This window comes from Protomyctophum parallelum (genome assembly GCF_964188405.1).
Source record: "Protomyctophum parallelum genome assembly, chromosome: 20".
NCBI lineage: Eukaryota > Metazoa > Chordata > Actinopteri > Myctophiformes > Myctophidae > Protomyctophum > Protomyctophum parallelum.
In genome coordinates this window covers 5,580,942-5,653,030 of record NC_139718.1, presented here as the reverse complement: position 1 = coordinate 5,653,030, position 72,089 = coordinate 5,580,942, and the positions used below count along the sequence as shown (strand labels likewise).

Below are 72,089 nucleotides of genomic sequence, written 5' to 3'. Positions count from 1 at the left end.
TGAAAAAATATGGGGCAGGTTCTTTGAGGTTCTACCTTCAATATCTCCTCTGGGTTGATTTAGTTTGAGTTTTTATTTTATTTATATTGTTATTTTCATGTATTTATCCGAGTTGTTGCTATCAAGAGGTGTTGTGTACAATATAGAGTAATGAGAGCTGTGTAGTTTTCCTTTCTGGGGTTGGGGTGGGGGGTGGGTGGGGGGGGTTTGTTTTTACTGTTTTTTGTCTTTTCTTTTTTGAGTTTGTCTTGTCTTGTTTAAAAAAAGAAAAAGAAATCATGATTCTGTAACTCGTTGATATCTGCACTAGGGCATTAACGACTTGAGATTTTTCCCAGTCGACTTGTCGGACAGTAAAGTTGAAGTTGTATCGATTTATCGTTTCTGGCGGCGGGGGGGGGGGGGGGGGGGGGGGGGGGGGGGGGGGGGGCGGACGCGGACGCGCGGGGGGGGGGGGGATTTAACAGGGGCGGGTGGAGCTGCCGCGCGCTCAAATACGGAGCATGTCAAACAAAGCACTGTCTGCGCATTCAGTGGCCTCTCCAATATGACACAGTCACAGTGCATGTATCTTCTATATCAGAGGTTCCCAAACACCGGTGCCGGTCCGCGGGACACGTGGCACTGGTACGCAAGAGGGGAATTCTAAATTTTGCGTCGTTTAAAAATGTCCAATCTTTGGTATCTTTAGCAGCAGCAGCTGTAGGCTATTTTGTGACGATAGCGTTAATGAAACCATGTTATCCAGGTAAAGTAGTGGTATTGGCACACAGCGCAACAGCAGCACCGAGAACACAATAAGAGATATAGGCCTAACATTATTATTCTCCTCCTCCTCCACAACTCGATAACGTTCTCATTTTCTCACGTTGCTCATTTTCTGAGCCATGCAAATAAACAACAACCCGCACTGACCGGAGACGGAGAGGTTCATGTGCGCTGCGCGTAAAGCTTAGCCAGACACAGACAGTCATTGCGTCAGCATGAATGTAGCCTCGGGAACACAGACGTTATATTTCCAGCACGGAGGTGAGGGGGATATCGTTTGGGGGTAACGTTTGCGTGCTTCTATCTGTTACTTCTCTGACACAGCGCAGTTCAAACAGACTTCAGCCAGTCTCAATAGTGGGACACCGCGCGCTGAGAGCCACATAGCCTACACAGCTGCATTTGGTTTTTAATTAAGGGCGCGTTCTGAATGCAATGAAAAAAGGGGAGAAAAAAAAATAAAAAAAGCTCAACTTTCGACTCGCTTCTGCTGCGAGTCGACTCGTGATAATTTATCGATAAATCGATTTTTTGATGAATGCCCTAATCTGCACTATCAATAAATAAATCTTAAAAAAAAAAAGAAGACTCACCCCGGTGCGTGCCCGTTTTTCCTCCCGGAATTTTCCCCAGTGAGGGGGATAACTTTGTATTATGCTATTGGCTGTTTGCCTGTTTGTATTCTTTTTGGAAAAATATAAAAAGATACTCCTGTGGAAAGGTTATATAATATATAACAATATATAAACAATTTAGTATTATTTAGTATAATTATGTAAGGTTTTGCCCCCTCAAATGGTACCTCGTCAGATAATCCCCACATATCCTACAACAACTTCTGTGAACAGACTTCACTGTAGTAGCTTTTCATGAATTAGATTACAGGCTGTTCTGCTGTCATGAAAGTTTATAGTTAGAGAAATTCAAAGTCCAGCCGTCTGCTGTCCAGCCTCTCCCATTAACCCCTCACTGGGGAACATTCTGGGAGGAAAACAGAAACGGGGCGAGTCTTCTTGTATTCATTAAAATCTAGGAAATCCCCACATATAGAAGACATCTTATTAACCAAAATGTCCCTTAAGTCATGTATTTAGAGCAGTAAAACAAAAAGTGAACTTCGTTTTCAATCTCATCTACATCACAGAACAGACAATATCTCTCATCTTCAGGGGTGGCATTAAACCTGCCAGTCTCCAGTGCTAATGGTAATGTTCCTGACCTTATTTGAGCACAAAGAGATCGTTGCCTTTTGTTTAAATTATACTTCACATAAGGTTCTACAGTGTATATGTCCTTCATAAGGCAGTAGGTTGTACCATAGGTCCCTACACCAGTTTTCTTTGTACCTGGAGAACATTGTATTTCTAATTTGTTGGACATTACATCTATTTTGAAAAATAAAAAACAAATCATTTGAATAAAGTAAACTTCTCAGTTCATTTGTCCAGGGGTGACCACCTCTAAGATCCCAGTTAAAGATCTTTTTGGTGAGTCTCTCCTCAGACATCTTCACAAGTCTATTCCATAGCCGTATCATTTCGCATTTGTGTCTGATGCTTGGAGGTTCCCATCCCATATCCCCGTTAATTGCTAGCAATGGAGTCAGTTTATGGACTCCCAGAAAGGATCTAATAGCTCTATATGGTGCACGTTGTTACAGCTCGCATATTCTGGGCAACCCCAAACACCAGAAGCATAGTCAGACACCGGACATACGCCTGATTCGTAAAGTTGTGTGTAAGCATTGAATCCTAAACGTTCACAGTGTTTAACTTTGTTCATGACAGAGCCTAGTGCCCTGCCTGCTGACTGGGATAGGATATTCACAGTGTTTAACTGTGTTCATGACAGAGCCTAGTGCCCTGCCTGCTGACTGGGATAGGATATTCACAGTGTTTAACTGTGTTCATGACAGAGCCTAGTGCCCTGCCTGCTGACTGGGATAGGATATTCACAGTGTTTAATAGCCGCAATTTGCAACTCTAAAAAACAAGAGCTTGTTTAATAGAAGGCTGTGCGTGATGGGGCGTCGCACTGCGTCGGCCTCTTCTTTGGGTGTCTTACCTGCGCAGGTAAGATTCTATTAAACAAGCGCTCTCCCTCACATCTTGTTTTACGGCACGTTGCAAAAGTACAAATGGCGGCTCGGAATGTCACTCTTGGAATATTTTGGACAGAAAGTAGCTCATAACATGTCTACGGGGGATTTTTATGAAAAACAAGCTCGGCAGATTGAAAGAGGATAATTCAAGCTTGGACTGCAGTCTGCAATGTTGATGAGTTTAACGTCATTTAAGACCAGCAGATCACAAACCAAAAATGATGAATAGGAAGTGGATGGAGCTTGTTGCAACTCTAGATTCAACCCATTGTAAAAAATCTAGAGTTGCAAATTGCGGCTAAGTGTTTAACTTTGTTCATGACAGAGCCTATAGTGCCCTGCCTGCTGACTGGGATAGGATATTCACAGTGTTTAACTGTGTTCATGACAGAGCCTAGTGCCCTGCCTGCTGACTGGGATAGGATATTCACAGTGTTTAACTGTGTTCATGACAGAGCCTAGTGCCCTGCCTGCTGACTGGGATAGGATATTCACAGCATCATTAAATGTCATGTGCTCATCTAAGGTCAATCCAAGATACTTGTACTGATCAGTATAAGACAACCCTATTGACCCCAAATTAAACACAACTGAACTTCTGTGTATTGTTTTCTGTCTAAAGTGTACTATTTGGGTTTTGTCCTGGTTTGCTTCCAGTCTCCATTTCCAGCACCAGTCTGCGACAATATTCAGCATTAACTGCAGATCGTTCTCCTGTTCAGCAAGTAAGACTATGTCATCGGCAGGTAGGGTAGGGCCAAGCGCAGGGAAAAATAAGAAAAAAACACCGATTTGCTGCCGGCCCGGCCCAATCCTCAGAATTGGGCCGGCCGCAGGTTCCACGACCACCACCGCGCATTGTTGTTATCCCCCAGGACCCCGAGCCCGGCCCGAAGCAGGTAGGCGGCCTAATGTTGGTGAAGTTGTCGCTGATCAGGAGGGGGCTGGCCCGGCTGGGAATGAGCCTGCAGGAGCCTGCATTTAATTACATGCTGCGTATACGCAGTGCAATGATGGTGTGTGCCTTACAGTGTTTGTTTTTGGCTGCTGCTCCATGCTCTTGCCTCTTTGTCTGCGTGTGAAAGAGTAACTATTCAGTTTGCCTTATTTATAGGCTATTTGATGTAATTGATGATTGTGCGTAAAGCTATGCTCAGTGGGAGTATGGTGCTTGCTGACTGGATGAAGTCAGCAGGCAGTTGTTGACTGTTGTTTTGTTTCTCTGTGGAGTATGATGAAGCTGTAGTATTAATGATTACAAGTAGATGATTTGATTATAGAGCGCTATAATATTAAAATGGACTGAGCTGTGATTGCGCCTTACTGTGCAAAATGGAGTCGGCTGGTGGCCACTGGCCTATTATGCCTATAAATGCATATCATGCCTGTTGGTGAAATATAAACATTTGAAATGGTTCAGTAATAATTCGCATAAGTTATTATTAACGAAAAACATCTAATACTATTTTAAATTGGTCTAGTAAAGTTATTAACTAATCAGAAGCAGCAACCATGCAGAGCTATACCAATCAGATTAAATAGTCCTTTAACGTTTGACAAGCAATATTCAAAATACAACTATATAACACAATGATATGTTTCATTTTATATACATTTAGAACACTATTTGCACTGTTATTTAAACCGTAAAACTATATGTCCAAAAATAATGGGAAATGTCAACATGTTTGTGCGTGGTTTTGACATAATGACGTCATAGGGCCGGTGACCATCACAGATGCCAGGGCCGATTTTCTCTGGAAAACCCCCCGGAGAGAGCTCGCTCTCTCCCGGGGGTTTCCCCGTCGATGAACGGGAGGCCCACAATAATGAGAGACATCCGATTGGAATCTGTTGGCAGGGCATGATCCTGCCTCTGCCAGTTTTGTCTCGAGTATATCCATTCTAGCAGAGACTTGACCAATGTCAATGTCAAGGTTTTGCTGCAATATTGTGACCTTCGTGTCCAGCTCAGATTTCAACTCGTCTCGGTTTTCTGCAATAAGGCGCTCAAGGTGTTTAATTCACTTTTACACCAAGAAGATTCTCAGGTGAATTCTGCACCTCGTCAATCTGTGACTTGAGCGAGGCACTCTGAGCCTTTAGGAGTGTTTTAAAGTCATCCCGGTGCAGCTTGAGTTCTGCCATGATAGCACTGCAGTCATTGTTTGTATTCTCCTTTTCTGTTCTTTCTTCCTCCTCCTCCCTTATTTTATCAGTCATATTAGTAGAGACGTCTGACAATTTATTTTTTGCCAAAGTTGTTCACTTATTGACTCAGTATATTAAGTTTTCTTCCCGTGTTTCTGAGCACACGCTCTCTGACAGCTGTCAAACCGGCGTCTGATGTCAGCGCTCACACTCAGTGAACCCAAATGCTTCATCATAGCTTAGTTTAGCGTCTGACGTCAGCGCTCACACTCAGTGAACCCAAATGCTTCATCATAGCTTAGTTTAGCGTCTGACGTCAGCGCTCACACTCAGTGAACCCAAATGCTTCATCATAGCTTAGTTTTCATTTAGTTTCATTTGGTTTTTCGTCAGTGGGAAAACGTAGTGGACGAACATTTTGCGTCTTAGTTTTAGTCGACTAAAACAACACTGGTCCATCCTGTGAACACAAACATTGGTCGGAATGACATTTGTGATGATTTGATTGGCTGAGCACGGGATGTGATGTATGATGATGTAATGATGATGAGAGCGCCCCTCACTTCACTCAAGTGTGATTCATTCATTCATATTCCATCCTGATTGGCTCAGATGGACATGTGAAGTTTGCAGCTCGTTTTGAACAAAATGCCTCAAATCATGCCCCCCCCCCCACACACACACACACACACACACATACACACACCAGGTATTGGCCCCCAGGGGCCAATACTGCCCCCCCCCCCCGCCCCACACTCATAGGACCAGCCCCAAAGACACTTTGAATCTGTCTCTCCTAAACCTCCTTAAAGGGACATTTCACTTTCAATCATTTCATATGTAACTAATAATTCTCAACATCAGATTTTAGTATCAGTGACTGAGGTAAAGAAACGTACTTTATAAATCACAGAGATAATAAAAAGACTGTTATTGTTCAAAACATGCCCCTTCAAGACAAAAGAAAAACATTTCCTCCCCTTCAAGTCGACAGTGAAATGTCTAACCCCCCCCCCCCCCCCCCCCCCCCCCCCCACACACACACACACACACACACACACACACACACACCTCCTCAAATAGGTTTGTTTGAGGTGGTGCAAGTGGTTTAAGAGGAATCAAATAGGCCTACATCCTGTTATTTATTCATTCATTTAAGTTAAAACATTACTAGATGCTACCATGACTCTCATTGTTATTTTGTTATACACAACATATTACCATTGTAACATTTCACACACCAATGGCCAAGTCAGGATCCAACCCATGTGACCCCCGGTTCAGCAGTCTGGCCCCTGTCTGGGCAACAACCCCCTTCCCCAAAGGGAGTTATGGCCAAATATCACCATGCTACAATATCAAGAATTATGTTACATTTATTATGACCATTTCATTATGAAGTTAAGAGTAGTGGTAAAATGTAGACTATATGTTTGGGGTAGTTAATAATTCAGTCTATTCACTATTGAGAGTATTTTCTCTTTGATTACAGCAGCAGTATTTATTTTAGAAGCTTAAGTCTGGAATAGACAGTAAAGATACTGAGATATATACAGAAGGGGGCAGTAATGCCACTATTTGGCCCCAGGCCTGCAGTAGGCTGGACACATCCTTGACCTCTCTGGTCTAACCAGTCCAACAGGTTATCGTCTGAGTGGCTGCATGGATGCGTTGGCCACACCCTGCCGTTGCTCTGAACCAATCACAATCTAGACTGAGACTGTCTTGTGTTTCTTTGACAGACAGCCACTGTTGGAGTTTGACGACTCTACCACTGACCACTGACTGCTCACTCTGCTGGACCATCTCTGATTCTGCTGGACCATCTCTGATTCTGCTGGACCATCTCTGATTCTGCTGGACCATAGTGGACCATAGTGGACCATAGTGGACCATAGTGGACCATCTCTTCTTCAGTCTGACTGCACACACACACAACAGGTAATTAACCCTCTTGGTGTTCTATGGAGAGAATGCTATTACTGTCCAATGCATACTGAGACACAGACGTGTGTGTGTGTGTGTGTGTGTGTGTGTGTGTGTGTGTGTGTGTGTGTGTGTGTGTGTGTGTGTGTGTGTGCGTGCGTGCGTGTGTGTGCGTGCGTGTGCGTGTGCGTGTGCGTGCGTGCGATCAGCTCCTGTCCAGTCACAGCGAAACTGTGAGTCATGTGATCAAATCAGTGCACATATTATCTCCACAGTCATGTGATCAAGACGGAGCTGACCGATTGGCCGCTAGCCCCTCCAGTGTTGTTTTTGGCAGCACGTTTAGATTTTAGTTTTAGTCACGTTTTAGTCACCTGGAATGTCTTTGTGTTAGTCTAGTTTTAGTCGACTAAATATCATAACATTTTAGTCACCTGGAATGTCTTTGTGTTAGTCTAGTTTTAGTCGACTAAATATCATAACATTTTAGTCACCTGGAATGTCGATTTAGTCGCCTAAAATGTATTTTGGCGGGCCTTGATGCCGTCGTAATGACTGATTTTACACTTTCTGAAAATAGCAGATCTACAAGCGTCGCAGCGCGGCGCGTTGTGAGCTTGTAGATCTGCTATTTTCAGCATGCAACCAAGTGTAAAATGACTTATACTGGATCTCTAGTCCAGTGGTTCCCAAACCTTTTCAAGGACCCCCAAATTTACACATTTTAGCCCGCGGACCCCCATTAGAAAAGACATGCCAGGGACCCCCATTAGAAAAGACATGCCAGGGACCCCCATTAGAAAAGACATGCCAGGGACCCCCATTTGAAAAGACATGCCAGGGACCCCCATTAGAAAAGACATGCCAGGGACCCCCATTTGAAAAGACATGCCAGGGACCCCCATTAGAAAAGACATGCCAGGGACCCCCATTAGAAAAGACATGCCAGGGACCCCCATAAGAGAAGATTTTTACGGCTCTAGCAGTGATTCTCAACCCGTTAAATTTCGAGGACCCCCAGTTTTACATGCATTTAGGGTACGGACCCCCATTTAATGGCATTTCTGTCTCTGGGACCCCCAATTTATATTGTAAAATCAATGTTAATTTAACTCTGAGAGTGTTCAAATGGGGGTCCATTTGGTTCCATTTGTACACTCTCAGAGTTACAGACCCATAAAGGTCATTACACACTGGCGAATTGGCGACGCGATTTATTTGTGCGAATAATTAGCATTTTTTTTAAACCAATTGAAGTCAATGCAAGCTTCCACATCAGTGGCGAATATGCGAAAATGCGACAGTTTTCGCTCTTTATTTGTTCGCTCTGGTGTCGAATTTTGTAGACATTCGCAGGCGAACTGCAGCACCTCTGACCAATCAGAATGTTGCACACCTCCCTCCTCTGTTGGGTGTGTGTGCGCTTTTGATTGATTGATTGATTGAAATATTTATTAACAGTTTGCAGAATTACAGTACATTTCAAGCACAAACTCAATACAAAGATTGTTAACTGTGAGTGGACGACCCAATTAAGCCTTACACTTGTTTACAACAGGGTCCACATTGTTCAATTCATCAAAACATTTAGAGACGTACAAATAGACACTTCTATGTAGCTAAAGAACAGAACAGGAATTCATCATAAAGGAAGCAGAAAGGGAAAAGATACATATACAGTGAGGGATTCAGATTTTACAGAGGCCAGTTTCGAATTGCAGCCATCCGTAGGTGCCCTTTGAGAGCGGTTTTGAAAGAGTCAAGGGATGCACATGTCTTAATGACTGTTGGTAGGGCGTTCCACATTTTGGTGGCATAGGAGCGAAAATAATTTAGTCCCTTGTTTGTGCCGAATCTGGGTTGTACATGGTTTGTTGCACTCCCTCTGGTGTTGTGGGTGTGGACTTCGTTTACATTAAGGAAGTATTTAGACAGGTACATGGGTATCTTGGTGAAGTATTTAGACAGGTACATGGGTATCTTAGTGAAGTATCTAGACAGGTACATGGGTATCTTGGTGGTGTATCGAATCTTGTGGACCAGACCCATTGCAAGATGCTGTACTCTGTCGTCGACCATAAGCCATCCTAGCCTGTCAAAGTGGGCAGGGGTGAGGTGGGTTCGGGGGGTGAGGCCAAGTAGGAGCCTGACCAGTTTGTTTTGGGAGGTCTGGAGCCTTGTTTTAAGGGCCTTTGAGGTGCTGTGGTACCAAGAGGTGCATGCATAGTCAAAGAAACCTTGTACGAGGGCTCCTGTTAAGGTCTTCAAGGTGTTTTTGCTGACCAGTGAGGAGATCCTGTAAAGGAATCTTGTTCTTTGATTGACTTTTTTGATTACGTTGGTGGCCATTTTATCACCGGAAAGATTGGCCTCCAGGATGGAACCTATAGGTAATTTTAATTTTAATTTAATCTTTTTGTGTGATAATATTGTCACCCACTCTAACCAAGAAGCCATCTGCCTTGCTGAGATTACTATTTGATCCGCGTGTGCGTGCGCTCGCCTGTGCGTGCGCGCGTGGACATGGCACATGGGTGTGCGTGTGCTAACAGCGAGACACGGCAACAGCGAGCAACGGGCTCCACCAAACTTTGGTCTGTATGTAGGGTGGTCTCAGGTAAAGTGGGCCATCACTAAGGTAAAATGAGCCAGCTATAAGGTTTCTGCCTCCTAGACCTTTGAGTTTTAACAGCCAATTCTGCACATCACATCTTGACACAGCTGTACTTGACAAAACAATTGATTTGATTGGTCTATTTTTAATGGCAGCCATTTTTCAAACTGGCCACCAGCAACAACTGTTTTCTTATGAATGATGGATATAATATGATATTTCAGACTCATTTACCATATATAGTACTTGGTAAGTGTCTTTTGCATAATTGAAAATTGTCATTGAATATTCAAGATGGCAGCCATCACTTGTATGATTGTCTGATATGGGTGATCTCGGTGTCAAATCAGTATTTTTTAATGATCCAGAATTACATTTTTGAACTTTGGAATTGGCCAGAAGCTTCCTTCTACCTCACAAATGAATATCAACAGGGCATGTGTATAAGCTCAGAAGCCCATACAACCCACGCAGTCTATTTCCCGTGGCCAACATGCTTGACACAGTGTCACAACCCGTCAATGCATGGAACACTGGTAGTTTGTGTGCTTTCTCCTGCCATAGCCCTGCTGCAATTTAATGGGCTGCTATAAGTATCGGAAATTGCTTATGGTGCCGACTATGTTCATGACTTTCATTGACACACCCAATAATAAATAGGTATTCCATTGAGTATCTCATGGTCAGAAACCATTACATAGATACCGGCCATATTGGATTTCATGGAAACTTTCAATGCAAAATATGTTCGTATTCATATTATTGATCAACCTGTGAAGTTTCGTGGAAATATCTCTGTTAAAAAAATTGCCCTATTCACCCCCCATTATAACTAATAGGTGCTAATATTGGGGCGGCCGGCTATATTGGACTTTCGCCCAACAATTGACCAGGTTGTCCATATAGGTTGTGATCCTACTGGGTCATAGATATTATTTCTGGTGGACAACTTTGTATGTTATGACAAATGCAGGTCAACCCCCTTTGCCCCCTGGGTAAGTCATTAGTGCAGCAGACGTAGAATACGCACATGGACAGGCTGGGTGCTGGGCTAAAAGAAACTTCAGTGAATTGGATGGAGCCCGCACACCATAGGTACTAGCAAGACGTTCTTTATTTAAATACTGACAACGTTTCCATCTGTTAGATCTTCATCAGGTCATGTGAACATACACACAAGTTTGTACATTTATAATAAGGGAGTGCCCCCATTACCCAATCAAAAACACCACATTTTGGTGCCCCTCCCATCACTACAGGTGTGACACGTCAACCCTGAGTGAGTGGGTGGGGACCCAGACATATTGATGTGAATATAGTCTGTTCAGAAGTTTTGAACAGACTATAAGGGCCGATTCATACTCCTATTTTAGAGCCGAATAAAAGTCGGTTCGGCGCTGTAAAGCCTACAATGTGACGTCATTTGAGGTTCGGGGGGGCGGGTACCGTCCTAAAGTCGGCTCTTCGGTGCTACTGAAAATTTCTGACGAGCCAAAATCATTTCGGCACTACAGCGCCGAAACAGCGGTAAAATAGGAGTATGAATCGGCCCTAAAACTTCTGAACAGACTATATTCACATCAATATGTCTGGGTCCCCACCCACTCACTCAGGGTTGACGTGTCACACCTGTAGTGATGGGAGGGGCACCAAAATGTGGTGTTTTTGATTGGGTAATGGGGGCACTCCCTTATTATAAATGTACAAACTTGTGTGTATGTTCACATGACCTGATGAAGATCTAACAGATGGAAACGTCAGTATTTAAATAAAGAACGTCTTGCTACTACCTATGGTGTGCGGGCTCCATCCAATTCACTGAAGTTATTACTGCAGCCACACCCGGCAGCCAGCAATCAATCAATGGGCCCAAAAATGAAGGGCCGGCCCTACCTGGGCCCTCATCACACCATGTACACTCAAGACACTGCCCCCGCTGCCACCCGTAGATCTCCATATATGGAGCTGACCCGTTCTGACATTCCATTATGTTGATCTGACCTCATTCACTCAAGAAAGACACGCTCCATTTATGGCCAGTACAGAATTAATTCCATATGTTGATCGGATCCCCCCCATGCCAAAGCGCCAGCGCTCACCCAGCAGTCTGCTGTCACCCAGGCGGATGCATGCACGCTCGCTTCTCGCCCTCAGGGTGTCTTACTGGTTGTATTATTACAATGTAGGGCTAGTGACATTATTGTGGGTAGCCCCTCCTATATTCAGCGACAGCTATAGTGTCGATTTTTGTCCTAACACAAACATGAAATGCCATTCACAATGAATGGAGAATTTACGTCATGTGTCTGAGCAAATCGGCGACTTTTGTCCTACACAAAGACTAAATTCCCATTGACAATGAATGGATAATGTACGAAGAAAAGAGCACCCCTCACTTCACATGGGTGTGATTTATTTTAAATCAGAAATGCCTGTTTTTCTTTGCAGCTTGAGTGGCCCGTTTTAGTACCCCGAGTTGTCATATATGACTGATATTATTTCATCTGTTGCGTCATAAGATGTGATGCATTGCATCTCCCGCCATAACAACCATAGACTGTTTTATGTCAAGTACACTTGTAGCGAGAATCATGTGCATCCATTGGCTGTTCAACTTTAAAAAGCAAGGCTAAAGAAAACGGTGGCCCATCTTAGCTGATCAAGCTGATCAGGTGGCTTATTTTACATGAAAATGCTACATCTTAAAAATATGTGACAGCTTGTTTCAGAAGCTGTCGGGACTAAACTATTATTTGTTATTAAATACATTTAACTTAAACATATTAAACAGTCAATAATAATCATATAAACCCAATTCAGTGTCATGCATTGCTTTTTCTCAGTTGAATTACCAAATTACCAAAAAGTGGCCCAAATTAGCTGACATCCCCCTATTTATAATTTTATTTTATCGACGGCACGGGTGAGCAGCCGACCGGCCGTCGATCCCAAATGACTCTGGACTCCACATCACGGTAGTGAAGAAGACAATAAGTGGTGGAAAGGATAGTAGGATATACCAATACAAACAAAAGAGGTATTAGCGCACGCTGCACACCAATTTAGTGAGGATCGAGGTGCATGCTGACCACGGGACGGGAGACAAACTTGTAAGGAAGGATCGGTTGCACAGCTCGTAGTCACGAATCACGATACAAAACACTTCTATTAAAGACCAACGTTTCGGCACCTGAGTGCCTTCTCTTTAGGGTATGAACGAAAGGATACCAATATAATGACATAACGCAGGAGAAGAGGAGTGGAGTGGAGGAGGAGAGGAGAGGAGAGGAGAGGAGGGGAGGGGAGGGGAGGAGAGGAGGGGAGGGGGGGAGGGGAGAGGAGAGGAGAGGAGAGGAGAGGAGAGGAGAGGAGAGGAGAGGAGAGGAGAGGAGAGGAGAGGAGAGGAGAGGAGAGGAGAGGAGAGGAGAGGAGAGGAGAGGAGAGGAGAGGAGAGGAGAGGAGAGTGGAGTGGAGGGCTGGCGAATATAATCGCGTGTGAGGGGTCCTTGGATATCTTTAACAGGTGATGTCCGGGGTGTGAGGGGTCCTTGGATATCTTTAACAGGTGATATCCGGGGTGTGAGGGGTCCTTGGATATCTTTAACAGGTGATGTCCGGGGTGTGAGGGGTCCTTGGAGATCTTTAACAGGTGATGTCCGGGGTGTGAGGGGTCCTTGGATATCTTTAACAGGTGATGTCCGGGGTGTGAGGGGTCCTTGGAGATCTTTAACAGGTGATGTCCGGGGTGTGAGGGGTCCTTGGAGATCTTTAACAGGTGGTGTCCGGGGTGTGAGGGGTCCTTGGAGATCTTTAGGGCTCGCTTGTCTTGACCACTCGCTGTAAGTCCTTCCTCTCTACGTCGGTGCAGCTGGAGTACCAGGCTGTGCAGGCGTAGCTCAGGATACTCTCAATGGTAGAGCGATAGAAGTTGATGAGCAGGTTCTGCGGGAGTCCATTCCGTTTCAGCTTCCTCAGGAAGAAGAGCCGTTGCTGGGCCTTCTTGACCAGACATGAGGTGTTAAGGCTCCAACTCAGGTCTTCTGAGATGTTCACTCCAAGAAATTTAAAACTAGAAACCCTCTCGACCTCCTCCCCTCCGATACTCAGACCCCTGTGACATGGCTTTGCCCTCCTGAAGTCCATGACTACCTCCTTAGTCTTCTTTGAGTTCAGGTTTAGGTCATTGACCTTACACCATGCAGCTAGTGCACTGACCTCCTCTCTGTATGCCACCTCGTCGTTGTTTGTTATCAGACCTACGATGGTTGTGTCGTCTGCAAACTTGACTAGAGTGTTGGAGCTGTGGTGTGAGATACAGTCACTGGTGAAAAGAGAGTAGAGGAGTGGGCTAAGGACACATCCTTGAGGGACGCCGGTGTTGAGGATGATAGTGGACGATGTGTGTTGACCTAGCCTGACCTTTTGGGGCCTGTTGGTCAGGAAGTCCTTTATCCACAGACAGAGGTGAGGTTGTATTCCTAGGGTCTGCAGTTTAATGACTAGTTTACAGGGGCTGATGGAATTAAACGCAGAACTAAAGTCAACAAACAACATCCTGACATAGATGTTAGCGTTCCTCTCTAGATTCTCCAGGTGAGAGAGAGCCTTATGTAGCACTAATGTGACAGCATCATCGGTTGATCTGTTAGCCTTGTAGGGAAACTGGTGTTGATCATGGGTGGGGGGGATACAGGATTTGATGTTGGCCAGCACCAGTCTCTCAAAGCATTTCATGATCACCGGCGTGAGAGCAACCGGCCTGTAGTCGTTCATGCAGGTGATGGCTGAGGCTTTGGGGACAGGAATGATGGTAGTGGCTTTTAGACAGGTCGGGACAGTCGCTTGCTTGAGTGACAGATTGAAGATGTCTGCAAAGACTGCGGCAAGCTGGCCAGCACACGCCTTCAGTGCTCGGCCTGGAACACCGTCGGGTCCAGCTGCCTTGTTGTTGTTGATGTTCTGGAGGACCTGTTTGACCTGATATGGCTGAAAACTCAGTTGGTGTCCACCCTCTGTGATGTTAATATCTGGACCTGCGTTGCTGCTGTTCTCAAACCTGGCAAAGAAAGCATTGAGCTGGTCTGGGAGGGTGGGGTCTGTCAGGGGTGGGGAACCAGGGATCTGTTTGTAGTCTGTGAGGTGTCTGATGCCTTGTCACATGGTGCGGGAGTTGTTGTCTCTGAAGTTGTCCTCAATACGCTGTTTGTATTTTTGTTTTGCATTTTTAATGCCTTTTTTCAGGGCTTTTTTCTGCTATAAGCCTCCCTATCCCCTGATCTAAATACAGTGTCCCGGGCTCTGAGCAGTAGTCGCACCCCGTTGGTAAACCATGGTTTCTGGTTAGGGAAGATTTTAATCTGCTTTTTTGTGCACACATTGTCAGTGCAGAAGTTTATGTAGGATAGTACAGTGGAGGTGTACTGCTCAATGTCTGGATGTTCAAAGAGCTCCCACACTGTATCCTCAAAGCAGTCCTGCAGTGCTGATGAGTCCTCCTCTGTCTGTTCAAAGAGCTCCCACACTGTATCCTCAAAGCAGTCCTGCAGTGCTGATGAGTCCTCCTCTGTCTGTTCAAAGAGCTCCCACACTGTATCCTCAAAGCAGTCCTGCAGTGCTGATGAGTCCTCCTCTGTCCAGCTCTGCACCGTCTTGATCTGGGGTTTAGATCTGCAGATGCGGGGCTGGTAGGCTGGAATCAGGACAACAGACATATGGTCAGATTTAGTCTCTGTCCCAAGTTCAGGCGAGGCATATGCCTTATAGGCTCCAGGTACATTTGTGTACACCTGGTCCAATATTTTATTTCCCCTGGTCTTAATGTGTACATTTTTATAGAATTTGGGCAAGACAGTCTTAAGGTTTGTGTGGTTGAAATCACCAGCCACAATAAAAATACCCTCCGGGTGTTTGTTCTGTTGTTTACTAATGACGTCATGCAGTTTGCTCATAGCTACTTTAGCGTTAGCTCGGGGGTGGACATACACAGCAATAATAAGAGCTGCCGACATCTCTCTTGGCAAGAAGAATGGTCTGCATTTGATCATTAGAAACTCTAGATCCGGGCAACAATGCCTCTATAGCTAAGTGGTAACTTTGGATCATTCTTTGAAGACTTTGTTTAATAATGCTCTGATTCCACTGTGTAGGAGTGATGCCACTGTCAAAACAAAACTGAAATCATTCAAACAAAACATTAAACAACCTAGGTGACTTCAGCACCTCATTCGAGATTTCATCGATTCCAGTAGCTTTTTTCATTTTACATCTGTCTATAGCATTTTGTATTTCTTCTCTAGAAAAGTTTGCATTCAAAAACATGTTGCTACTGGTTGTATCGGAATTAATTTGGGTTTCCATTACATTTTTTAAACAAATAGTTTCTTTCTAAAACATTTCATCAAATAAATGATTACAACCAGAGAACAAATTAGAAAAGTCATTTTCCCCTTTTTGCAAAACAACCCCTAATTCTGAACTACATTCACCATTCTCTAGTCTTACCTCCATAGGTATTTCTCTAGATTTTATTGGTCCCAACTTATTTATTTCACTCCAGAACTGTTGGGAATTATGAGTGTGTAAATAATCAATCTGTAGTGAAAGACCTCTATTAAAGTTGCGTTTTGCAGTACGTATCCTCTTGTCAAATTTGGTTTGTCTTTTCTTAAATTCTATCTTTGGTCCTTCTCTCAGATTTATATTTTTACACCTTAAAAGTTCTCTCTCAGCTGATCTTAAATGATCCCATAGAGTTTGAAGGTCTCGATTCCAGTAGGGTTTGTAGGATTTTCTGAACTCTTTATTTGATCCTTTTCTGTGTAGACTGTAAGTCTTCATTAACAAAATATGGTCTCACTTGAAATGTTAACATTAGTAAGGAATGATCAGGTATTTTGCACCTATCGCCTAATAATGAGAAACCCTCACCGCCCACTCTCTCAATTAATTCATTTGGGGTGAAAACATGAAATGCAACACAGTTATTTAAACCTTCATGTGGAACAATAATATAGTCTACTACTGCTTTACCCTTAACTGAGATTGATGTAAAATTGTCATTGCCCAAAGGCATTCTACCGTTGAGTACACAGCCCTTTACATCTCTTAAAAATTCAATTAATATTTCTCCATAGCTGTTAACGGTGCTGTCTAAATTAACCCTAGTAGAAATATTATCCACTTCATTAATAAAGTCATGAAGGTTACCAATCAGGCAATTTAGATCCCCACACAAGTAAATCGCGTCTACTTCAGATAATATAAACATCTGGGTCGTTAAAGACTAAAAAAAATAATGAGAATTGGTTGATCTCGTGGATCCTTCTGGGGGTAAATAGCAGGTGAAAATAACAAAACAGTAGTCAGAAACTTTATCGTTGAATTGTAGTGCAAGTATTCCTTCCACTGATTTATCCTTTATTTTAATTTCATAAACCTCAAATAAAATATTCTTAACGAAGAAACCAACGCCTCCCGATCCTTTAACTGCTTTAATATGCATGGGTCGGTTTTGACCAAACCAAGAATAGCCCTGCAACTCAATTACTTCATTTCGTTTTAAATGAGTTTCATTCAGTGAAATAATATCAGGGCTATATGGTCCAGTAATATAATTGATCTGAGTGCACTGTTCCACATAGTCCATCCGTTTACATTCCAATGTTTTGTTGTCCGCTCCGCGTTGACGATTTCAGGTACCCGATTTGGTATCCGATTTGGATGAAATCAGATCAAAATGAAATGACGTTATCCGTCGCCGTGGAAACGGCGTCTTCGGCGCAGATGTTCTAACGGCGACAGAATGCGTAGCTGTCCTCGCAAATGCCACTTTTTTTCTGTCACAATGCCAACACATACCCAATCCGTTATCCGAACCGATTCTTGGGCAGACGGACACTCACATTGCGATAGCCGCAGATCAGTGTAAGCCTGGGACCGAGGCTACTCAGGCTAGCCGTATGTTTTGTTGTTATTAAAACAGGAAGACAACCCCGTCTTCCTGTGACTGTCTATCTCCAACAATACTATAGCCTAGCTACGTTTTAGAAATGCACCTGTTGGAGTAGCCTATAGTATGCAGCCCATGTAATGCGTAACAATAAACGCATCGATGAATGAATTAATAAATAAATAAACGTTTGTTTCTGACGGGGTTCGAACTTTCTCCTCCATTTGTTGGCATAAAGTTCCCCAGTCATGGAGCGTAGGCCTACTACAGTGAGCCATTCTAGCCATGACAATTTGTAATCATAATCAAATCATAGGTTTAGGTTATAAAAGCAGCCATCACAACTCAAAACGAACTGGGAACTAGATCAACTTAAAATCTCATTCATCACACCGATTTCCAAAACGGCTGTTTAATAAGCCTACAGATTTGTTTTTAACATCATCATCACCTATATAAGTTCACCTTATTAATGTTATACAGGCCACATAGAAGTAGTAAATATGATGCATGATAGGTTAAAGTATTTATAACATGACCTAAATATGCCCAAAAGCCACATTACACTGACGTGTCAGTCAATGTGCTCCAAATTATCAAAGCGAATGGTGCTAATGTTTCAGTTTCACACACAATATTCTGCCCATTTAAAGCGTCAAAATAAACGCATCAACGGATGACTGAATAAATCAATAAATAAATAATTGTCAACATCTCACAGGATTCAAACTCCTCCCAATGTCAGCAGGAGCACACCAGTCTGAAGCATAGCCCAGTGTGCCATTATGTGCACTTCATCTCTGAACAGTAAATAACTCAGAGTACAAATCCAGTTATCACAACTCAAAACAACAGACAACAGAATAGATTAACTTGAGATATCAACACCACTTAATGACTGAGGCCCCTGGCTTAGGGTTAGGGGTGGGTCCCGAAACTCGGGACCAATCTGGTACCGAACCGAACATGCTCGAGTACCGGGTACCCATTACAATAATTCAATTTCGGTTCTCTCTATCGGTTCCTGGGTGACACCCTGCACGCACGCACGCACATAAAACAGCTGATTATAATCAGATCATGCTACTCGGAGAGCCAGCAACAGAATGGACCGTGGTAATCGCTCTTGTCGCTCAAAAGTATGGCTTCACTATAGTAGACAATCAAAGCAGTTAGCGTCCACTGTCCAGATGCCGTGGCCGCGGTGCTCGGCTCGCACACAATACAACAACAAAGTTAACATGGGGAGAGAGCCCCCACAGATCTGCCCTTCATGCAACGAACGGCAGATCGATGAGCGCATGGGGGTTTTTGCAGCCTGGCGCACTGGCGCAGCTCCATGCGCGTTGTGGATCTCTCATTTTATGGAACGAACGTACCACCGGTATGCTGTTAGCTTGTTGCTAACGGGACCCTGTTAGCAACAAGTCTCTCTCTCTCTCTCTCTCTAACACGTCTCTCTCTCTCCCTCTCTCTCTCTCTCTCACACGCGAGACGCTCTCTCTCTCTAACACGTCTTTCTTTCTCTCTCTCTCTCTCTCTCTCTCTCTCTCTCCCTCCCTCCCGTTGAAGCACTGTAGTGTTGCACTGTTCTGATGTGATATTACCGGTATATGAAATACTAAATAGCCTATCATACATTTTATTTTTATGTTATTATTTGCATCTGAACTTGTCAGTAGCCTAACTGTAGGCCTTTACCACAGTACTGTGGTAGTCTACTGTGGAAGAGGATGTTACACTATTTATTCATTACATGTCTTAAATTGACATTGAGCTTTTTTGTTAAACATTTGACCTCTTTTATACCAGTGGGCTTTTCTGTTCATTTGGACTCACTACTTTCATGGCTCTGTTGAGGAACTTGACATTTAAATTCATGAGCAGGCTGGATCGCTCACTGAATGGACTCATTGGCCAGTTGACAGACCCAGGCCGTAGTTCTGTAAGGTACACTTCTACCATCAGAGGACACTGGTATAAGAGCCTCGCCTAGAGTAGTAACCTCTTGGGCTGGGTAAATGTACTGTATTTTTTTATTTATTTTTATTTGTATTCTCCTATTTGTGATGTACTGTCTTACCCTGTGGGCCACGAGCCTGTAATAAAGTTTATATATATCATTTTGGAACCGAAATAGGGAACCGTTAAGAACCGGAATCGATAAGCAGAACCGGAATCGGTACCGGACTCGAAAAAATCCTAACGATACCCATCCCTACTTAGGGTGCATACTTAGTTTAGACTAGTCATTGGTTAGACTGTGACATACGTTAAGGTTAGGTTTAGGTGTGCTGCCCGTGGGAGGTTAGGGTGAGGGTTTGAGATTAAGGCTTGACTATTAAGAGACTAATGACTGGTCTACTGTCCCTAACCAATGACTAGTCTAAACCAAAAACTGTCTAAACTAAGTACTGCACCCCCCAGGCTCCTCTGTCTACCTTTATTCCTTCTATCCCTATTTCTATTTGGTCTTTGGCATCGTTTTTGTTTTCAAAAAGCAAGATTCTGTAGGCTACGATGTTTTTTTTTATATTTTATTTGTTCTCAATTTATGATTGATTGATTGATTGAAATATTTATTTAACAGTTTGCAGAAACTCTGTCGTCGATCCTAAGCCATTCCAGCCTGTCAATGGGCAGGGGTGAGGTGGGTTCGGGGGGTGAGGCCAAGTAGGAGCCTGACCTGTTTTGGGAAGTCTGGAGCCTAGTTTGGCTGAATGTGTCATTTCCAACTCTATTGTCGGCGCATGGAAACTAAGGGCTACTAATATATAACTATTCTCTGCCTATCGGGACGTAAGTCGGACGGCGCTGAGTCGGGGTCTGGTGGCCGTCGCAACGCTCGGCACGGCGACTCGCTCGGCTAGCGCCTCGCTCGGCGGTGCCTCACGTGGCTCAAGGCCACCAGACACGGCGCGCCTCCGTCATTGACATCAGTGACAATGACATTATCACATACTGAAACACTAGACTGCCATACACAGTATGCCAGTATAGCCATATATGGCCCTATTGGAAGGTGCTGATAACAGATAGTGTGTATAGAATGGCGCACATGCTTCTGACTGGTGCACAGATGCTGACTGTTCAAAACTTCGAATCCCATGAGAGCCTTTTATTTATATTCACCGTTGATGCGTTTATTTTGACGCTTTAAATGGGCAGAATATTGTGTGTGAAACTGAAACTTTAGCACCATTCGCTTTGATAATTTGGAGCACATTGACTGACCAAGTCACGTCAGGTCATGTTATAAAGAAATTGTTACTTTAACCTATCATGCATCATATTTACTATTTCTATGTGGCCTGTATAACATTAATTACCATGACGTGAACTTATATAGGTGATGATGGTGAGATGTTGATGTTAAAAACAATTCTGTAGGCTTATTAAACAGCCGTTTTGGAAATCGGTGTGAATCTGAATGAGATTTCAAGTTGATCTAGTTCCCAGTTCGTTTTGAGTTGTGATGGCTGCTTTTATAACCTATGATTTGATTACGATTACAAATTGTCATGGCTAGAATGGCTCACTGTAGTAGGCATATGCTCCATGACTGGGGAACTTTATGCCGACAAACGGAGGACCAAGTTCGAACCCCGTCAGAAAAAAACGTTCATTTATTTACGGTATGTATTTATTCTTTCATCGATGCGTTTATATTGACGCATTACATGGGCTGCATAGTTAATGTATGTGACACATATGTTTACTCATAGTTGCATTTATAAAACGAATTAAAACGAAGTGTAGGACCACAAAGGAACATCAGCCGTTACTAGGACGACGGAGACGCGATTTCAAGTTGATCTGCTTTCACGTTAATCTTTGTCACCGGGTCACACTGTAGCCCCTCATACAATAAAGAGCTCGCTCTCTCCCGGGGGGTTTCCCCGTCGATGAACGGGAGGCCCACAATAATGAGAGACACATCCGATTGGAATCTGTTGGCAGGGCATGATCCTGCCTCTGCCAGTTTTGTCTCGAGTATATCCATTCTAGCAGAGACTTGACCAATGTCAATGTCAAGGTTTTGCTGCAATATTGTGACCTTCGTGTCCAGCTCAGATTTCAACTCGTCTCGGTTTTCTGCAATAAGGCGCTCAAGGTGTTTAATTCACTTTTACACCAAGAAGATTCTCAAGTGAATTCTGCACCTCGTCAATCTGTGACTTGAGCGAGGCCCTCTGAGCCTTTAGGAGTGTTTTAAAGTCATCCCGGTGCAGCTTGAGTTCTGCCATGATAGCACTGCAGTCACTGTTTGTATTCTCCTTTTCTGTTCTTTCTTCCTCCTCCTCCCTTATTTTATCAGTCATATTAGTAGAGACGTCTGACAATTTATTTTTTGCCAAAGTTGTTCACTTATTGACTCAGTATATTAAGTTTTCTTCCCGTGTTTCTGAGCACACGCTCTCTGACAGCTGTCAAACCGGCGTCTGACGTCAGCGCTCACACTCAGTGAACCCAAATGCTTCATCATAGCTTAGTTTTCATTTAGTTTCCATTTGGTTTTCGTCAGTGGGAAAACGTAGTGGACGAACATTTTGCGTCTTAGTTTTAGTCGACTAAAACAACACTGGTCCATCCTGTGAACACAAACATTGGTCGGAATGACATTTGTGATGATTTGATTGGCTGAGCACGGGATGTGATGTATGATGATGTAATGATGATGAGAGATGGACATGTGAGCTCGTTTTGAACAAAATGCCTCAAATCATGCCCCCCCCCCCACACACACACACACACACACACATACACACACCAGGTATTGGCCCCCAGGGGCCAATACTGCCCCCCCCCCCCCGCCCCACACTCATAGGACCAGCCCCAAAGACACTTTGAATCTGTCTCTCCTAAACCTCCTTAAAGGGACATTTCACTTTCAATCATTTCATATGTAACTAATAATTCTCAACATCAGATTTTAGTATCAGTGACTGAGGTAAAGAAACGTACTTTATAAATCACAGAGATAATAAAAAGACTGTTATTGTTCAAAACATGCCCCTTCAAGACAAAAGAAAAACATTTCCTCCCCTTCAAGTCGACAGTGAAATGTCTAACCCCCCCCCCCCACACACACACACACACACACACACACACACACACACACACACACACACCTCCTCAAATAGGTTTGTTTGAGGTGGTGCAAGTGGTTTAAGAGGAATCAAATAGGCCTACATCCTGTTATTTATTCATTCATTTAAGTTAAAACATTACTAGATGCTACCATGACTCTCATTGTTATTTTGTTATACACAACATATTACCATTGTAACATTTCACACACCAATGGCCAAGTCAGGATCCAACCCATGTGACCCCCGGTTCAGCAGTCTGGCCCCTGTCTGGGCAACAACCCCCTTCCCCAAAGGGAGTTATGGCCAAATATCACCATGCTACAATATCAAGAATTATGTTACATTTATTATGACCATTTCATTATGAAGTTAAGAGTAGTGGTAAAATGTAGACTATATGTTTGGGGTAGTTAATCATTCAGTCTATTCACTATTGAGAGTATTTTCTCTTTGATTACAGCAGCAGTATTTATTTTAGAAGCTTAAGTCTGGAATAGACAGTAAAGATACTGAGATATATACAGAAGGGGGCAGTAATGACACTATTTGGCCCCAGGCCTGCAGTAGGCTGGACACATCCTTGACCTCTCTGGTCTAACCAGTCCAACAGGTTATCGTCTGAGTGGCTGCATGGATGCGTTGGCCACACCCTGCCGTTGCTCTGAACCAATCACAATCTAGACTGAGACTGTCTTGTGTTTCTTTGACAGACAGCCACTGTTGGAGTTTAAAGACTCGACCACTGACTGAAACTCACTGCTCACTCTGCTGGTACCATCTCTGACTCTGCTGGTACCATCTCTGACTCTGCTGGACCATCTCTGACTCTGCTGGACCATCTCTGACTCTGCTGGACCATCTCTGACTCTGCTGGACCATCTCTGACTCTGCTGGACCATAGTGGACCATCTCTTCTTCAGTCTGACTGCACACACACCCAACAGGTAATTAACTCTCTTGCACTTTATATGATTGTCAGTGCCGACTGCATACTGAGACACAGACACGTGTGTGTGTGTGTGTGTGTGTGTGTGTGTGTGTGTGTGTGTGTGTGTGTGTGTGTGTGTGTGTGTGTGTGTGTGTGTGTGCGTGCGTGTGTGCATGTGTGTGTTTGATCAGCTCCTGTCCAGTCACAGCGAAACTGTGAGTCATGTGATCAAATCAGTGCACATATTATCTCCACAGTCATGTGATCAAGACGGAGCTGACCGATTGGCCGCTAGCCCCTCCAGTGTTGTTTTTGGCAGCACGTTTAGATTTTAGTTTTAGTCACGTTTTAGTCACCTGGAATGTCTTTGTGTTAGTCTAGTTTTAGTCGACTAAATATCATAACATTTTAGTCACCTGGAATGTCTTTGTGTTAGTCTAGATTTAGTCGACTAAAATGTATTTTGGCGGGCCTTGATGCCGTCGTAATGACTGATTTTACACTTGCTAAAAATAGCAGATCTACAAGCGTCGCAGCGCGGCGCGTTGTGAGCTTGTAGATCTGCTATCTTCAGCATGCAACCAAGTGTAAAACGACTTATACTGGATCTCTAGTCCAGTGGTTCCCAAACCTTTTCAAGGACCCCCAAATTGACACATTTTAGCCCGCGGACCCCCATTTGAAAAGACATGCCAGGGACCCCCATTAGAAAAGACATGCCAGGGACCCCCATTAGAAAAGACATGCCAGGGACCCCCATTAGAAAAGACATGCCAGGGACCCCCATTAGAGAAGATTTTTACGGCTCTAGCAGTGATTCTCAACCAGTTACATTTCGAGGACCCCCAGTTTTACATGCATTTAGGGTACGGACCCCCATTTAATGTCATTTCTGTCTCTGGGACCCCCAATTTATATTGTAAAATCAATGTTAATTTAACTCTGAGAGTGTACAAATGGGGGTCCATTTGGTTCCATTTGTACACTCTCAGAGTTACAGACCCATAAGGGTCCATGTGGTTCCAAACTCATTTAGATGGGGACCCCCTGGAACTCCCTCAAGGACCCCTGGGGGTCCCCGGACCCCCTGGAACTATCTCAAGGACCCCTGGGGCTCCCCGGACCCCCTGGAACTCCCTCAAGGACCCCTGGGGCTCCCCGGACCCCCTGGGACTCCCTCAAGGACCCCTGGGGGTCCCCGGACCCCACTGTGGGAACCACTGCTCTAGTCCACTAGTCCCTTCCTAACATTTTAGTCTAGTGTTTATTTGTTGATGAAATTGTGAATATATTTAGTCATAGTTTTAGTCATCATAGCTTAGTTTTCATTTAGTTTCCATTTGGTTTTCGTCAGTGGGAAAATGTAGTCCACGAACATTTTGCGTCTTAGTTTTAGTCGACTAAAACAACACTGGTCCATCCTGTGAACACAAACATTGGCCGGAATGACATTTGTGATGATTTGATTGGCTGAGCACGGAATGTGATGTATGATGATGTAATGATGATAAGAGCGCCCCTCACTTCACACAAGTGTGATTTATTCATTCATATTCCATCCTGATTGGCTCAGATGGACATGTGACGTTTGCAGCTCGTTTTGAACAAAATGCCTCAAATCATAAACGCTTTCACTTTGGCCTGCTATAGCGCCACCAGGAGGCCGATTTCTGCTAAACCCATGTGTGTACAAACACACATGGGGGTTAAAAGGGCCTTTCTTTGTGGTGTCTACGTATTTATGCAAATGAGTCCCAGTGGCCAATGAGGCGTCTATGTATTTATGCAAATGAGTCCCAGTGGCCAATGAGGTGTCTACGTATTTATGCAAATGAGTCCCAGTGGTCAATGAGGTGTCTACGTATTTATGCAAATGAGTCCCTGCAGTGGCCAATGAGGCGTCTACTTATTTATGCAAATGAGTCCCTGCAGTGGCCAATTTTTCATAATCTTTGTGCCATTTATTTTCCTAGATTTCTGGTCACGTGACAGAGATAGAAGAAGATATTTAGGAGACGGGCAAAGATGACCTCATCTTCAGGTTAACCAATCAATGATTGATATGATAATATTGTTCTGATTCATTACAATTCTAAAGTAATATGAGAACATTTATGACTATTTATCTTGTATTTCCAGGCTCTAGTGAGAAACTCTCAGAGATGAGAATCACAATTCTGGGACATACACTTTCAGGGAAGAGTTCATCAGGAAACACCATCCTGGGTTCAGAATCAGGGCAGTTTAGTTCAGAGAGAACAGCTCAGTGTGAGAAGAGACAGGGAGACGTAGCAGGGAGACACGTTACTGTGGTCGATACACCAGGATGGTTTAGGAATTACTCTCTAAATCAAACATCTGAGCTGATCAAACAGGAGATAGTTCTTAGTTCATCTCTGTGTGTTCCAGGTCCACATGCTATCCTCCTAGCTATAAGAGCAGATAAGTCACGTCCAGCTGATGTGTATAAAAACATGGAGGAACACATGCAGCTTCTCAGTGAGTCAGTGTGGGATCACGCTATGCTACTATTCCCCTTTGGAGACTGTCTAGGAGGTAGATCCATTGAGCAGTTCATTGAGAGTGAAGGAAAGGCCCTCCAGAGCCTGGTAGAGAAATGTGGGAACAGGTATCATGTCTTCAACAATAGGAACAGAGGTGATGACACTCAGGTCACACAGCTGTTAGAGAAGATAGAGCAGATGGTGGCAGGAGAGAAAGGAGGCTGTTTCGAGATAGACAGAAGAGTCTTAGAGGAGGCTGAGAAGAAAAGGAGAACCCAGGATGAGGGAGCAACACGACGACAGATGAAGGTGAAGAAACAACGAGAGAGCATCAGGTCAAAGATGGGTAGGTCATTATTTACATTGAAATCACATCTGTCACTAACACACTTCTCAGCTACACAGACACAGCTGGACTGTTTAATCAATGATCACCATGGAAACAAATCAACACATTTAACCCATTCTGAACGGGAACCCCTTTTGGTGTTTTAACTAAGCATTATGTTATACTATATTGAAAAATAGCAGATCTACAAGCTCGTAGCGCGCTACCGAGTGCATGGCGCGCTACGAGCTTGTAGATCTGCTATTTTTGAAAAGTGTGTGTGTGTGTGTGTGTGTGTGTGGGGGGGGGGGGGGGGAACCCCTTTTGGTGTTTTAAGGATTATGTTATACTTAGCTATTAGCTATTGAAAAGTAGCAGACCTACAAGCGGTGCCACACTACGGCAAAAATGTGGCACAAATATTTGAATATATATTCTTTCAGAAGACTTTTTTTTTTTCATTTCAACGTCAAGTCTGAATGGATTAAAACTGTTGAAACGTTTATTATTATCATTTAGTCAATGATAACTATTTAGTCCACTTTTATTCTATAGTCTAGTTTTAGTTGAAATGTTAGACTATTTTTAGTCAATAATGACTATTTTAGTCGACTGTCATTCCATGAACACTAAACTGTTGTCCAGTTCAACCACTCTGATCCCAGGGTTGCCAGTGTTGAGACAGAAATAAGTAACCACGTCTATGAAAACGATCTTAAAGGAAGTGACTGTAGGTCACATGAGCACTTTAAAACTATCAACCATTTGAAAATAGCAGATCTACAAGCTCACCCCGCGTCATGATGTGACACGTTGTGAGCTTGTATATCTGCTGGTGTGTTTTCAAAATAAACCTCTAAATCTATGTTCAGATGGAGGTCTGTGGAAAAATACAGGAACATGTTAGAGAACCACTGCTTTAAAGGGATAGATCACCACAAACAATACATAACTTCTATTAACCCCTAACAGTAGGTCTAATATTTATTGACTTTACAGAAAAACAAGCCTAAAGTCACTCATGATAAGCAGACATGGCAACACTGATTGAACCAAGTACAGCCTAACATAAAAACACCTTACTGCCACGCACACACACGTGCACGCACTCACGCACGCACTAAAAAATAGCAGATCTTCAAGCTCGTAGCGCAGCACCAACACCTGACAGTGAATATCTACTTGGTGCTGCTCTACGAGCTTGTAGATCTGCTATTTTTGAAAGATTGTGAAAATGTGGTGCAAATCGTTGAATATGTATTCTTTCAGAGCAAATGTTTTGAACTCAAGTCGTTGCTTCTGGGGGTCCGTGGAACTAAATATTTTCAGATGGGGGTCGGAAGCCAGCCGCACACACACACACACACACACACACACACACACACACACACACACACTTAATGTATTCTTTCTTATATTTCAGGTGATGACCTCCATCTGTCAGAGATGAGAATCACAATTCTGGGACATACAGTTTCAGGGAAGAGTTCATCAGGAAACACCATCCTGGGTTCAGAATCAGGGCAGTTTAGTTCAGAGAGAACAGCTCAGTGTGAGAAGAGACAGGGAGACGTAGCAGGGAGACACGTTACTGTGGTCGATACACCAGGATGGTTTAGGTATTTCTCTCCAAATGAAACATCTGAGCTGATCAAACAGGAGATAGTTCTTAGTTCATCTCTGTCTCCTCCAGGTCCGCATGCTATCCTCCTAGCTATAAGAGCATGTATGTCATATCCAGCTGATATGTGTAAGAACATGGAGGAACACATGCAGCTTCTCAGTGAGTCAGTGTGGGATGACACTATGATACTGTTTACCCATAGAGACTATCTAGGAGGTAGATCCATTGAGCAGTTCATTGAGAGTGAAGGAAAGGCCCTCCAGAGCCTGGTAGAGAAATGTGGGAACAGGTATCATGTCTTCAACAATAGGAACAGAGGTGATGACACTCAGGTCACACAGCTGTTAGAGAAGATAGAGGAGATGGTGGCAGGAAATGGTCATCATGGAGCAGGAAGTCCAGCAGCACCAACACCTGCCAGTGAGTATTTAACCCATTCAGGACGGGAACCGCTTTACTTTAGGAGTTTTATGCATTATGTTATACTTTAGCTATTGAAAAATAGCAGATCTACTCGGTGCCGCGCTACGAGCTTGTAGATCTGCTATTTTTGAAAGATCGTGAAAATGTGGTGCAAATCGTTGAATATGTATTATTTTAGAGCAAATGTTTTTGAGGGGTGCTATCACTTCCTATATGCAGGTTTAATGTTAGTTTTTAGTTTTCTTTTTAAACGCCATTTACAATGAAGGGGGAAGTTAATGTTTGTTTTGTCACCGTTTGTTTTATGTCATTATTACATCACCTAATCATTTTAAGATTATAATAGCGCCCCTCACTTCACACAGGTGTGATTTTTAACTCAAATCTTTGCTTCTGGGGGATCCGTGGAACTACATATTTTCAGATGGGGGTCCGTGAAGCCAAATACAGATCTAATATCACTGACATGCTTTATTAATGCATCTAACTATGACTGTGTGTTTGACACTGTGTTTATGTTTGCATTTTAATTTAATTTAAATGTGGTCTTATTTCTTACAGCAAAGCCCAAAGCAGTGGTTTCATCTGTGCCAGTGCTGTTTAAAGGTAAACACACACATATATATTTTAAATATTCTTGTTTGGCCTAATTCTCAACAAAGATTATTTCACAAACTGTTTTGTTTGGACTGTATAGGAGAAATAGAGAAGCTTTCCAGACAAGCTGCAATACTTCTTTAAAAACAGTCTAAGTCCACACTATTGATCCATAATGTATAAATGATAGATAAGGGGTCAGGACAACGAGGCCTTTTCGTGGAGGGGTCAGAATGACAGTTTTTCGTCTGTGGTACTCAATTATTTTAATACAGTATTTTAACATAAGAGACTTCTGCCACCCTCTCATCAGCCAGTCAAGTCAACCAGTGACTTTTACAACACCATCTTATAACATAAATAAAATATCCTAGAACTGCACACAGTAGATCTGTCTCTTTCTCACACTCAGCCTCCGTTAACCTGTGAGTTGACCTGTGTTTATAGACCTCATTATGAGGATGTTAAAACAGCTGTGGTTCATTATCTAAACTTATGTTCTAGTTAGTCATGTGATCATGATGTTGTAGTCTTTATAACATTTAGTCATGTGATCATGATGTTGTAGTCTTTACAGCATTTAGTCATGTGATCATGATGTTGTAGTCTTTACAGCATTTAGTCATGTGATCATGATGTTGTAGTCTTTACAACATTTAGTCATGTGTAGTATGACATCCTCCTAGCAGTCAAGGACTGTCTAAAGAGGACGGGACGCGAAGACCGTACGGGCGCCGCCATGTTGCTCACATGGTGCTCCATGGAAGGAAAGAAACATGCGCAGTTGAAACCAAGGAAGCTGAACGTGGAAGTGATGGCTGCATAAAGCCCATTGCGCATGTTTCTTTCCTTCCATGGAGCACCATGTGAGCAACATGGCGGCGCCCTTGCGGTCTTCACGTCCCGTCCTCTTTAGACAGTCCTTGCTAGCAGTCAGTTGCTAGGTGTGGCTCCACCACTAGAAACCCTCCTGTTCCCTCTGAAGGTGTGGCTCCACCACTAGCTCTATGCGGTTTTGGATTATCCTCTCCAGGATGTTAAATGTGACGCAGAGCAGCGAGTTGGGCCTTTAGGATCTTCTGCAGTTTGGTTTGGTTTGGTTTAATTGACTTAACAGCGTAACATTTTTCTTCCAACTTTAGAGAGCGACCAAGTGGAGAAGCTGACGACTCAACTGAAGGAGAGAGAGAGAGAACTGCAGAACTCCATCACAGCGATGGAGGAGAGCAAGAGAGAGCAGCAGAAACTGACCCAGGACCAGAAGGACCGCGCAGAGAAGCTCGCAGCTCAAATGAAAGAAAAAGAAGACGCCATCAAAGAGCTGGAGGACAGTAAGAGAGAGCAGCAGAAACTGACCCAGGACCAGAAGGACCGCGCAGAGAAGCTCACAGCTCAAATGAAACAAAAAGAAGACGCCATCAAAGAGCTGGAGGACAGTAAGAGAGAGCAGCAGAAACTGACCCAGGACCAGAAGGACAACGCAGAGAAGCTCACAGCTCAAATGAAAGAACAAGACGACGCCATCAAAGAGAGAAAGGAGAGTAAGAGAGAAAAGTTGGCCCAGGACCAGAAGGACCACGCAGCTCAAATGAAAAAAATGGAGAGTGAACTGGAGAAGCTTCAACAGAGACAGATGGAGGCAGACGAGAAACGTGAGTGAATTATTGCTGTACAGCCTCAGACTGTTGAGTTTATATGAACATATGGAGATTACTGTACAATGAAGTCATTGTGTGTTAGTCTGCTGTAGTTACATTATGTGAAAGGATGCATCGTCACCTAACATGCTGACTCTACGGTTTAGCCTAGCATGCTAACCGTGTGTAAATAATTATGTTTCCAGAGCCAGATATCTGTCTCATTTACAGTAACAGAGCCAGATATCTGTCTCAGTTACAGTAACGGAGCCAGATATCTGTCTCAGTTACAGTAACAGAGCCAGATATCTGTCTCAGTTACAGTAACAGAGCCAGATATCTGTCTCAGTTACAGTAACGGAGCCAGATATCTGTCTCAGTTACAGTAACAGAGCCAGATATCTGTCTCAGTTACAGTAACAGAGCCAGATATCTGTCTCCGTTACAGTAACAGAGCCAGATCTCACCAGTATTACATCATAACAACGTAACCATACAACCCAAACCTCTACCACAGTATAATTGTGCTGTAATATATTATCTTGGTTAATTTATAATTACGCCACTAATAATGAAATTAATCCTCCTTCTTCAAGGTGCTTCTGCCTCTCAGCAACATGCGACCCAGGTCATCGAAGGAGCAGAGAACAGGCTGAAGACCGTCAGGTTGGAGTTCATCAAAAGAATCACAGGCCCCACCTTGAACAACTTGCTGGACGAACTTCTGGATCAAGAATTCATCACTGATGAAGAAATGGAAACCGTCAATGCGGAAACGATAATAAAAGCACAAGCACGCCTCCTTATCGACATGGTGCGTAAAAAGGGAAACAAGGCCAGTTCATTCATGATTAAAGTGCTCGATGAGCTGGATCGTAACCTTTGTGACGTTCTGCAGCTGAAGCCACCGCCTACCGATTAGCCAGACACGCTAACCCTACGTCTTAGCCTAACATGCTAACTCTATGGTTTAGCCTAACATGCTAACCGTGTGTACATAATGATGTTTCCAGAGCTTTCCTTATGCAACTAGTTTCAGGGAAATGAGAGAGCAGAGAAGTGTCAACAGACCATGAATATAGATAGACAACACTGCTATAAGCCTGTAAGGACACAGGAACTCAAAATCATTTAAATTCTATGTAACATGAACATATTGTAAAATCTACACTATGTAACCTTAATGTCCTATCTGGGATTTGAACCTGGGTATCATGAACACGTGCTTTGTTTTTCTTATTTTATTTTATTTTTACCACTGAAGAGTCATCGTGAAAATGTCCTCTGCAGTTGAAGTGTCTAATACTGTTTATTGTTGATGGTGTAATATTACGTTTGTGCCACAGTGAGGCGCCGAGACGCAAGGTATTGTTTAGGTAGGGTGTCAAGGATGTGTCACCACATCCTCCTATAGTACCTGTTTACTTCCGGTGAGGACTCCAGTAGTTGAGTGTTTACTTCCGGTGAGGACTCCAGTAGTTGAGTGTTTACTTCCGGTGAGGACTCCAGTAGTTGAGTGTTTACTTCTGGTGAGGACTCCAGTAGTTGAGTGTTTACTTCCGGTGAGGACTCCAGTAGTTGAGTGTTTACTTCCGGTGAGGACTCCAGTATAGTCCAGCATTGCATAATTATCGTTGCTGTTTGGAGGAAACCTCATAACTCCAAAATGTTCATTTTTAAGGAAATGAAAAATATAGATTGTTAAGGGCTGGCAAGTATAGACTAGTAGTTGAGTTAATTCAGTGAGGGCCGTGTCACCGTGAGAATGATGTGTGCACAGATCAATAAAACATTCAGTGAGGGCCGTGTCACCGTGAGAATGATGTGTGCACAGATCAATAAAACATTCAGTGAGGGCCGTGTCACCGTGAGAATGATGTGTGCACAGATCAATAAAACATTCAGTGAGGGCCGTGTCACCGTGAGAATGATGTGTGCACAGATCAATAAAACATTCAGTGAGGGCTGTCACCGTGAGAATGATGTGTGCACAGATCAATAAAACATTCAGTGAGGGCCGTGTCACCGTGAGAATGATGTGTGCACAGATCAATAAAACATTCAGTGAGGGCTGTGTCACCGTGAGAATGATGTGTGCACAGCCCCATGAATAAAACAAGCCAGGCTTGGATAAAAGTGTTCATCTCGTTTTCTCCGCATGCATTTTGGTGGAGGTGAGCTGAGGTCTCGTTTATCCTTTTATCTTTTTAACCCTGTATCTGTTATGTTTTACTTTGTTGTTTTTCTCTTAATAAAGTCTGTTCCTAGTGTTTCCTTGTAAAGTGCTTTGGGTATTTAGAAAAGCGCTATATGAATCTGAGCTATTATTATTATTATTATTTTAACGTTAAGCTGCAAGAGATCCTAACTTAACACTGAGTAACAACTCAACTTAACAAGAGATCCTAATTTAACACTGCCTGAAAGAATCCATAAAATGCTACTGTAGGTTTATACATCTGTGAATTGTTTAAAATGCTACTGTTGGTTTATAAAGATGTGAAATGTTTAAAATACTACTGTTGGGGTAGGTACCTCACAAAAAACATGCAGTAATCCTGGTCTCTAAACTGCCTCCCCCTGGCCAGCCGGGGCGCCTGATGGAGGGGAAAGGAACTGGTTGGAATAACGTGTTCCTTCCACGCGCTACGTCCAACCAGGGAAACTCCCCCCTGTCAGGTGTAAAGGAGCAACTTGGACACTCATGCATGAAGGAAGCATGAGTTCAAGTCCGTTGCTCTCCCCAGGTTGGTGGAGGGTGTGTAGAGCCTAGGATCACATTAGATGATTGACACAGGGGTGAAAAATGGGTTACAAAATCGTGGGATAAAATATATATAAAAAAAGAAATACTACTTTTGGTTTATAAATCTTTAAATGGTTTAAATGCTACTGTTGGTTTATTCATCTTTAAATGGTTTAAATGTTACTTTTGTTTTTTAAATCTTTAAGTGGTTTAAAATTCTACTAGGACAACAAGCTGTGAATTGTTTAAAATAGTACTGTTGGTTTATACATCTTTAAGTGGTTTCGGGGCCAAAATACATTTGTGATCTTGTGTTGACATCATGAACCATCCAGACCTCTCAGGTCGTCTTCTATAGATCTATAGATCCATCCAGACCTCTCAGGTCGTCTTCTATAGATCTATAGATCCATCCAGACCTCTCAGGAAAGAGGAAAGCTCTGCTTTTTGTCCCTAAACTTGGAGAAGCAGAATTTAGTTTTATTGTTTTATATGTTTTCTTTTGTTTTATCGTATGCTAATGTCCTTTCACAATGTGTTATCTTTGCTTGATAAAAAATAAAAAGGCCTTATTTCCATGATGTCGTCATGTTGTGGGTTTACGTGAAAAGAGTTGATAACAAATAACTAACAATAGTGATCATTTAGAGCTGTCTAGATTATGATTGGTGGATACATGTCTAGATTATGATTGGTGGAAACATGTCTAGATTAATAATAATAAGTACGTGCAGACCAGTGGAATGCTCTGATATTTTATTAAAATGGAAAAGGTACTTACGTTACTTTCTGCCACACTGTGATATATAAATATATAGATAAATATATAATATATATAATGAAAGGTACTTGCGTTACTTTCTGCCACACTGTGAGCTTGTATGCTAATTTTGAAAATAATTGGAAAATATTTTCTGTCAATTACTATTATTTATTAAAGGATAATATTACTTGAATAATTCCCTTGGCCAACCTTAACGTAGCTCGTTCAAAGTAGTCACTGAGAGTTTTCTATGCATTTCAGGGTTTTATTTTTATTTTTTGGGGGGGGGGGGGGGTGATGTAATCATCATTACATCATCATTACATCACCAAGCTATACCGAATTCCCTCCTTGATGTTGTAAGATGATTGATAAGAGTGCCCCTCACTTCACACGGGTGTGAGTTTTCTCTGGGGTTTGGAAGCCTTTTGAGCTGCAATGAAAACAGGCAAAACAGTGAAAACAGTGACTGCTGGCGAATCCCATTGACATATATGGGATTTGCAGGCTGTGACATCACAAACAGCAGAGCCAGAAAAACTCCAGACCACAGAAACCCCCAGTTTGACATGCATATATTATAGTCTACAGACCCCCATTTAATGTCATTTCTATCTCTGGGACCCCCAATTTATATTGTAAAGTCACTGTTAGTTTAACTCTGAGAGTGTACAAATGGAACCATTTGGTTCAATTTGTACACTCTCAGAGTTACAGACCCATAAGGGTCCATTTGGTTCCATTTGTACACTCTCAGTTACAGACTCATAAGGGTCCATTTGGTTCTATTTTACACTCTCAGAGTTACAGACTCATAAGGGTCCATTTGGTTCCATTTGTACACTCCCAGAGTTACAGACTCATAAGGGTCCATTTGGTTCTATTTTACACTCTCAGAGTTACAGACCCATAAGGGTCCATTTGGTTCTATTTTACACTCTCAGAGTTACAGACCCATAAGGGTCCATTTGGTTCCATGTGTTACAATCTCAGAGTTACAGACCCATAAGGGTCCATTTGGTTCCATTTGTACACTCTCAGAGTTACAGACCCATAAGGGTCCATTTGGTTCCATTTGTACACTATCAGAGTTACAGACCCATAAGGGTCCATTTGGTTCCATTTGTACACTATCAGAGTTACAGACCCATAAGGGTCCATTTGGTTCCATTTGTACACTCTCAGAGTTACAGACCCATAAGGGTCCATTTGGTTCCATTTGTACACTCTCAGAGTTACAGACCCATAAGGGTCCATTTTGTTCCATTTGTACACTCTCAGAGTCACAGACCCATAAGGGTCCATTTGGTTCCATTTGTACACTCTCAGAGTTACAGACCCATAAGGGTCCATTTGGTTCCATTTGTACACTCTCAGAGTTACAGACCCATAAGGGTCCATTTGGTTCCAAACTATCATTTAGCTGGGGACCCCCTGGAACTCCCTCAATGACCTACATGAGTCATGCTGAGGACCTAGTCCTGATTGGCTGCCACCACACGATGCTGTTCATGTATTGGTTACTCAGGTCACATGACCAGGAAAACAGGTGACAGGAAGCAGGTAACATAAATCTTTAGAGACACCCAATGTTATGTAACTAATGTTATGATTGAGACCTGGCCGGTCTGAGAGGATGGAGCGTTTGTCACTAAATAAAGAACCCAGCGCTTCTTTTCACCTGACAAATATCACTGTGGGCTCATTTCTTGTTTTTAAGAGAGTAATCTACTTCCAGTGTGTCTAACATTCATGGAGAGCATTAGTATTCTTAGAGGAAGAAGCTCTTATTCTGAAGAACACTTCTCATCATACATACTACCATGGTTGACCTCACCAGATGACATCACCAGATGACATCAAGGATGACCTCACCAGATGACCTCAAGGATGACATCACCAGATGACCAGTGTACTTAATGTAAGTATCAAACCGTATATATATCTGGAGTTCCTGATACATTCTTGTTTATTTTTCAGGTGTTGATTTCTGTTTCCTATTCTCTGAGCATCTGTTTAGGCCAGTCTTTATGTTAGAATTATTATTGCCCGTGTGTGTGTGTGTGTGTGTGTGTGTGTGTGTGTGTGTGTGTGTGTGTGTGTGTGTGTGTGTATATATATATATATATATATATATATATAACTGTAGGTAATTAAAATAGCCCAAAACTACAATTGTAGTCTTGTCTGCTGCCACAGTCATTTGTTTAGAGGTTTGAGAGAGAAGGGGACATTATTAAAACAAGTGCATCAAATGGCCTACTGTATATCCGCAATTTGCAACACTAGATTATCTTTTAATAATCTATAGTTGCAGTATACCATAACACCATCCAGTGACATCCCATTGATCCAAATTAAAGGTCCAATCTGCTTGTATTAAACAACGTTAAACTCACCAACATATTGCAGCTGTAGGGAAAACGTTTTATCCTCTTTCAAACTGCAAAGCGTTTGATTCATAAAAATCCACCGTAGACCTGTTGTTATGATGCTACTTTCTGTCAACACATTCTGTGCAGGTGATTATTATTTCTCTAAGTGTTGGAGTTTGGAAGCGCTCGTCGTAAGTCACTGAACGGCCCTGCGTACCGCCTGTTTAGAACCTTCACATAATGCAGGAGGCAGCAGCGTGACCCGTTAATAAAAACGAGTGCTTCCAAACTCCAACACTTAGAAAAAATACCACGGCACAGACAGAGAGTAGCAACATGATCAATGTCTGGTGGATTTTTATGAAACAAACGCATTGCAGTTTGAAAGAGGCACAGTTGGTAGTGCTGTCGCCTCACAGCTAAGAAGGTCCTGGGTTCGATTCCCACTCGGGACGCTGTGGTTGCTGGCGGCGTGTTTCCTCCTCCGCGTCATCAGTGCCCATACCCGAAGGCGGGGTTGGCGAAAGGGCCTTTCTGTGTGGAGTTTGCATGTTCTCCCCTATAGGTATAGGTACCCTCACAAAAAACATGCAGTAATCCTGGTCTCTAAACTGCCTCCCCCTGGCCAGCCGGGGCGCCTGATGGAGGGGAAAGGAACTGGTTGGAATAACGTGTTCCTTCCACGCGCTACGTCCAACCAGGGAAACTCCCCCCTGTCAGGTGTAAAGGAGCAACTTGGACACTCAGGCATGAAGGAAGCATGAGTTCAAGTCCGTTGCTCTCCCCTTGTCCCCCATATATGGGGACTAGGTTGGTCTCCCCTTGTCCCCCATATATGGGGACTAGGTTGCTCTCCCCTTGTCCCCCATATATGGGGACTAGGTTGGTCTCCCCTTGTGTCGATCACATGATCACCACCTGTCTCCTTTTACTGTTACTGTCGATCACATGATCACCACCTGTCTCCTTTTACTGTTACTGTCGATCACATGATCACCACCTGTCTCCTTTTACTGTTACTGTCGATCACATGATCACCACCTGTCTCCTTTTACTGTTACTGTCCATCACATAATCACCACCTGTCTCCTTTTACTGTCCATCACATGATCACCACCTGTCTCCTTTTACTGTTACTGTCCATCACATGATCACCACCTGTCTCCTTATACTGTTACTGTCGATCACATAATCACCACCAGTCTCCTTTTACTGTCGATCAGTGCTGTTCTGTGCTGTGTTCTGCTACCCCCCCAATCCCCCCCAACCCCTCCCCTCCCCTAGTGAGTGTGGAAATATAATATAGTGGCCCTCTGGAGTGAGTGTGGAAATATAATATAGTGGCCCTCTGGAGTGAGTGTGGAAATATAATATAGTGGCCCTCTGGTGTGAGTGTGGAAATATAATATAGTGGTCCTCTGGAGTGAGTGTGGAAATATAATATAGTCAGGGCTGCACACAATGTTTTTGGTCTAGTACAGAGGAGCACCTGGAGGAGTTACGTGGTGCTCCTAAAATGCGGTGGCCCGTCTCGCCGGATGGATAAAAGAGGGATGCATGAATAACTTATAGCAAAACAATATTTATTGGATAAGTGGGGACTGGGGAGTCAATGGAGAGTATTGCAACTCTAGATTCATCCCATTATTAAAAAAAATCTAGAGTTGCAAATCACAGCTATAGGTCCATGTGTATTCCAGCCCTATATGCACATTCTAAGGTCACAGACATTGACAGGCAGATATAAAAATGAACACAAAAATATCCTATACATATAGGATATTTATATATATATATATATAGGATATTTTGTGTTAATTTTTATACACCGAAAGAAAGGAACATCTCCCACAACTGTATCGCTTCCCAGTTCACTTAGCACTTTGCAGCACTTTATGAGCACGAAATAAATAAAAGCAATTTTCTCAGTTTATGTCTGAGGAGTTTTCCTTAAGGTATTTGTGGAGTGAATCTTCCGGTTTTCAATTGTATAAAGACATAATCATGGCTATCATTTATAGTCATGATTCAAATTGAGTGTGTAGGCTATTAAGGACTTTTTTTTTTATCATCAAATGATCTTGCCGTGAGACGTCGGCAAGACACACAGGCAACTGTGATTTGGACCTGTAAATTATAAAACAAAAACTAAGGCACTATTGTAACTGTACAAGTGTCCACGTCAACGAAAATATATGACGTGGAAGTTTCCTTGAGCCCGGAAGTGACTCTGGAAGAGCGGCTGACGCTGACGTCATGGCTTCCATACATAATATAGAACTGGATCCCTCACTCTGTCGGTGTCTTCAGTGGTCCAGTGGATTAGACTTCCGCCTTCCAATCCTCGCTATGTAACTTTGCGGGTTCGAGCCCTGTTGATAATTTTCCAATTTTACAAGCTTGAATTATCCTCTTTCAATCTGCCGAGCTTGTTTTTCATAGAAATCCACCGTAGACATGTTATGAGCTACTTTCTGTCAAGACATCCTCTGCAAGTGATTATTTTTCTAAGTGCTGGAGTTTGGAAGCACTCGACGTACGTCACTGAACGGCCCTGCGTTCCACCTGTTTCGAATTTGCACATAATGCAGGAGGCAGCAGCGCGACCCGTTAATAAAAACGAGTGCTTCCAAACTGCAACACTTAGAAAAAGAATCACTTGCAGAGGATGTCTTGACAGAAAGTAGCTCATAACATCTCTACGGTGGATTTTTATGAAAAACAAGCTCTGCAGATTGAAAGAAGATAATTCAAGCTTGTACTTCAGCTGCAATGTCGGTGAGTTTAACGTCGTGTAAGACGAGCAGATCGCAAACCAAAAAAGATGAGTGGGGAGTCAATGGAGGGTTATATTGCAACTCTAGATTCATCCCATCATTAAAAAAATCTAGAGTTGCAAATTGCGGCTAATGTGTTGGGTGAGGTTGAGCTCTGTCCAGCACAGGAGCGGCCGGGACGGAAACCAGCTTGGTCTTTAGTCAGCTTGGTGTCTATGAGTGGCATGAGGCGTTGGAGTAGCAGCCTCTCATAGAGCTTGTAGGTGATGCAGAGGAGGGAAATGGGTCAGTAGCTCTTTGGGGATGATGGGTCTTTGCCAGGTTTGGGGATTGCAACCACTTTGGCCTTTCTCCAGACAGAAGGGATGGTTTTCTGTGCCATGCATGTGTTCAGCATCCCCACGAGCCAGGTCTTTGCGTTAGGTCCCAGGTGCTGTATCATTTCTGCCAGTATGTAATCCCTGCTGCTTTTCCGGGTTTCAACTTTCCCATTGCAGCTTCGAGTTGTTCTACGTGGAAGGGTTTGGTTTGAGGGCTGGCTGATTGTGGTTGGTCTGATACCACTGTGCGATGGTATTCTCCTGTGGGTCGGCGGCGGTGTTGGTTTACGACTGTTGGCCACCAGTTGTGATGCAACAGAGTTTGCTGTGACCGTTGTGAATTATGGGTGGTGTGGTCTTTGCCAAGACGGTGGATTGTGGCTCATGCCTTCCTGCTGTTATTTTTCATGTTGGTGTTCTCTATATCTTTTCGTCCTGGGCATGACGTTAAACTGTTCCGTTCAAGAGGACCGGCGACCCTCGAATGTAAACAGCCACGAAAGGAAACTATGTGTGTGTGAGGTGTTCTCTATCATTTCATTCCAGACTTTCCTTCGTTCATCCCCAACTTCACTGTCTATCTCCTGTGTTCTCCATTCCTCTTGAGCGATACACAGTCGTCTGATGTGCGGGGGGAGGTGCCGGCTAGCGCATAAAGGCACGGGACAGGTGTTGTCTTGACACATCCTGTGATGATGTGACAGGTGTCATTTAGGGCTGTGTCGACCAATTTGGTGTGACGGGATCGGCTCCAGCTTGAGCAGGCATACTCTGCTGTAGAGAAAGACAGGGCCATGGCAGTTGCACAGATTGTTTGTGGGTCTGCGCCCCACTTGGAGTTCACTAGTTTTCACAGGATGTTATTGTGGGTGTTGACCGTGGCTTTTGTGTTCTCCAGGTGTTTTTTGAAGGAGAGTGTCCTGTCCAGTGTAAGTCCAAGATACATGGGGTGGGCATGGTTGGAGAGTTTGTGGTTTGTGTGTGTCTTTCTTTTTCTGTCTTTCTTTCTTAGGACGGAGATCAAGATAGACGCCGTTGGAAGGCTCAACACAAGCCGATGCCCCTAGAGATCCATCCCAAAGCTTCCCCCAGCCAGCTCCGCCAGTCAGCCAGTGTAGAAAGTCAGGCTGCCAAGCCAGCACAAATCAGCCCTTGCAGTCAGCCATTGCAGCCATACCAGCCTTGCTCAGTCAGCTCAGCCAGGCCTCTCTCGAGGCCTGGCTCTCTGTCTGCCTGGCCCGGTCTGCCCCGCCCTGCCTTGCAGCAACAGAACCAGCCGGGCTGGCAAGCCAGCCAGCTCAGAATGCTTGCGTTGGCTGACTGGACGGGCTTGCTGGCTAGCTGGGCTCCCTGAGGAAAGCTTTGAGATGGATCTCTAGGGGCATCGGCTTGTGTTGAGCCTTCCAATGGCGTCTACCTTGATCTCCGTCCTAAGAAAGGAAGACAGAAAGACAGACACTTACAGGTCTGTAACTCTGTGAGTGTAACACACATGTAACCAAATGGACCCTTACAGGTCTGTAACTCTGAGAGTATAATATACTCTCAGAGTATATTATTATATGGTGGCCGATGGGCAGATGGGCACGTAGAGGTCTAGTGTAACCAAATGGACCATTTGGTCCATTTCTGTAAGTCTGAGAGTGTAACACATGTAACCAAATGGACCCTTACAGGTCCAACACTGGTTATCGAAGCGTGCACACACACACACACACACACACACACGCACTGTTTTTTGTTAATCATCTAATGAAATGTGGGAGGTCGGCAAGAGAAAGTTTAAAAAATCAAAGCAAAGGTAATTTGAAAATGTTATTTTTGTGCTTTTGTGTTTCTCTCCTTTATACATTACTTTACTGTTGAAATGTAAAATTTACATTTCAACGAAAGGACCTGTAAACGACAACACAAAAACTAAGGCACTGGTGTCGTACTTCTGGTTTACCGGAACGGGGTTCAACTCCCTGCAGTGCCCTGCTCAATGTGTTGTATTTACATGGTTCATTGAACGGGGTTCAACTCCCTGCAGTGCCCTGCTCAATGTGTTGTATTTACATGGTTCATTGAACGGGGTTCAACTCCCTGCAGTGCCCTGCTCAATGTGTTGTATTTACATGGTTCATTGAACGGGGTTCAACTCCCTGCAGTGCCCTGCTCAATGTGTTGTATTTACATGGTTCATTGAACGGGGTTCAACTCCCTGCAGTGCCCTGCTCAATGTGTTGTATTTACATGGTTCATTGAACGGGGTTCAACTCCCTGCAGTGCCCTGCTCAATGTGTTGTATTTACATGGTTCATTGAACGGGGTTCAACTCCCCGCAGTGCCCTGCTCAATGTGTTGTATTTACATGGTTCATTGAACGGGGTTCAACTCCCTGCAGTGCCCTGCTCAATGTGTTGTATTTACATGGTTCATTGAACGGGGTTCAACTCTCTGCAGTGCCCTGCTCAATGTGTTGTATTTACATGGTTCATTGAACGGGGTTCAACTCCCTGCAGTGCCCTGCTCAATGTGTTGTATTTACATGGTTCATTGAAGGGGGTTCAACTCCCTGCAGTGCCCTGCTCAATGTGTTGTATTTACATGGTTCATTGAACGGGGTTCAACTCCCTGCAGTGCCCTGCTCAATGTGTTGTATTTACATGGTTCATTGAACGGGGTTCAACTCCCTGCAGTGCCCTGCTCAATGTGTTGTATTTACATGGTTCATTGAACGGGGTTCAACTCCCTGCAGTGCCCTGCTCAATGTGTTGTATTTACATGGTTCATTGAACGGGGTTCAACTCCCCGCAGTGCCCTGCTCAATGTGTTGTATTTACATGGTTCATTGAACGGGGTTCAACTCCCTGCAGTGCCCTGCTCAATGTGTTGTATTTACATGGTTCATTGAACGGGGTTCAACTCCCTGCAGTGCCCTGCTCAATGTGTTGTATTTACATGGTTCATTGAACGGGGTTCAACGCCCTGCTCAATGTGTTGTATTTACATGGTTCATTGAACGGGGTTCAACTCCCTGCAGTGCCCTGCTCAATGTGTTGTATTTACATGGTTCATTGAACGGGGTTCAACTCCCTGCAGTGCCCTGCTCAATGTGTTGTATTTACATGGTTCATTGAACGGGGTTCAACTCCCCGCAGTGCCCTGCTCAATGTGTTGTATTTACATGGTTCATTGAACGGGGTTCAACTCCATGCAGTGCCCTGCTCAATGTGTTGTATTTACATGGTTCATTGAACGGGGTTCAACTCCCTGCAGTGCCCTGCTCAATGTGTTGTATTTACATGGTTCATTGAACGGGGTTCAACGCCCTGCTCAATGTGTTGTATTTACATGGTTCATTGAACAGGGTTCAACTCCCTGCAGTGCCCTGCTCAATGTGTTGTATTTACATGGTTCATTGAACGGGGTTCAACTCCCTGCAGTGCCCTGCTCAATGTGTTGTATTTACATGGTTCATTGAACGGGGTTCAACTCCCTGCAGTGCCCTGCTCAATGTGTTGTATTTACATGGTGCATTGGTCCATGGTCTCAGAGGTCATTGAGCGGCGCGCTATAATGCGCGATTCTTCATCATTGTTGAGGATTTTTAAAAAAGGTGAAAATCGCAGAAAAGCAAAATGCTATAGTTCATGGTCACGGATTTGAAAAAAAAAATAATTTAACCTCGTTTTTCATCATTTTTGAACATGGGCTATAGCCCCTACCGTACGGCATACTATAGCACGCCGTTTTTCATCATTTTTGAGGATTTGAAAAAAGTTCAAAAACATGGGTTATAGCCCATCGTTTTTTGAAATTTTGAAAAAATAAATTAACCTCGTTTTTCATCATTTTTGAATATGGGCTATAGCCCCTACCGTTCGGCATACTATAGCCCGCCGTTTTTCATCATTTTTGAGGATTTGAAAAAAAATCAAAATTTCAAAAACATGGGTTATAGCCCATCGTTTTTTGAAATTTTGATTTTTTTTTTACCTCGTTTTTCATCATTTTTGAACATGGGCTATAGCCCCTACCATACGGCATACTATAGCACGCCGTTTTTCATCATTTTTTAGGATTTGAAAAACGTTCAAAATTTCAAAAACATGGGTTATAGCCCATCGTTTTTTGAAATTTTTGGACATGGGCTATAGCCCCTACCGTACGGCATACTATAGCACGCCGTTTTTCATCATTTGAGGATTTGAAAAAAATTCAAAATTTCAAAAACATGGGTTATAGCCCATCGTTTTTTGAAATAAAAAAAAAAAAAATTACCTCGTTTTTCATCATTTTTGAACATGGGCTATAGCCCCTACCGTACGGCTAACTATAGCACGCCGTTTTTCATCATTTGAGGATTTTAAAAAAATTCAAAATTTCAAAAACATGGGTTATAGCCCATCGTTTTTTGAAATTTTGAAAAACAAATTAACCTCGTTTTTCATCATTTTTGAACATGGGCTATAGCCCCTACCGTACGGCTAACTATAGCACGCCGTTTTTCATCATTTTTGAGGATTTGAAAACATTTCAAAAACATGGGTTATAGCCCATCGTTTTTTGAAATTTTGAAAAAAGTTTAACCTCGTTTTTCATCATTATTGAACATGGGCTATAGCCCCTACCGTATGGCATACTATAGCACGTTTTTCCTCCTGCCGAACGGTAGGGGCTATAGCCCATGTTCAAAAATGATGAAAAACGAGGTTAAAAAAAAAATCTAAATTTCAAAAAACGATGGGCTATAACCCATGTTTTTTTTATTTTTAATTTTTCAAATCCTCAAAAATGATGAAAAACGGCGTGCTATAGTATGCCGTACGGTAGGGGCTATAGCCCATGTTAAAAAATGATGAAAAACGAGGTTAAAGTTTTTTTTCAAAATTTCAAAAAACGATGGGCTATAACCCATGTTTTTTGAAATTTTGATTTTTTTTCAAATCCTCAAAAATGATGAAAAACGGCGGGCTATAGTATGCCGAACGGTAGGGGCTATAGCCCATGTTCAAAAATGAAAAACGAGTTTAATTTTTTTTTTCAAAATTTAAAAAAACGATGGGTTATAACCCATGTTTTTTGAAATTTTGAATTTTTTTCAAATCCTCAAAAATGATGAAATACGGCGTGCTATAGTATGCCGTACGGTAGGGGCTATAGCCCATGTTCAAAAATGATGAAAAACGAGGTTACATTTTTTTTTCAAAATTTCAAAAAACGATGGGCTATAACCCATGTTTTTAGAATTTTTTTCAAATCCTCAAAAATGATGAAAAACGGCGTGCTATAGTATGCCTAACGGTCGTTCTTTCATGATTTTCATCTATTTTCAAAACCTCCAAAATCAGTAGCTTGTGAGCTTGTAGATCTGATTTGTTTTGCTAATGTTCCTCAGAAGTGTGATTCTAGGGTTAATGTAATAAATACATAAATGAAAAATGGATGGATTTATTTATTACATTAACGATATGAACGAATGAATGAATACTAAATGAAAAAGAAGTTGCAATCAAAGATTTGGAACTCCTCTGTACCAACGCTGAGGAAACCCCACTAGGGGTCCGAGAACCATGTGATCAGAACCATCACTGGCTCCTGGTTAAATACAGAACCATGTGATCAGAACCATCACTGTATTGTCAAATTATGGATGGACGAGATCATGATCAATATTGGGGATGTATCATGTGATCTAGACATGTCCTCTCATCAGGGAGAGAGAAGAGGGAACTGTCAGTAGATAAGGTCTCTAACCACATTCCGTGGGGCAATAAAGAGAGCTGCATGCAACTCCTGTGGGGTCGGGTGGTAGGCTACCTTCCTGTAGAGTGAGGGGTGTTTTACGACACCTACAGGGGAAGGGGTGCTGACTCACTGAGTACACACATGTTGATAGCAGGGGAGCAATGTATGAAGTACCATTTCAATTCCTGTAATGTGTATCGATACGTGTTCTAGAGTCCATACTTAGATATATCTAAGAGTCGACCAGTTTAAGCTAGTCTGAAATAGCAAAGAAGGAGCAGTCTGGGCTTCGATTGGCTGACAACTTTGCCAGGGAGGTGGGACCTCAGTCAGGGCCTGCTGTATTCATGTGTGTAAACTAGCAGTGGGTTAGATCCAAGAAGATCGTGAGAGGCAACAGGCGAGAAGGCCAATGGTGAATATACATATTAATGTGCATTATTAATGTTGTGGTGTATGATGTTTAGATTGTAACAGAGTATGTATTGTGCCTCTTGTTTTGCCTCCCAAACAATCAGATTTAAAAACATGTATACCATAGGTAAAATACCAACCATAGGTAAAACAGGAGCATGCAAAGGTGGTAGTGTTGAACTAATCTGTAATAAGCTAAGTTGTACCAGATCGATAGAGCGAATAATGGCTATAAAGGGGCCGGTCTGGGTCAGCTTACAATGTTTCAATGAGAGCTAAACTCCCAGCCGACAGATAGGATAGGAACGGGCTATTAGACAAAGATCCGGAGTACTGTATCCACCTGTGTCAGCGGGAGGGGGAAACAAACAGTGTATGTGTGAGTGTTTATGTGTAATAACGAGTGAATAAAACCTTATAAAAAGCATGCGTTTGTGAGAAGCGATTATTGGAACGTTTTAGTTCAGCCTATGCGTGTTGAATCTAGTTAAAGTCTTGTCTGTTGCAGAGTCTGTCGGATACTCGGTTAATCTCCCGAAAATCACTGGCTCCTGGTAAAATACAGAACTATGTGATCAGAACCATCACTGGCTCCTGGTAAAATACAGAACTATGTGATCAGAACCATCACTGGCTCCTGGTTAAATACAGAACCATGTGATCAGAACCATCACTGGCTCCGGGTTAAATACAGAACCATGTGATCAGAACCATCACTGACTCCTGGTTAAATAGAGTTCAAAATCCTCCTCACCTACAAAGCTCTCAACGGCCAGGCACCACAATATCTCAAAGAACGCATCGATCCCTACAATCCTGAACACAACACTAGTGCGTTCACAGAACGCAACAATGCTTACTGTCCCAGCAATATCAAAAGTGACAATGGGAGGCAGGGCGTTTAAGTCCCAGGCACCTCCGCTGTGGAACCTTCTCCAGGCTTCGGTCCGTGGGGCTGACACGCTATGCACATTTAAGACCATTAAAAACCTCTCTAGGACAAAGCCTATAGCTATAGTCATCAGTACTCGGTCACCCGACAAAGAAAATAAAAGGGTGAGAACTGAGTAAGGGGACCCCTCCACCCAACCCCTCACCTTTGTCGTGTTTGTAATTAACACTGTAGAGGCCCCAGTAAGGCTGTAATTAACCCATATACTGCCACCTGCTGGACACAGCCAACCTCAGACTGCCGAGGCCATTTCAATGCTGCACATGCTGGACCCACATCCTGTTTTGGCCATCCATCTTTAATGCTACATAAACAGCGTTTGCTAGCGAGCTAAAATGAAGCCATCCTTGCTCTAGAAAGCGCCAATGTTTCCACCTAAACCACCGGATAAATCAGCAAAGACCTCCGAACATTGCACATTTTAAACAAACCACCGCCGTAGTTTGAGTTATTCAGCATTTTAGTCAGTGGCCCAGGAAATTATTCTCCATAGGCTTTTCAAAAAGTATTTATATAAAAACTGTTATGCCGGACAAAGCCAACTCGGATCGTGGCAACACAATATTGTGACGATCAAATCATTTGAAAGAATAAAATATTAGTTTTTTATCATTACCATGAGACTGTTGTTGAAAACTGGAAGACTCACTCCACAAATACCTTAAGAAACTCCTAGACGTAAACTAAGAAAATGTATTAATTGTATTTGTTCAAGCTCATAAAGTGCTGCAAAGTGCTAAAAGTGAAAAGTGCAGCAGAAAACGTTTGGGTCATAGGCCCCACAGTGCCTCGCCTACTGACCGGCGTGAATTATGAAGTTTTAACTGCAAATTTAGAAGCATAAGTCACATCAATACACATCACATACTGGGCCTGTGTTCATATGGTATGTGTAAAGACGCAATGAAGCTTCACTCGCACATTATAAAAGACATACATCACATCAATCCACATCACATACCCAACCCTACCCTAACCCTGCGTGCATTATGTGATGTGGGGATGACGTGAAGCAGCTTTACACAAATTAGATCTGATGATATAGCACCGACAATGGTCTTATGACCTAGATGTTTGCTGCTGCACGGTTGACTTTGAGCACTTCGAGTGCTTTATGAACATGAACAATACAATAAATAGATTTTCTTGGTCTCTGCCCAAGTAGTCGTCATTAGGTTTTCGTGGCACGAGTATTTTTTTCCAGCCAGTTGTCCCATGTTTCCTACATATCAATTTAAAAAATAACATTCACAGAAAGTGAATGAGAAAGAGAGAAAGAATTCATGTAATTTGTGGACGATTGACATGAATTATACAAGGTGCAAATTATGCAATGGCAGCAGCATTCTTATTTGCTTAATGTTCTTTGTGCCCCTGTATTTGTATACAATACAGCAACACTATGAACATTAGTACACAACACTATGGATGACATCAGAACACAACAGCAATAAACAAATGTCAGATAATTTCGCGTTCTGTACCTCACCTAAATAAAATGAGGCAGACGGACGTGAATGGCGAGCCATCGGCATTTGCTGTGAAATAATCACCAAAATAAAACCACATAAATGCACATCACATACCGGCCTGTGTTCATATGTGATGTGAACCGATGGGATGACGAAATGTAAAACGATACAGTTCCAATCAATTAAGAAACTGTACGCGAGACGCGACCCGAATCACGCATCACATACACTAGTGAAGAACTAGTGATAGAAAGGCAAGAAAGAAATTACTTATTTAAAAATAAAATGCGAATAAAATAAAAACTCAGACCACAAAAACAAATAACTTTATTAAAGCAAAGAATAGAGAAGAGAAAATATGAAGGTCGGGTAGAAACCTTGTAAGACCAAAATAGTTAATTTTCTGGACAAACACAAAAGGACCTGTGATCCAATGATATTTATTATTAATATAATAATCTGTTGCGTTTCAACGTTACAAGCTCTTGTTGATACTTCACCGGTTCAATATATTAAATACAACATGTTATATTAAACAAAATATTCAATAATGGATTATCTTTACATCGTGAGCTTGTAGATCGGCCATTTTTGCTACTTCAGTGTTTGACACTGTAGCATGACCAAGTAAGGAAGTTAATTTACAAAAGGTTGAACTATGGAGATACAAGGTTTCTGCCCGACAGCCAAAGATAATAAACTACGATCACTTACCTTCAATATCAGCACTAAAAACAAAACACACACTAACCAAGGAACAGAACGACACATCGGCCATCATTTTGTTCCTGTTAGTTTGCACAGATCTACAGCATTGAAGGCTGTAAACAGTAGGGGCGTAACGATACATTTTAACAGCGATAAGAATCACGATACAGTAACCATTTAAAAGATATATATATTTTTTAATCAAGTAATACCACACAAAAATGTAGTATTGATACAATAGATTAATTGCATAGCAAAACAATTCAATACCGATTATTTCCATTGCAAAACAATATATAGTCAATGTTTTGCGGTTTTCATTTAGATATGCTTAGATTCTTGAAATTAAAGTTTTCGATGCAGTTACTATATCGTTACACCCCTAGTGAACAGTGTTGAGCAGGCTACATGCTACCATAATGATACAGACATAAATCACATACCTCCACTAGTGAAGAACTAGGGCAATAGATAGGCAAGAAGAAAGAAATTACTTATAAAAAAAAAAATCAAAATGCGATTAAAAACTCAGACAACTGAAATGGATAACTTTATTATAAGCAAAGAAAAAATGAAAGTGAAGTGTATGTATAATGTGTGTATAATGCCTAGGGTCCTAGGCATTATACACACACACGGTGTGAAACAATAGATGGAGCGAATGACAACATATGGTATGGTAGCATGTAGCCCACTTACACAAGAAGCAGGAATCAAAAGGTTAAATACTAACCTTCACTGTTAACAGCAAGCAGCAGCAGCAGAGGAAGACATCGGTATTAGGGTACAAACTGTCAGCTTCACGTTCTGAAATGACAGGGGAAAAAATAAACAAATTTAGTTGTCGGCCTACAGGATGACATTTTGGAAGTCATAACAGTCACTGACAGGGCTGTGTCACCATTATTTTACTGTATTAATAACAGTCACTGACAGGGCTGTGTCACCATTATTTTACTGTATTAAAAACAGTCACTGACAGGGCTGTGTCACCATTATTTTACTGTATTAAAAGTGTCAAATTGTGATTAACGAAGGGCCACTACACCCCTTTGGCAACCAGAGCTTATTTTAATGTTTAGGACACTAGACACTTTCCTGGGGTTTGTATATGGGCATTACGTTTTTGTCATGCCATGTTCATCATGACCAAAAACATGCCATGAAAATGTGGTCTCACTTCCTTCCTGGACTACAAATTCACACCTCCATGCAGCCTCCACAAGGAGGGAAAGTGCACTAAAGCATTGTAGGATTTCAGCAATCCAGTCAAACACACTGGCCATAGCGTGCACATTTCAAATTGTGCTATGGTTATCTACTAAAAATACTATTCACTGCTGGAAGAAATTGCAGTCAATCAATGTCCCTTTAAAATAAATAATAAATAAAAGGGACAATTCTCATTTAATTGTGACACCAAATGGACCTGTAACTTTGTTCCAATTGTACACAGAGTTACAGATCTGTGGTTCAATTTGTATACTCTGAATTATAAGCCTTTAAAGGCAAGGTATTCTCAAACATTAAAAACAGAGATGGAAATAGCAGATCTACCCGCTCAAGTTTTTAGCTTGTACATCGGCTATTTCCACTCTGCTAAATTGACTATATTCAGACCTCGGCCATCTTTCCAGCAAGGTGCCAAGTAGGTGCAACTTCCCATTGACAGCCCAGTCATCCAAACAGAAAAGTCCTATCCAATTGCATTAAACTATGTCAAACTCACAAACATTGCAGCTGTACAAAAAGCTTGAATTATCCTCTATCTGCAAAGTGTTTGTTTCATAAAAAGCCACCGTAGACATGTTATGAGCTACTTCCATGTGATTATTTTCTAAGTATCAGAGTATGGAAGCACTCGTTATCAGTAAAGCAACCTCCTGCTGCCTCCTGCATGATGTGCACAGTCAAAACAGGTGGTACGCCTGGGACGTTGAGTGATATTCAACGAGCGCTTCCAAACTCTAACACACAAAAACATTCAATCACATTTCTTGACAGGAAGTAGCTCAAAACATGTCTACGGTGGACTTTTATGAAACAAACACTTTGCAGAGAGAAAGGATAATTCAAGCTTTCCGTACAGCTGCAATGCTGGTGAGTTTGATGTAGTTTAATACGATCAGAGAGGACTGTTCTGTTTGGATGAATGGGCTGTCTGTCTATGGGAAGTTGCACCTAGGTAGCACCTTGCTGGGAAGATGACACACACACACACACACACTATGGGAATTGTAGTCTGGGAAGGAAGTGAGGCCAGTGTCCATGACATCATGGACACATTACCCACATAAAACCCTCAGGAAACATCATTCAAATCTGGTTGCAAAAGGGGTGAAGTGTCCCTTTAATTTATTTTTGGAAAATCATATCATCATACTATAATTCAGTCAATGTCTGAATGTGTCTGTCAGAAACACCGCCGTATCTCCTCACCAATCGCTCTCACTTGTCACACAGGCATTGACCATAATAATATGGAGGTCTTAACAAAGCCCTTTTTCCAATTTAACAAATTATAAATTAATAATGAATTTATTAGTGAATTAAAAATGCGGAAACGCACCCAGAGCGCAGTACCCCCTGTGGCAATATCTCACAACGGGTAAGGGCTAGTGTATATAATTAGTCATATCTGCCTCATGCAACAACAAAAAATTATGAAGCCTAAAAGCCATGCATGTATTAATATGTTCAACGTCAAACACAATCATTTGTATGACAATGAAATAGTAAACTTAACATGTTGTGATGGTGACACAGCCCTGGTTTCTACTACAGCCACATGTAATCCAGGTACGTACCGTGGGGGGCCTTCCGTCGCTCGGTTGAAGACAGCCGGTATTAATAAAGCCGCGTAGGTTGTATGGCACAATACGTCCCGAGCACCGTACGCCTCGTAATCTCAGGGAGCGTTCGTTGACACCGTTATTCGTTTCAGCTCAGCCGAGTAGACACTCCATTACCAATACCAGCCATCTCCTGATGACTGCATCCAAGGTCACCGCATGACACCAAGGTCACATGATTAACCTGCAAGACACATACATAAATCAACATTACACTCCATTTCCAGATTTTACACATTGCAGAATTCATAATATTAAAAAAATCTAGAAAGCAGCCATAGCCAGTTGCCCAAAATGAGCTGACCTCATCACATTTTGTCATGATGTCTATGGCTGTTTTTAGCCCAAGGAGTATATTTTGTGCAAAACTAATGAAGAGGGGAGTTGCACCACTCAGTTCACATGGGTGTGATTTTGTTTTTTACACAATAGCTCAGCAGATTGAGAGGATAATTCATTCCTACAGCTGCAATGTTTGAGAGTTAAAGTAATTTAATACAAGCAGATTGCAAACGCAAACGCAAATTGGATGAGTGGGGAGTCAGAGGGTATTGCAACTCTAGATTCACCCCATTATAAAAACATTTTGAAAATAGCCGATCTACAAGCTCACAATACATCGCAAACCATTGGGAGCTTGTAGATCTGCCATTTTCAATTGTACACATTTTGAACTTGTGAAGTGGGATTCTGCAATATGAGTAGCCTACTTTAAGTACATTTTGATAAGTACATTTTGATGGAGATACTTTTAGTCACCACTGTTTAGAACAATGTTTAGTTTGTTTCCTTCTCAAACATTCCTCAGATTGTCACAACAAACAAACAGTAAACAGTCCTACAAACATTAATGTTTAAACAGTAACCATGTTAGGAGGCTAAAACCATGTGCTTCTCAAACAAACACTAATGTTTAAACAATAATGTCCATGAGGCTAAAACCATGTGCTTCTCAAACATTAATGTTTAAACAATAATGTTAGGAGGCTAAAACCATGTGCTTCTCAAACAAACATTAATGTTTAAACAATAATGTCCATGAGGCTAAAACCATGTGCTTCTCAAACAAACACTAATGTTTAAACAATAATGTCCATGAGGATAAAACCATGTGCTTCTCAAACAAACACTAATGTTTAAACAATAATGTCCAGGAGGATAAAACCCTTCATGTGCTTCTAAAACAAACACTGTTTAAACAATAATGTTCAGGAGGCTAACACCATCCATGTGCTTCTAAAACAAACATGTTTAAACATTAATGTTCAGGAGGAACATGTGCTTCTCAAACAAACAATCCTTACCTTGAAACAGGACGCCAGACACTCACTGCTATGCGCATGTCCACCATTCCTATTTAAATTTAAAGCCACACCCACTGGATCCTGAAAGTCCATCTTCATTGGTCCCTCAGAGTGAATGGATCAATGAATCCACTGCAGCTGTGTGCACGCACGCACGCACGCACACACACAGACGCACACGCACACACACACACACACGCACACACACGCGCGCACGCACACACGCGCGCACACACACACACACACACACACACACACACACACACACACACACACACACACACACACACACACACTCACACACCCTTGACATGAAAAGGTTTGAAACTAGACTTCATAATATCTCCCTCCATAGCACATGTTGGCCTCTAGGTGGCAGCAGCACCACACCATCCAGATTTTAACATCAGATTACTGCCTATATGAGCCATTAGAAGCTGTTTGTATGCATTATCAAAACCCCTGTAGCAGTGTTGATTTCGTCGACTAAAACTATGACGAAAAATGTTCTCTGACTATTTTCACTGAGGACAACTAAATGGAAACTGAATGAAATCTAAGCTATGGATGACTTAAACTAAGACTAAATATATTGACAATTTCATCAATATCAAAAAATACAAACAGACTAAAATGTTAAGAAGGGACTAGTGGACAAGATATCCAGTAGAAGTCATTTTGCATTTGGTTGCATGCTGAAAATAGCAGAACTACAAGCACACAACGTGTTGCAGCGCGGCGTTGTGAGCTTGTAGATCTGCTATTTTCAGCAAGACTAAATTAACTGTAGATTTAGTCGACTAAAATATTATGATATTTAGTCGACTAAAACTATTAACACCAAAATAGGCTATTCCAGGCGACTAAACTGTGAGTAAAACTAAATGACAACTATTCAAAAGACTATGACCTGTTGTAGCGCCACCATGAGGCTGATTTGAAAACTGTCAAGTGGCATTTCTTCCTCAGCATAGTGGGAATAGGCATGCACGGCATGCACCTTGGATAGCCGTGGATATGCACGGCTTGGGATACACTGCCATGTCTTCCTTCTCAGAATGCATTTCTTTCATGTGGATTCCAAGGCCAAGGGATTCGATTTCCCAAAAGTTGCGTAACTGATCTGACAGCGCCTGTTCCTCTCCGACGCTGATGTCACTGTGCATCACTTCAATGTCCACAACTTCAGTTATGATATTTAGCGTGGTGACTTCTCTTTAGTCGCACTTGCACCAGCCATCCAGCCACCGGTGGCTCAGGGGTAGAGTGCCTGGATGGTAACCGTAAGGTTGCCAGTTCGAACCCGGGCTCCCCCAGAGTTACTGTCGAAGTGTCCTTGAGCAAGACACTGAACCCCTAATTGCTCCCGATGTGCTAGTTGGTGCCTTGCATGGTTTCCGCTGCCATCGGTGTATGAATGGGTGAATGTAATGCACAATCTCTGTAAAGCGCCTTGGATAAAGGTGCTATATAAATCCACCATTTACCATTTATCCAAATACACTTTCCACTTTCCAGTGCAACTATAGTCTCTCCATTTGTCCTGTGACCATTTTCCAATATTGGTCTCCGCCAATTAGGACTCCTAATTCCACTGCATCCATCCCTATGATGGGTATACATCTGCTATGGGGGATGTCAAACTCAAATACACAGTGGGCCAAAATAAAGAAATTGGTACAAGTCGAGGGCCGGACTGTGTTTCAACACACGGGCCATTTTTGGGGAGAGGGGTATAGCTGAAAGTTGACCACAAGTGATATACTTTCACTGCTGATCAATAGTGAAGAGAAGACGCATGCTTGCGCTTGCGGGCCCTCGATACGTGACAATGCACTCGCAGTGCATTGTGGGACTTGTAGTATTATGGTGGTCCGTGCAGTATACCAGAGGGCCAGTTCTAATACTAATTAAATACCATCCCGCGGGCCAAAGATAATTCATTCACGGGCCTGATTTGGCCCCCGGGCCTTGAGTTTGACATAATGTGTTATGGGCATTCCTTTTGCTTCCAAGTCCCTCCTCATCTTTCCGTTTGGCGCTTTAATCATAGAAGAGCTCAACTTGGGTGTTTCCATTAATAGGACATCAATGCTTTGATTTGATAGACAGACAGACAGACAGACAGACAGACAGACAGACACGCACAAACACACACACACACACACACACACACACACACGCGTCCTTGACATGAAAAGGTTTGAAACTAGACTTCATATCTCCCTCCATAGCACATGTTGAAACTAGACTTCATATCTCCCTCCATAGCACATGTTGGCCTCTAGGTGGCAGCAGCACAACACCACCCAGATTTTAACATCAGATTACTGCCTATATGAGCCATTAGATTAGAATGTGTTACTTTGTATGCATTATCAAAACCCCTGTAGCAGTGTTGATTTTGTCGACTAAAACTATGACGAAAAATGTTCTTCGACTATTTTCACTGAGGACAACTAAATGGAAACTGAATGAAATCTAAGCTATTTCGTAGGCCCGCCTGCCCCCAGAGTAATGTAGTAGGAGAGTGGTGACAAGCTTTTGATCTGCCGGACTATTGGGACAGTTCCAATGTTTGGAACTATAGCCCATACTATAGCACCCCGCTTTGTCTCAATGGGATAGTTCCAATGTTTGGAACTATAGCCCAAACTATAGCACCCCGCTTTGTCTCAATGGGATAGTTCCAATGTTTGGAACTATAGCCCAAACTATAGCACCCCGCTTTGTCTCAATGGGATAGTTCCAATGTTTGGAACTATAGCCCATACTATAGCACCCCGCTTTGTCTCAATGGGATAGTTCCAATGTTTGGAACTATAGCCCATACTATAGCACCCGCTTTGTCTCAATGGGACAGTTCCAATGTTTGGAACTATAGCCCATACTATAGCACCCCGCTTTGTCTCAATGGGATAGTTCCAATGTTTGGAACTATAGCCCATACTATAGCACCCGCTTTGTCTCAATGGGACAGTTCCAATGTTTGGAACTATAGCCCATACTATAGCACCCCGCTTTGTCTCAATGGGATAGTTCCAATGTTTGGAACTATAGCCCATACTATAGCACCCCGCTTTGTCTCAATGGGATAGTTCCAATGTTTGGAACTATAGCCCATAGCACCCCGCTTTGTCTCAATGGGATAGTTCCAATGTTTGGAACTATAGCCCATAGCACCCCGCTTTGTCTCAATGGGATAGTTCCAATGTTTGTGGCGAGATCAAAGCTTGTCACCACTCCCTTACTAGATTACTCTGGGGGCAGGCGGGCCTACGCTCCTGTATTTTAACATCAGTTATTATGGTGGTATACTTAAGAGAACCAGATATTTTCTGAGGTGGTACTTGATATAAAAAGAACCACTGAATTATATACTATTCAATAACTCGTCTAAACTGGTTTACAAGCTGTGCAAAAAGTCAAACAAATGAATCCTCACAGATCCAACAGTGCGGTCAGGTTTTAAATGGTCTACATCGCACAAGAAATAAACCACAATTAAGTGACAAAATAGGTCAGAACATGTGTTTATTTAGTGCACTCGACCTGGTGCTTCTCAAACAACGGGTATGAACAGAGACTCCGACCGGGGGCCTGTCGTATATCATCGTCTGTCCAGGGTGGAGACCTTGTTATGTCCACAACTGTTAACTCTTCAGAATTCAAATAAAAAATAGCAAAAGCAGCAGATCTACAAGTATAGGCCGTTCAATTTATGATAAAAAACACGAAAAGTGAGAATATGGAGTTAAGAGGTTTCTGCCCGACAGCAACGATAATGTTTACTATTGTTATGTATCAGACTTTCAAAGTCAAATGGGGTAATTGTGTCTCGAAGGCTCTCTCTCGCTCTCTCTCTCTCACACTAAAATTGGGCTCTCATTATGCTAATGAGTTGCACTCTAATCCGTTTCGTTCTTAATTCCATATGCGTGACTTCCGGTGCACCAGTGTTGTTTCTGGCAGCAAAATTAGATTTTTGTTTTAGTCATTAGTCTATTGAATAGTTTTCATTTAGTTTCAGTCACATTTTAGTCACCTGGAACGTTTTAGCATGACTAAAAGTCACCATGACTGATTTTACACTATAGTCCCGTTCCCAGCAGTCTAGTTTTTTAGCTGTTGACGGAATTGTCAATACATTTAGTCTTAGTTTTTAGTCATCGTTTAGCTTACTTTTCATTTATGTTCCATTTAGTTTGTCAGTGAAAAAAAGGTAGTCGACGAACATTTCTCGTCATAATTTTAGTCGAGGGAAACAACACTGCAGTGCACCGGTCTATAGGCCTATAGCCTGAGCTAACGTGTTAGGTTTCTGGTCTAGAGGGTTCGCGGGTCGCGGCTCAGATTTGCGCACGCCTTGATTGGATCTCATCGATCTGTCCGTCACCCCCGGCCCCTCCTCTCCCCCCTAGTGCAGCGCTACGTCACATCATTTGGAGCGACGCCCACCCGGAAGGGTTGACTCCCACTTTTAGACCAGAGCGGCCAATGCGTTCCTCCAGGCTTTACATTTTAGCACCAACAAAAATGAAAGCCTGGTACCGAGGCTAATAGGCCTATAGTTTAGCTTAGTTTAGTGGAAGGACACAGTTGTCTTGGGACAACACTATGGTAAACATGGAGTTGACTGACTGGCAGTTCGGTGTGTGGGAGAGGGGAGAGGCAGGGGAGAGGGAGGGGAGAGGGATGGGAGAGGTGAGAGGGATGGGAGAGGGAGGGGAGAGGGAGAGGGGAGAGGGAGAGGGGAGTCGGTTGTGCTCATTTGGACGGAAGTGTCATCGACGGACCTATGGGCTGTAAACAGGGATGGTTGAGAAAAAATAAAAAGTACAAAAAATAACAATCATAATAGTGCTCCATTTTGACGACGTTTCAAAATAATTTGATTAGACATTTCATTGTAAAGCATTCTCGGACAAGCTCAAGCTCAGCTAAATCACTGTATATATATATATATTTATATTTATAAACATTTATCACATGTAATCAGAAAAGGTTTTAGAAATCCATTCATATGTCTTATAATAACGCATTAAAATATTACAAATTATCCATTTTGCCACAACTATATTACAATATAGGGCTGGTGTGACCATTACTACAATAGTTACTACACTGTTAAAGAAAAAGCACGCGTACCATATCAATGTGGGGTTGCGGTAAGCTGTGCTGTGCTGTGCACATGAATTTGAAACACTGTCTCTTTGGCAGTTCACCCCAACTATGTTTCAAAAGTGCAACAGACACGCTCCAAAAATCAACAGTTCGTTCTTCGTTGCAAAGAAATGAACACAAACATGGAGTATTGTCTTCGTGTGTGTGTGCCTGTTAAATCCAACCAATGGCCCCCGAGTGATTACGTGAATTTACAAAGTCACCAAACCCTGCAAACATTGTCAACAAGGGACATTCAAATAGGCCAGTGGTTCTCAAAGTGGGTTCCAGGGGGCGCCCAGGGGGTCATTGAGGGGGTTCCAATTGGACCCAGGGGGTCATTGAGGGGGTTCCAATTGGACCCAGGGGGTCCTTCAGGGGGTTCCAAATGGACCCATACAAGTCTAACTAACTGAGTGTGCACAACATGAAATTGTAATGGTGTACCCAAACTTTTTCATGTCAAGGACCCCTCAAAATGACACTCATTAGCCCCGCGGACCCCCCCATTTGAAAATACATGCCAAGGACCCCCCATGAGAGAAGGTTTTTTTTACGGTTCTATAGGGGCCCCGGTTTGACCTCAATTAGGCCCTCTATTTAAAGGCATTTCTATCTCTGGTACACCAACACAAAATCAAACCTAGAGTGCATACAAAATGGTTCCAACTCTCTGAGTTACAGTCCCATAAAGGTCCGATTTTGGTTCCAATATCATTCACGGCCAAGGCTACACCAGGCTTTTCTCGCCCGTTTAATCTAAACGCGCGGACCGTGCGTGCGTACGCCAAATGCCCCGCGGCTACATCGATCTGTCAGACGCGCGGCAGGTTTGTGCGGGACCTTCCGGGAGGATATATAGATACGCGCGCATACGCACGTAATTTCTTTTAGAACCAATTCTATTTTTAGAGCACGCGTAGGATGGCCCGCAGTATCCATGCGTCTGGTGTAGCTGGTATCATTGACATATAATTGGTCCTATCCAAACGCACTGTACGCGCTCAGTAAACGCATACGCACGCGCGCAAAAACTGCCTGGTGTAGCTTGGCCGTTAGCTGGGGACCCCCTGGAACTCCCTCAAGGACCCCTAGGGTTATGGGGGAGTCCTTGAAATTAAAAAAAAGTTTGAGAACCCCTGAAGAAGGCCATTGTCAAGCTGCATTTGTACATCATGTCTTTCTTGACTGCGTCTACGTAACAGTGTGCGCTATACTATACAGTACCATCATATAAGCTTATCAGTGTTTTCAGTCGCTCGATCTGTATCTCTCTCTCTCTCTCTCTCTCTCTCTTCCTTCCTGTACACTAATAACCCATTCTGAACGGGAACCCGTTTTGGTGTTAGCACTATGTTGTGCTTTAGCTATTGAAAAATAGCAGATCTACAAGCTCATAGCGCGCCACCGAGTGGCACGCTAAGAGCTTGTAGGTCTGCTATTTTTGAAAAATCGAAGAACGACTGACATAGAAACATAGCTTTATCAGAAAACTGTCAGGATGTAGAAGACGTTTATAGAATCTGATCTCAGGTCAGAATGGGATAAACAACCAGAGATAGAGAGAGAGAAGTACAAACCTTCATCACATCTTTACAGTATGACTACAGTATGAGCAGATTACTTCAAGCTGCGGCAAAAAAATCACAACAGAACAGTCAAAAGTTTTTTTTTTTTTTTTTTTTTTACGCTCTATTAATTTAACTTTTCTATCATTTAACTTGTTAGAAATTGTATTGAAAAAAAAAAAAAAAAAGCTGTGCTGAAATAAACAGGGTGAGGCCAGCGTGCGATAGTGGATCTGCCTGTGGACACTTATTAGTCCGACAGGCTTCTTTTGTTTGGGAAATGTTGGTATATTATAGTCTTTTTTTACTGACCTAAAATATTGTCTATATGACATACATTCATGAATCCACTTTGCTGAAAGTATTGGGCAATTATTTTATAGGGGTTTCTTGTGACCCTACCATTAATTAACATCCTATATGGCAGGCAAAATTGTCAAACAAGTCAAACTTTCCTTATGCTTTAAGTAGCATGTGACATGTCAAACTAGGGGGTTTTCATGATTCTGAATCCATTCCATTTTATTTAGCATTCGTTTTGCACAAATAATGTCATAATGTAAATAGTATCCCAAAGTGGCACACTTTACTACTTTTTTGGATGGAAATAAGCGAATTAGCACAAAAACCCAACCCCCATTGAGGGCTTATGGTAGGGGAAATAGCCAATAATGCACTTTTGCACAAAATAACACCTGGACCTATTTGGTGGGTGGGGACGTAACAACTATGAATAAAGGTAAGAAAGCCTTCTAGCATGGAATTCTCCTTTAATGGTAGGGTCACAAGAAACCCCTATAGAAAATATTGCTCAGTACTGACGGCCGGTCAGCAAGTGGATTAATTAATGTATTTTATAGACAATATTTTAGGCCAATAAAAAAAGACTATATACCAAATTTCCCACCCGTATACAGTACAGTACCTTGGCTGCCTGGCTATACTGTATGTACACAGTTAACATCCTCAGAGGCCTTTTCGGTGTGGAGTTAGCATGTTCTCCCCGTCCGTGTCTCCTCGGGTAGGTTCACAACAACAGCAAAAAAACATGCAGTAATCCTGGTCTCTAAAACGGCCTGATGGAGGGGTTAAAGGGACACTTCACCCTTTTTGCAAAAAAATATATGTTAATGACATTTAGGAGCTTTAGAACACTTTCCTGGGGGTCTTTATGTGTGTAATATGTGGTTTTAGATATTTTAGATTGTAGCAGTGAGCCCAGTGTCTCTGATGTCATGGACACTGGTCTCACTTCCTTCCTGGACTACAATTCCCAAAATTCTTTGGTGCACTGCTCCTCCTTGTGGATAGGGGGAGGGCTGTCTTACTGAGTACACATGCAGTCCAGGAAGTAAGTGAGACCAGTGTCCATGACATCAGAGACACTGGGCTCACTGCTACAATCTAAAATATCTAAAACCACATATTACACACATAAAGACCCCCAGGAAAGTGTTCTAAAGCTCCTAAATGTCATTAACATATATTTTTTAGCAAAAAGGGTGAAGTGTCCCGTTAAGGAACTGGTTGGAATAACGTGTTCCTGATGGAGGGGAAAGGAACTGGTTGGAATAACGTGTTCGTCCAACCGGGGAAATCCACCCTCCCCTGCTCTCTCTCCTCATTCACTGAAGGAAGCATGAGGTCCAGTCCGTTGCTCTCCCCGGGTTGGCGGAGGGATTGATTGTAATTAGATAATTGACACCGGGTGGAAAAAAAAATGGGTTACAAAAACCGTGGGATTAAAAATAAAATAAAAACACTCTGAGATGCAGAGAATGTATTTATTTCTCTGCGAAAACGTTGACGTCGCGATGCGATTGCATGTCGTCGTGGCGTGAAATAACCTGTTTCGCGTCATCTCTTCGAAAACGGCAAAAGCTTCGTGATTTTACCGTGAATGAGGGGAGTTTTCTTCAGTGAAAGTGCACAATAATGGACGTGTATTAAATGTATGTGTAAATAGTCCTCTTGAAATGCATTTTGTGTGCATGTGAGGCTGTGAGTGTATGTGTGTGCTGTGTGTGTGTGTGTGTGTGTGTGTGTGTGTGCGCGTGCGTTTGCATTACTATACTTGTGAGCCAAATGTGAGAGATGGAAACAGATTCTGGTCAGGACTAGGTTTAGGACTAAGACATTTTAACGTTTTGTTTAGGGTGTTTTTATGTCTGATTCGCACTCGTTGGGTGACTGTGTCGTGCACAGCAAAAAAGGAAAAAAATAGCAGATCCACAAGCCCACAACTTCTGGATGTTGGCTCGGTAAGATCTGCCATTCTTTTCAGCTTTGGGCTTACGGTTAAATATGTCAATTTAAAAAAAATGCCATTCTTAAAATGACAAGCACAGTAAAACAAACCTGTCTGTGCACGCATGTGTGTGCGTGTGTTTGTGCACGTGCATGTGTGTGTGTGTGCGTGTGTATGTGTTCAGTGTTCCATGTTGAACAGCAGGCTGGGCAGTGTGTGTGTGTGTGTGCATGTGTGTGCATGTGTGTGCGTGCTCAGCGTTCCATGTTGAACAGCAGGCTGGGCAGTGTGTGTGTGTGTGTGTGTGTGTGCGTGTGCGTGTTCATGTGTGTGTGTGTGTGTGTGTGTGTGTGTGTGTGTGTGTGTGTGTGTGTGCGTGCTCAGTGCTCCATGTTGAACAGCAGGCCGGGCAGAGCTTGTAGGTCCATCTGAGGCAGCAGCCAGGCACAGTAGAGCAGCATCCAGAGCAACAGCAACAGATACAGCTCATTATGGGAGGCCTCGGGAGCAGGAGCACCGCCTCTCCGCCTACACAGTGGACACACGCACGCACACACACACACAGTGGACACACACACACGCACGCACACGCACATGCACATGCACACGCACACGCACACGCACACGCACACACACACACACACACACACACACACACACACACACACACACACACACACACACACACACACACACACACACACACGCACGCACGCACACGCAAACCTATTATCTCCATTTTTATATTGTTTTTCGTAAATTAAACGCCCCCGTGCTCGATCACATACTTACAGCATCAAACTAAAGTATAAGCACAAAAGGTAGCAGATCCGCGCGCTGGAAAACGATTTGATCTGCTATACTTTTGCCCTTTTCGAATTTTTATAATCTTGGAAAGTAACAGCTTTTGGTCGTTTGAGGAACATGTGAGGTTTCCCCACCCCTTACAGAGACCATGTGCGTCAAGGAGACAAAGTCAAGTGGACACAGACGCAGCCCGGGCACGCGGACATGCCATTCGCCCACGCCAACAAACGCACGCAGCGATATGACACGCTGACACGGTGGGCGCGGCGGGCGAGCGTGCGGAGGCGTGAGTACATGGATATCGAGCTCAGAAACAGAACTATACGGAGCAAAGAGGACCATTTAGAGGAAACACGGCTGTTATGTTCAAAGCTCCTTGTTGTGACTGGAACAATCTAATCCACCTGTTGTCCATATTCGTTCAATAACGCATCTTTTCATTTGTTTAAGACTGTGCCGTCCTCTCATCTTGAGACCACCTGTTCATGTTTTCACTAATCATCACCGTAGCAGATCCATTATGATGCAATGATCCATGTGTTATGTCTACGTTATGTCCATGTTATTTGAAATGTTGTTTTGTTTTGTCTGGTTGAATTGTTTGTAAAAAAACAGACCTGCATTCTGAATTGTAACAGAATAATAACACAGTCTATTCACTATTAATTATGTTCATTTCACAGTCGATTGTCTTCAAATGTGTTAAGGTCACAGAGGGTGCACATTGCACATTTCCTTTTAAAACAAAAACGGAAAACAAGAATTGAAAAAGCATTTTAGTTAACTGAAACAGATTTTTTTTTTAAACTGCGTTTACAAAACAAACTCAAACTAAAAAAGCCTATTTGTAGACACGCACGCACGCACGTGTATGGACACAAGTACCGGCCAGGTGAACAAAGGTTCATTCAGTCTTCCCACGAGAGACAGCAGGCTAATTACTGGCACCTGTGTCACGCCTACCACCCCCAGGGCAAGAGAACTCCGACTCGTAAAGATAACATCTGAGACACATAACAGACTCACTGTAAGCTGGCTTTCAAAGAGTTATCAGATGCAGACCAAAGGTTTATATTTGATATAAATATTTGACGTAAATTTGGTTATGTGTGTCCTTGATTCCTTTATCTACAGAATCCAACAGTGTTCCCTTGATGTTTGTTGTCGTTTTGAGTGCCTGGAATGTCGTCGTATACGAGGAAATAACTAACGCAGGGGCTGAAACCTGAGTCACGACACCAGCTGGCAGATAGATGTCTTCACAGACATCTTCAACCTCTCCCTTTGTTCCTGTACCTGAGACGACAAAGGCTCTCTCCCTGAACGACTACCACGCTGTCATACTCGCTGTGACTTGGATCTTCTCACTATCCGACACTGAGTCACTGCATTTTGCAGACAAACAACCTCACGTTACATAGGGTTGAGATCCGGAACCGGTTGCGAACCGGACCCGACACTGGAGGTGCCGGAACCGGGTTTCCATCACGTTTTGGAACCGTTTCCGGGAACCGGTCTAGATTATCACACTGTCAGCCAGAGCTGGTATGAACCGGTATTATCACACTGTCAGCCAGTGTTGTTTTCGTCGACTAAAATTAAGACGAAAAATGTCCGTCGACTACCTTTCTTCACTGACTAAAACTAAATAAAAACTAAAAAAAAATGAATCTATGATGACTAAAACTAAGACTAAATATACTGACAATTTCGTCAACAAATAAAAACTAGACTAAAATGTTAGGAAGGGACTAGTGGACAAGAGATCCAGTTTTATGCTGGGTTGATCTACAATCTCACAACGCGTCGCGTTGTGAGATTGTATATCTGCTATTTTCAGCATGCATCAAGGCCTGTCAAAAATCTTAGTCGACTAAATCTACAGTTGATTTAGTCGACTAAAATCATATGACATTTAGTCGACTAAAACTAGACTAAACACTAGGACATTCCAGGTGACTAAAATGTGACTAAAACTAAGTGAAAACTATTCAAGAGACTAATGACTAAAACTAAAATAGAAATTTGCTGCCAAAAACAACACTGGTGTCAGCCAGAGCTGGTATGAAACGGTCATAATTATCAGCCAGGACACGTTGGTGCTTTCAGTCAGAAAATGTCCACCTCATTCCGAATTAAAATGTGAAAATGGTGCTGGGAGCATCTGGGCCCAATGTAGCAGGGCTCAGGGACTCTTTCTATCCCCACAGGCATTAGACTCATGTTTTATTTTAGTCCACAGTTTGGTGGAGGCTCTGCCCGCCATACAACAATGCATCGAAACCTCAAACCTATTACTGAGTTTGGACTTCTGAATAACACTTATTAGACATTAGAGGGGGGAAGAAAACGACAGGGAGATTTATTCTATTTAATTATCTTTATATTGTTAAAGGTATGACTTCACTCATTTTCAACCTATCTTCATTACCGATACCAGTTTTTTCCAAGGGCTGTGGAATGAGACATTTCAGTGTTTCAGATGTGGAGTGGACATGTCAGGGTTTCAGAGGAGGGCTGTTATGTGGAGTGGACATGTCAGGGTTTCAGAGGAGGGCTGTTATGTGGAATGGACATGTATGTGTGTCAGAGGACTGTTATGTGGAATGGACATGTCTGTGTGTCAGAGGGCTGTTATGTGGAGTGGACATGTCAGGGTTTCAGAGGAGGGCTGTTATGTGGAATGGACATGTATGTGTGTCAGAGGACTGTTATGTGGAATGGACATGTCTGTGTGTCAGAGGGCTGTTATGTGGAATGGACATTTCAGAAACCTTCCTTCCAGTGACTTAAAAACACATTATGTGCCCTTTCATTCTTTCAAAATGGCGACGTGGGGTGCCCACTTTTAGACCCACTTTTTGACATTTTGAAAGATTTTTTGTATTTTTACCAAGACCACAGACGTCCACAGACGTCTTGGGCACTGCATGCGGTAATTCCTAGGACGCATGTGGACGTCTTGGGCACAAATTTTGTTTTTAATAGAAGGCTTCGTTCGTGTGTAGACCTTCCTGGGGCATCCATTCCTGTGTATCCAAATACAGTGATGTTATTGTAGGATTTCCTCCACACACTCGCAGTGACTCTTACCTGAGATCGGAGCCGTTGATGTGCACTTTGCTGGTCGACGCGTCACTCTGATTGTCCTATACGTGGCATAGTAATGATAAAATAAAGTATATTATGACTCGATAATACAAAATGAAAATATTCATTCATCAACATCTGAAGCCAAATACTAGCTAAGCGATTCTCAAAAAAGGACTTTTTTTAATTTCCACAAGGATTTGTAGAAAAATAGATCTACAAGCTCATAGCACGGCACAAAGTGACACGCTATATGAGCTTCTTATATCTGCTGTATTTGAATAGAGGGTATGCGCATGCTTAAAGTGAATGGCACATCGAGTGGCAAAGCAACAGGCAAAGTGAGTTTAACATTGTTTTAATGTTGTTTAATGTAATCAGATATGACTTTTCTGTGTGGATGTATGGGTTGTCAAGGCCAGAAAGTAGATTTTTGCCGGCATTCCGGCTGGATAGCTGAAGCGTTTGTCTTCCATAATAGCTAAAGTATAACATAATGTTTAACGTGGTTAAAATTATTGTGACGCTATATCAGCTCATTTTGCTGGGGGTCACCCTTACCTTTACCCTTGGCCTGCAGACCCCCCATCTAGTCTGCGCCAGCCAGGGACCTCCAGGAAAACATATTTGAGTAAAGAAAACTAACCTTGGGCTCGGTGGAATCCGCCGTCCCCTTTCTCCGCCGGAGGACCATGCAGGTCAGGCCTTCGTCCACTCCACTGGTCTGAGCTCCACTGCTGCCAACGACATGAAGGACACTGAGAATGACCATGATGTTCAGACTGATACCCAGTAAGGCCTGAGTGATAATATCCCATTCATTTAGACCTGACCCTAACGCGTCCATTTGGTTCCATTTGTACACTCTCAGAGTTACAGACCCATAAGGGTCCATTTGGATCCAAACTATCATTTATCTGGGGAGCCCCTGGAACTCCCTTAGGTACCCCTGGGGGTCCCCGGACCCCACTTTGGGAAGCACTGCCCACTGAAGCCCATATGGTTGAGTGGAGTCCCTCAGGGTTCTACAGAGGGACTTCCCAAACTCTTCAGGTCGATGCTGAGGTTCATGTGTGGGTATAAAGCGGTGCAGAATGTTACCACGCAGTGTTGTTTTTGGCAGCACATTTTTATGTTTAGTTTAGTTTAAGCCGACTAAATGTATTTTACATGTATTTAAATGTAATTTAGTCGACTAAATCTACAGGTGATTTAGTCGACTAAAATGTATTTTGGCGGGCCTTGATTGCAGTGAAAAAAGGTAGTCGACGAAACATCTTTCGTCTTAGTTTTAGTCGACGAAAACAACACTGGTTCCACAGCCTCCCAAACGCAGCAGGGGGGAGATGCAGGCCTGAGGAGGATGACTTCAGCCGGGAGGACTTTTAAGGCCATACTCGGGCAGAAACTGGAAGGGTAGACGCCGGAGCCCTGGCCTCCTCCCCCCCCCCCCCCCCTGTGTTGTGTCTCAGTGATACCAGGAATACGAACACCTTACCTCATAGCCTCTGTGTTTGCTCTGGCGCAAGACGCGCTCTGGCCCTCCTCCGTCTCGGTGAGGTCAGTGAATTCTCCGAGGAGGAGCAGACTTCGGCTCTCCTGCTTGATGTCCGTCCCTCCCGCTGTGACCTCCCCACCTCTGGGATCTCCTGCTGTGACCTCCCCACCTCGGGGATCCAACAGGGATCCTCCTTCTTCTCCTTCTTCCCAGGGTTCTTCTTCTTCTGACGACGACGACTCGGGCGCTTCGCTGAGCTCCCGGCGCCCTCCTGTGATCTGCTGCAGAGGTTGGAGACGGCAGGAGAGAGAGAGAAGGAGAGAGAGATGGAAACATAGTTTCTTGCATGTCTGTCTGTCTGTCTGTCTACCTTTTATGACCAATTATGAGATTTCTGCATTACTGCATCCCCCTTGTTTTATTCTTTATTTACCCAGGGTAATAGTTCCTCAATTTCAGCAACCCCCCCACTACGCACACGCACGCACGCAAGCACGCACACACTCACGCACGCACTCACACACACACATGTGGAGGGGAGCTGACCAGCACAACCACATTCGTATACTTATGTCATAATGATGATATCAGGACACTCCTATCAGGACGATGAAACCGTGGCCCAATTATGGAGTTACGTGTCACAGATACTGTATTAGTGTCACAGATACTGTATACTGTAGATACTGTACGCATCGGTGTCTCGTGAAGCCATGCCGTTAACCCATTTTGGATTGAGGTCGATTAAAAGAAACCTAAAACCTAAAAGAAACCTAAAACCCATGTTTCTATGTCAGTGGTGTTCAACCTTTTTCATGTCAAGGACCCCCAGAATTATCTCTATTGGTGCCACGGACCCCCCATCTCAAAATATGTAGTTCCAGGGACCCCCCCCAGAAGCCAATATTTTAGTAAAAGATGTTCACTCTGAAATATATATTCAAATATCTGCACCACATTTTCACGACTTTTCAAAAATAGCAGACCTACAAGCTTGTAGCGGGCCACTCGGTGGCACTATGAGCTTGTAGATCTGCTATTATTTCAATAGCTAAAGTATAACATAATGCTTGTAACACCAAATGGGGTTCTCGCCCAAAATGGCTTAAATGCATGATACAATATTATGCATGCATGAATGCATGATGTCATACATTCATATTTAATGCATGCTGTAACACACGTGCATGTGGGGGGTGTACTTCTTCAATGCATTTATTATATAACAAGTTCTGAATATCATGCAGGGCTTGACATTAACTCTTCGAGGCACTTGTCCGGAGCACGAGCACACACAAATACATCTTAAAGGAGAATTCCATGCTAGAAGGCTTTCCTACCTTTATGTGTAGTTGTTACGTCCCCACCAAAGAGGTCCAGGTGTTATTTTGTGCATTATTGGCCATTTCCCCTAATATAAGCCCTCAATGGGGGTTGGGTTTTTGAGCTAATTCGCTTATTTCCATCGAAATAAGTGTGCCGCTTGGGTTACTATTTACATTATGAAGAGAGGATACACCCCAATGCCCCATTCAATTCAATTCAATTCATTGAGGGCTTACATTAGGGGAAATTAGCCAATAATGCGCTTTTGCACAAAATAACACCTGGACCTCTTTGGTGGGGACGTAAGAACTACGAATAAAGGTAAGGAAGCCTTCTAGCATGGAATTCTCCTTTAAATCAACTAGCTGTAAGTTTATTTTTGGTAAATTTGGTGAATACATGTTTGAATATTAAATGGATATTCTCGTAAGTTAATGTCCCTAGAATGTCTGCGATGTCTGTGACGGACAAGTCAAATTTTAATGCACTTGTCCGGAAAGATGTATTACTTTTCCTGGACAACAGGACAATGTATCATATATACAGTATGTCAGTAGACATTAAACACCCGTCAACAAAACCTTTGGTCACTCATGAGAGGCAACACCTGAATGTTGTGGTGGATAGTAAGATGTTTTTAATCTGCTGTAACACAAATTGCCCAGTTTGAGCCAAGGCAGAGTAGGGGTATGTTTGGTCAGTTTGAGCCAAGGCAGAGTAGGGGTATGTTTGGTCAGTTTGAGCCAAGGCAGAGTAGGGGTATGTTTGGTCAGTTTGAGCCAAGGCAGAGTAGGGGTATGTTTGGTCAGTTTGAGCCAAGGCAGAGTAGGGGTATGTTTGGTCAGTTTGAACCAAGGCAGAGTAGGGGTATGTTTGGTCAGTTTGAGCCAAGGCAGAGTAGGGGTATGTTTGGTCAGTTTGAGCCAAGGCAGAGTAGGGGTATGTTTGGTCAGTTTGAACCAAGGCAGAGTAGGGGTATGTTTGGTCAGTTTGAGCCAAGGCAGAGTAGGGGTATGTTTGGTCAGTTTGAGCCAAGGCAGAGTAGGGGTATGTTTGGTCAGTTTGAGCCAAGGCAGAGTAGGGGTATGTTTGGTCAGTTTGAGCCAAGGCAGAGTAGGGGTATGTTTGGTCAGTTTGAGCCAAGGCAGAGTAGGGGTATGTTTGGTCAGTTTGAGCCAAGGCAGAGTAGGGGTATGTTTGGTCAGTTTGAGTCAGCACAGAGTAGGGGTATGTTTGGTCAGTTTGAGCCAGAGCAGAGTAGGGGTATGTTTGGTCAGTTTGAGCCAAGGCAGAGTAGGGGTATGTTTGGTCAGTTTGAGCCAAGGCAGAGTAGGGGTATGTTTGGTCAGTTTGAACCAAGGCAGAGTAGGGGTATGTTTGGTCAGTTTGAGCCAGAGCAGAGTAGGGGTATGTTTGGTCAGTTTGAACCAGCGCAGAGTAGGGGTATGTTTGGTCAGTTTGAGCCAAGGCAGAGTAGGGGTATGTTTGGTCAGTTTGAGCCAGCGCAGAGTAGGGGTATGTTTGGTCAGTTTGAGCCAAGGCAGAGTAGGGGTATGTTTGGTCAGTTTGAGCCAAGGCAGAGTAGGGGTATGTTTGGTCAGTTTGAGCCAAGGCAGAGTAGGGGTATGTTTGGTCAGTTTGAACCAAGGCAGAGTAGGGGTATGTTTGGTCAGTTTGAGCCAGAGCAGAGTAGGGGTATGTTTGGTCAGTTTGAGCCAAGGCAGAGTAGGGGTATGTTTGGTCAGTTTGAGCCAAGGCAGAGTAGGGGTATGTTTGGTCAGTTTGAACCAAGGCAGAGTAGGGGTATGTTTGGTCAATGGTCAGTGGTTTTCAACCATTTACATATCGGAGGGTCCATTACGTATTCGGCATTTGACCTTAAAGATGGCTTTCGATCAATTCGCGTTCATTCCCCCCAAAAAAACATCAAACTCACCTGGCTCCGCGTCGATGAAATCGCCGCGCGTCCGAAGTCGCCCTCCGGTCCGTAAGCCGTCGTCGTGGCCTCGTCCGTCGGGGAGCGGCGGCCTCCTCCGTGCTCTTCTCCTCGGAGGGAGTCCGGCGGTGGCGTCACCGAGGCGGGCGCCGGCTGGAGGGCCAGCACGCTGAAGACGGGCGCGCCGTGGCTCTCCTCCTCCTCCTCCTCCTCCTCCTCTGGGAACATGGCCACCCCGCCGCTGTAGAACAGGTCCATGGGGTCCAGTTCTGCGTTGGTTAGGTAGAACGTGTCCACCACCACGTCACCAACGTCCCCGTCGCCGGTCAGCTCGTCGGTGTCGTCATTATCGCTGATGATGTCGTCATCATCGCCGATGATGTCGTCATCATCGCCGATGATGTCATCATCGCCGATGATGACATCGCTTGCATGGTCGTCGCCGCCGCCTTTCTGTTGGCGTTCGTTTATGTCCACGCCCCCGGCGGCTACGGACACGAACGAATCCGCGCGCGACGCGGTCACGTCGGGATCGCGTTCGGGGTCGACGACGACGTCACCGAAATGACCGTTTTCCATCCCCGCCGCCGCCGCCTGCCGCGTCGGGGCGTTTTCGCCCGTGGGTCCTCCGTGGCGGCAGAGCGCGCACCTGATGGACTTGCTGTGGATTTGTTCCCCGGAGTCGTGGCTGATCTCACCGAGGCGCTCGGTGCCGTTTACATCCGTCTCGTTATAGCCGTGACTTCTTCCAGAGGACCCAGAGGTCAGTTCCAGGGCTTCACCCCCAGCCTGACCCTCTTCACCCCCAGCCTGACCCTCTTCACCCCCAGCCTGACCCTCTGTTCCGGGGCCACACGTCCTGTGGTCGCCCTGATCGGGTGCGTCGTCGTCGTCGCGGGGCACGGACCCAGGGGCAATTAGGCGAGTGCTGCTGCTGCCAGGGTCCAGGTGTGATGTCGAAGCTTCGTTGGCAGAGGGACATTCCGCAGCCAAAGAAGCTGCATCTTCTATCGTTCCATCAATCTGTGCGCCGGCGTCTATAATTCCATCACCGGCGTCTATAAGTCCATCACCGGCGTCTATAATTCCATCACCGGCGTCTAGAATTCCATCACCGGCGTCTATAATTCCATCATCGGCGTCTATAATTCCATCATCTTGAAGACACGCGTGTCCGTTAAGTTCTCCGTGACTCGTCTCCTTTTCACCTTCGACACTTTCCGCGGCGTCTTCGTTCGTCTCCATCAAGACCCCCAACTCCTCCTCTGTTTCCGCCTCTGACATTTCAGACTCTTTCCTCCGACACACAGCGTTCGTCTCAGACGCCACTGAACTCTCTCTCTCCTCCTCCTCGCTCTCCTTCTCCACATGCGACCGTCCTTCATCGTCTCCGGT

At 43.4% G+C, this 72,089-nt stretch overlaps 2 protein-coding genes across 2 annotated transcripts; both read left to right on the top strand.

Annotated features, from left to right (window-relative positions):
• Positions 1 to 25,691: 25,691 nt before the first annotated feature.
• LOC310878516 (GTPase IMAP family member 9-like) lies at positions 25,692 to 27,644 on the top strand (the record flags this gene model as incomplete). Its single annotated transcript, XM_083792845.1, has 2 exons — positions 25,692 to 26,379; positions 27,631 to 27,644. The coding sequence occupies 2 exons, from the start codon at positions 25,692 to 25,694 to the stop codon at positions 27,642 to 27,644; spliced, it is 702 nt and encodes a 233-aa protein (XP_083648971.1).
• Positions 27,645 to 27,807: 163 nt separating this feature from the next.
• On the top strand, positions 27,808 to 30,550 carry LOC310878515 (GTPase IMAP family member 9-like; the record flags this gene model as incomplete). Its single annotated transcript, XM_083792844.1, has 4 exons — positions 27,808 to 28,405; positions 28,970 to 29,014; positions 30,148 to 30,441; positions 30,537 to 30,550. The coding sequence occupies 4 exons, from the start codon at positions 27,808 to 27,810 to the stop codon at positions 30,548 to 30,550; spliced, it is 951 nt and encodes a 316-aa protein (XP_083648970.1).
• Between the last annotated feature and the right edge of the window lie 41,539 nt (positions 30,551 to 72,089).